Genomic DNA, 72,089 nt, shown 5'->3' with positions numbered 1-72,089 from the left:
CCGTTTGAAGCGTCAATAAGCCAATGCATATTACAATATTTAAATATATGCGGCTGACTGACTGACCAGGCTAACTGTGATCACCCTAACATCACCTCCGGCCTCACCTACATTTTTGTGATATACGCGCTCCCTAGCCTGTTTTTATGTCACCAAGGTATTTTTATGAACAAAATCTAATTTTTCAGCTAACAACCCACTGACACAGAAACTCATCACTCTCCCTCAAGGTTGCAGTGGTCTAATTCTAGTTGTAATAACCTAGATGCAGCGGTCAACACCAATATGGACCTTTAACAGTTAGAATTTAGTTGCGTTCTCTATTAAATAAGTGTAACATGTAGAATTCAAAAAAGAAAACAAATTTCATTTTTTCTTGATTTTTGGTTTTGTTTTTCTTGCAGCTTTCAATTCTACTTTGTAGTGACCGCCTTCCACACGCTGTTAAGTTTATGCCACTTAATGTGCCGCCTTATTTCTTTTGCACCCTTGAGAGGAGTTCGGTGTACTCATTGTTAAGGAATGTAAATATACGAGTCTTAATATCATGTTTAGTTTCCAAAACTATTACAGTTGTAATATCTCGTTTTGTTTTGGCAATATTTTAAGTTAAAAATACAGCGTTCCATTGTTTCTCAATGGATACGTTTTATGAACAATAATTGTACGATTATTTAACAGCGTTTTACAAGCCATCAAAGTTTGTATACCTTCTGTCGAGTCGGGTAGGCACAGACACATCTGCATGCGAGACCAGTGTTCTACTGACGACTAGTACTGTAGTAGGCAGATGTGGAGAAAAGTTTTCTAGACTCCACACAGGTGAAATAGATACTGAATACAGGGAAATGCTCCCTGTTCATTTTTCGCACCCCCCCACCCCCCCCCCCCCCGATGAGGACGAATTTATCCTTACAGAGAATAAAAGTAAAAAAAATATGATATGCATAGGTATAAAACGTTAAGGGCGAAAGTAACAATGAGTGAAAATTGATTTCATGGAGAAGGGCGAACATTTCCCGTTATACAGTACTCGTTTACACTTGTTAATCCTATCCGTTTCAATTCAAACCTCACAAATATATTATTTCAAAAGGGTAAATTTATCAATAAACTGAACAAGTATTTTTAATACTAACCATCCAATGAATTCCTATTACCAGTTGGTTGATGTTGCTGCTTGGAGACCATTTTACCTCGAGGTCATCGTACAAATGTTTTCGATATGATTGATAGAAATTCTGTATGACCTTCGATACCGTTTCTCAAAGCTATTTTGATATGAGTTCAGTACAGTATCTATTGATTCCGTATTCTAACGCCACTTAAGTTAATTATGTGGCTTTTGTGACTTTTAGATATTGGCTCACCCCTGATGGCTTAATAAGTATTCATCGATGAAAATTGTTTGAAATGAACTATAAGCACTACACCTCTGGAAATGACTCGTAGCCACTTCCGGCGACAAAGTGACCCTATCAACGACACGCCCTCAAATTATTTACCGTGAAAAAGACATTCTGACGAAACTGACAGTTCACCGCCAAAGTGGACTATACTTTCCTGAGGCTATCAAGCGTAGTGATTTACGACCTAATCACTCATTACCTTTCACCTCGGAATCCCTATCCACAAATCATTGTATACACACAATTAGTTAGCATCACTGCAACGAGCATATAATTTTTCTAAATAAATTTATTTCTTTTAATGTATTTCAGCTAAAGGTTGTTCATGGTCGGATATAATATGTTTTGCTGATAGCTTTATTTTGAGACCGCATCTTGTACCTTGTGCATGTTCCGATGCAACTTGGGCTTTTGTCACTGCACATTTTCATTTTCATAGATTTCGTAAGTTCTCCAATGCCGTATGTTTTTTTCAAGCGTTTTTACTTTATCAGTTTCATCTCTGGTTTTTAACCATGGGCACAGGGGAAACTTATAGGATCTGTTTATCAATAGGACGAACCAAAGGCCATCGTATTTACATGAATACATTTAAACAGGATTGTATTTTGATCAGTTTACCATATACCATATATGTACGTGAGCCTAAGTGGAGCTGTACTGTTATTTGTATATCACATCTTTTTTTATGATTAAACACCACTCATATGAAGCTTCACGTGAGAAGGCTCATCCAATGGGGTTGCTGTGTTATTTAGAGCAGCGCAGAGGTAGATGGATTGTTAGTCAAGTGTAGTATTTTAATGGGTTGTGATGTGCATTTTTCTCAGTTGGCGATGTTGCTTGTTTGGATCAATTGTATTTCCCAAGTTAGTTTTTTTTACTGTGTGCTTTGTTATATAGTTACCATAGAAATACAAGTGACGAAGGAAAACAATTTTCTGTTTTCTGTCAGGCCCTGAACACATATATAACGACAGAGGTAACGCCCACTTTCGCTCTCTGCACCCCTGAAATATTTCATAACCAAATCGAAGTCGACCGGCGAGATATTTGATTGGTGTCAGGCAAATAAACCTGACCAATCGCTACGCTGATACAGTGTGCATGTCCTTTGGAAATAACAGAGGAGTGACACCAGATTTCAAAGCCAGTTAACTTTACCGTAATGCGGCCGCGAGTTATTTTTTATGTACATTGGAGCATCAAACTAGTTCTCTTGTCTCATCCACAAGGAGTCACACACAGAGCCTTTGATTTTGCAATGACATATGCCTGGGGTGCAGAGAGCGAAAACGCGCGTAACCCCTGGAGTATCGAGGATGAAATAATATAGAGTAGCATTCACTCTCTTGGTTCGGATGTAGGTCTAAATGAGTGTAGTGATGATCAAATGAACATTAAAATTAATATGTTGATGTTTATATGAAACATGTAGGATACCATTACAATTACTATTTTTTTGTCTATTTTTGCTTTTTGTTTTGTATTTTATATAATATACCAACACAAAATATACGGGGAAACTGTTATGGCTATTATTTGAGACTGTGCATACAATATATGTCACATTACAGCTCAAGCCTAATTTTCTTTAATAAAGATAGATTTCAGTTGAGCATAAGATTTGATGTCCCTTTCAATTTTGGTGTAAGCATAGATTATTATTATGCTAATGGTAAATACTAATACTATCTTATGTCATCTATGCTCATTACGATTTTGAGGTTGATTAGAATCGTAAAATGAGGTAACAGGTACTTTCTTGGTAATTATGATGTTAAATTATTGAGGATTAATGAGACTACAATGTCGTTTTATAATTCCTTTTATTGAAGGAGAAGACGTTGTAATTATGTATAAATATTAAACTAAATGATCGGCGGATTTCATACAGTCTTTCTTCAATCACGTTGTATTATTTGTTTTGAATGGTTCCGTCTATATTTAAACGCTATCCAATTTCTTCGCGATACATATACATGTATCTAATCTGAACCATTTACATGATTTTCCTTTCCTCTCAATCTCTAACAGTAAAAAATAATTTGAAAACGTGATAAAAGATATATATCAAAAAAAAGAAAATCAAGTATCAAGTAACATCCGGTCTTTTGAGTAGTTAATGTTTAGGTATTTTCCCGACAAACATATATTTTCATCATACAATCACAACAACAAGACAACAACAAGAAAGACAACAACAGGAACAGAGGCGACACCACAACAAGAGAGACAGACACTGGGGTAGAGGCAACACTATAACAAGGAAGACAACAACAGGAACAGAGGGGACATCATAACAAGGAAGACAGACACTGGGGTAGAGGCAACACTATAACAAGGAAGACAACAACAGGAACAGAGGGGACATCACAGTAAGAGAGACAGCACCTGGGGTAGAGGCAACACTATAACAAGGATGACAACAACAGGTACAGAGGCGACACCACAACAAGAGAGACAGACACTGGGGTAGAGGCAACACTGTAACAAGGATGACAACAACAGGTACAGAGGGGACATCACAACAAGAGAGACAGCACCTGGGGTAGAGGCAACACTATAACAAGGAAAACAACAACAGGGATAGAGGCGATACCACAACAAGAGAGACAGCCACTGGGGTAGAGGCAACACTATAACAAGTAGAAAGACAGCTACAAAAAAAGAGGCGACACCACAACAAGAGAGACAGCCACAGGGATAGAGGCAACACTATAACAAGGAAGACAACAACAGGAACAGAGGCGACATCATAACAAGGAAGACAGCCACAGTGATAGAGGCCACACAACAACAAAAAGACAGCCACAGGGATTGAGTCGACACCAAAGCAAGAAAGACAGCCACAGGAACAGAGGCGACACCACAAAAAGAAAGACAGCAACAGGGATAGAGGCGACACCATACAAATAAAGACAACCACAGGAATAGAGGCGACACCACAACAATAAAGACAACCACAGGGATAGAAGCGACACCACATGAACATATAGGACGAATTCGTACTTTCATTGTTTATTCCAAGATATTTTGTTTTAAATTAATAATAAAAATGTGAAAATTTAACCAATAACCGATAAATACATTGGACAAAGCATAACGTTGTATATTTAATTGTATATGATCTTTTTCTATTAATCATGTCTGCATTCTTTTAATAAGTCTCAAGTTTCAAATCGAACTTTCACAATACCTTTTAATTGATAGATAATGTGTTATCATCAGTACATGTGTACTTTGTATCTTAGTACAGATGACATTGTCTCGGACAGATTAATGTTACCTTTTGTGTGTATCAATTAATTGATGAATAGCATCAGCATTAAGTGTATTAGCGCTGTGGTAAGTAAGTAAATAAACCTCAATTAATATATATGTATCTGCGTAGTTATTTTAATGTCTGTGACACTCACCAGCACGCTAAAACGATTGAAATGTAATGTTTCATCAATTAATTGATACTGTACTAGAGCATATAAAATGCATGTTTTTATGAGTTTATTAGCATTGATATCATTATTTTTGAGAGAGAATAATGGAGAGATTTATTTCCCATCATCTTAAGATACAAAGTCCGCCATGCCATACTTGATTAAAGTCTTTGAATATTGCTGGAATGTTTAAGCGGAGACGTTACGCCAGCAGGCAACACAGTTTTCAGTCTTTGAAGATGAATCTATAATTGTTGTGTAGGTTCATAGGATGAACTTTGGATATTGTTTCCGATTGTAAGGACAACATTTTTTTATCTACTCCTCCTGAGTGGAGTCATAATCAGTCAATAATATTGACGAAAGCAAGGGCAAGGACCGTTCAACATGATAACGAGTTAAAGAAACATTGACCGTAAATTTGCCAATGGCACCCTGCTACATAGACTTGGTACCAGCCCTTAAGTTTTAATGAAGAATTCTCAACTGCATTTTACTACTAGTTTATCTCCCCCTAGTTTAGAACTTAGGATCAGACATCCATGTAATCAAAATTATTAGAGTTATTTTTTTTCTTTAAATTTTAATTTCACTACAATATTCTAGAGACGGGGTTCGGTCTACCTGGTACATAATACCAGCCGTTTCCCATCGACTCGAATATATCTTTACCTCATTCGGTAGAACGTAAGACTAGTAAACCAGAAAATGACAATATCCGTTATATACATAACAACACTGATATTTTGTTAAAGGGAGGTACGGATATTATTATCGTATTATAACTGCGACAGGTTGTAGTCATTTCCCCTCAACATCGCTGTTATTTAAAACGACAGTGAGCCAGAGGTCCCGGGTTCGATTATTAGCAAAGCCATTGAAAAAACTGACCTCTGTTACATCAATAATCATGATATTTTGTTATAGAGAGGTAGGGATATAATTCTTGTATTATAATTGCGACAAGTTGTAGTCATTTATCCTCAAGCTAGCAGTTAATTCAATATATGTTTTATTAAAACAGAAACAGTAAGGTTATATATTAACTGTGAATGCTGTTTGTTATTGCAGGGAGAGCGTATTTTTATAGGATTTGCCCTTACGATTGATCAAGTTCTTTTGTATGTACACAGATACACATATATTTTCTGACAATATACAAATCTGCATAACATGCAAAAGTTTTAAAGTCCTAATAATGTAAGGATACATAATTACAATATTATTTTATAGTCCACATTTTTTAAACAATAACATAATTTTTGAAGATCTTTTTCGTGAAATTGTTTTCGTACTTAAACTCAAATTAAAACCCATTACTTTGTTTTGGTCATAAATGTCAATGATTTGGAGGAACATTGAAAAGACATAAAGGCAAATACAGTTTTTAATATTAATACTTGATTTTCTGACAATGCCAAATGAATTAAAGCGAGTTATAAAGAAGTTATTTTCAACACAAAGCCCATGCTTGAGCCTGAGAACGGTTTCATGAATTCGGGCCCTGTTATCATGATATTATCATCTGAACATTTAATGCGTCAGTCTATGAATACATAACAACATGACTTTGATCTACTTGACCTTACCTGCCCCCAAAATCACACTTCATCATCACCAATGATACATGACGAATTGTCCGCGTTGTTAAACTTTCACTGGTCAGCCGGGCCCCTCAGGTGAGTAACGTCACGCTTAATTATCGGACATTCCAAGAAGCAGGAGTGTGGAGGGTTTAGGTGATGACCCACGTGTATTTTGGACGTTCCCAATAATAGGTGCGGACATGGTTAAGGTAAGGTGATGAACCATAAATGACCGGAGCCGTTCACCGCAGATACATAACTATGTACATAATAATAATAATTACAATAAGTTTATATAATAATCCTAATTTTTATGCGGATAACCGTAGCGACTAAACAACGACTGGTCTGAGTACATCTTGACTAAATTAGATGAACAGACCACATGGGCTTTGTGAACAATGTTTACTTGCCGAAATATTCACAATTGAAACTACTTGTAATAATAATAATAATAATGAAATATTTGATTAACGTGTCACACATTTTACACAATATCCATACGTTTTAACAAAAAAAAATCTTCTCCAACAGTAAAAAATGAAGGTACTAATAGGCTTTCGAGACACGAGTTTTTATATTGACACAAAGATACGTAAACTTATAATAAAGCTGTAAAGGAAGACGTCGTATTTCCATTGCTTAAAGTATTATTTAAACTATATACAAAATACCAGACATTTTATTAGGGTCGAAGATATGAAACAGAAACATTAGGTCCAAAGAGCTATTATTACGGAAAAATATAATAAAAAATATCACAGCAAGGTAATAAGACATATATACATACTACAGTACTATCGCTAAGGTATGGGCTAGTTTATCAAATACGGAAACTGAAAGTACGTAGAAAAGAGCATGCACAATTTTCCTCGAGATTGTATTAAAAGCACATGGCAGTATCTATATATGCTAATTTATCAAAGTGTAAAAACTGTCCGAATAAGCACTAATATAGTACAATCTAAAATACATACAGAGTGTATGGAACATGATAAAGGAATAGTAAAGATAATGTTAAGGGGAATTTTTTAAACATAAGATCAAAATAAGACTAGGTATTTCAATATATTATACAACAAGCAAGCACTACAGATCAAATTGCATAACAAACACGTGCACACTATATACATTTATTAGAGCATAGTCCTTACATTTCATTAGTCGTCGGCTTGGCTTTAATATAAATCAGGAGTAAGTGCATAGAGGGTTGAGATGACGAACAACTAGAGCGGTTCAACACCGAGTTATATGTTAGTGTTATTCAATGATTTGTCATTTCACTGATAGCAAGGAGCTGGAGTTATGATGAGGTAGGTGAAAAACATAAGTAGGTCTAATATCATAAAACCAACAACAAATTGCAATAAATAACACAAAAATGAATATATTAACATACCGTCAAATAAAACCATAAATGAATAGTGTATGCAAGAGAGTGGGGTGTATAACTCTTCCTACGAGGGGATTTTAGGATACTTGAATCCAGAGCCCCCAACCCTTGCTGTCCTCCATTTATAAACAAAACCCCAATAATAATGTTATTAAAAGGTTTGGTTTGTCAGTGTTTTACGTGCTATTAACAGCTATTCCGTCTTTGCGTATTGCAGAGTTATCTTCTCTTGGGAGCAGGTATTGATTGTTACGTCATTGGTTTATGTGAGAAAATTACGTCGTTTTCTCAAAAATTGATGACGTTACTCTCACAAACCAATGACGTAACAATCAATACCTGCTCACAAGAGAAAATAACTCTGCAATACGCAAAGACGGAATGGTCATTTAAGGACGTCTTAACCACTTGGCCATCGTGGCTTTATAATAATATATAAAAAAAAATAAAAAAAATATCAATAATATTTAAAAATAAAATCCCTAGTTCTCCTTAAGTGAATAGGGAAAGTTGAGGGTGAATTCAAAACTCCCACAAGTATTTATCCATGGATTTGTTTCAATAACGTTAATTTTTAACTCTTTTGTAAGTATAAATAAACTGGACAAATTGTCCTGTGCGAAGGTAAATGACGTCACATTTCAGTAGTAACAAAAGTCCAGGATTTATGAATATTGCGCATGAGTTCTGTATGTATGAGTCAACCACTGGCGATCTGCTTCACCTAGCGAAAATTACATACTAGTTAAATAATTAGTACAGACAAATAATAAACTACACAATTTGACCTCTCCTTCCCAGGTACCGATGTAATTTTACAAAAGCATGTTGATATATTTTTTATCTAACCTATCATTTTTCCAGCGAGTTAGCGACAAAATTAATGGGGGTTATTCGGATTGTAAATGTGACTCAGCTAGGTGACTGATATCGTTGCTTGAATGGGAGTGGTAGGGTGTGTAAAATTTCTCTCGAGTGACAGTAGGAGTTAAGAATTAGTCTCGAGACTCGTATAGTAGAATTAGCGTCGAGCGACGGTAGACGTTGTGTAGAATTAGTCTCGGTAGACGTTGTGTAGAATTAGTATCTAGTGTCGTACAGTAGAATTAGCGTCGAGCGACGGTAGACGTTGTGTAGAATTAGTCTCGAATGACGTACAGGAGAAATAGTGTCGAATAACAGTACTTACTGTTGATGTTAACCCATCGCTTCAAAGCTTTTCAGCTACATGCAAAAGCTACATCTGCTGAATTTAGGTGACCAGCATGTTCTTGTTTTCCGTCCACATACACCTATGGTCCTGCTGGGTATGAAGAACATATAATTAGCGATCTAGATATTATCCATAATGCAAAGCTACGAGAGCTTTTCATGAGTGTCTTTAGTAATTGTAAGATACTGACGGTTTCTTCGGAACACTGCTAAATTTCATTCACTTTCAGAGTGGGTTAAATCTATCACGTCAAAAAGGAATTCGCATCTTGATTTCCTTATTGAAAACAAAACATATCTTTGTATTTCTTAACCCCGACATCCAAATCACACTCAACGATAAGAACACATTTTCCAATATTACGAAAGAGGAAATATTACATGTAGCTAATCATGTTCTGTGTTGATATGGATACGGACCCATCTCGTGTGTTTATCTTCCGAACCTTAACAAGAATCTATGTAAACAACGTTTTTACTCATTTTTTTCTGCTTTTTGCTTAACCAATCTATAATAAAAAAATACGTTACTGTACCATTATTATTATCATGAAATTATGACACTGTATAAGTGGAATAAAAGGAATGTAGATCTTTTTTATCAAACTGTAGCATCCACTCCACAAAAATGTTTCTTTTACCTAATTTTTTATTTTGTTTATTCTTTACTATACCTCATACCAGGCTTAAGGAATACCTTTGTTTTCCTATTACGAAAAATGTTTTATTCAATGGTTGTTAAATTCAGAATTTAGAGCACACTTAATGAAAAACAAGATAAAGGCGAAGATGAAACATGCTGAGGATGAAATTGTGAGAATGATGGAGTTCCTGCTTGACAATATTTTTATCTTTCAGATATATCGCTGGAGTCTTTCATTAAGTTTTTTCAAATATAAAATTCATAGACCAGTTTACAGACATCTGATACATATATAGTTTTGGATAAGAATAACTCAATTATCAATATTGGTGTTTTTTTCTGTAACAGAAACCAATAAGTTTCAAGATTCTTAAATAAACGGAAAATTGAATTAACAGCACATCCAGCAGTGATTCAGAATTTGTGAAAAATAAATGTACTTCTTTAAAATCTCATAATGCATGAACGTTAGTTTCAGTTTCGCAATGAAAGCAGTATGGACTATCAACAAGACTTATTTTATATAAATATGAGTTAGTTGTTAAAATGTAATGATTGGTTCTCTATTGAAGCAGTTGTTGTTTTATGTTTTAAATTTTCAAAAGGAAGGGTACATAATTATTTTCCTCCATAGATCCTTTGTTAAAATCGATTACAACATCCCCACCTCATTTTGCCAGGCGATTTTGAATTATTTTAGTATAGAATACTGTAGAACACTTTCGCTCCTTATTTGTGCTTGAGAAACAAAATCTAGATTAACTGGGATATCAGGATTGTCTACATATAGTCATGTTAGAAACAGCCTTCAGTGATATCTTTGTAGAACTAATGATACCTTGATAAATAAGGCAATTTGTATGTATGTCAACTGTACAAATTCTTGGTAGCTGTAAGCAATACATTTATTTAATTTCCTTTTGTTTGCAGAGTTTCCAACTATTTGGCTAATTTATATCACCTAAATAACACATCTTTCCTAAATATAAAGAGTCCTTTTGTTCATAGTCTTAACTTTACCATTTTGTATCATCCGGCATTCATTACAAATTATCTATTATATTACTTTTGTTGTATAGTTATATACAATGTACAAGAAACTAGAGAACAATGCTGACACCTCTTATATTACATAGACCTACTATATTATCTTTATAAAATAACATATTACTAAACATACCAACGAGCCAAACAATAGCTTCCTATAGTAACGCTCATTGGTGAACCTTGTGTTTTTGTTGTCATTACCCGAGGTCTCAATGTGAAGACGTTGTAACGTAGGTTCATTTGAAGCACCTTTAGAATATAGGTTCACTTACCGCTCAATGTATATTGCTTGTGTTAAGTATGACCCTTGGAATTGTGGGTATTAAAGATGGCTGACCAAGATACATGTGTTTGTCAACTCTGTATGGAACACGGCGGTATACGATCCTGATTCGATAATTACTTGAGTCAAACAACAACGTAACAGACGTGCCATTACTTGGAATTGACTTAGATTGATATGACGGTTGACGTCGATGAAGCAGAAGACGCTTACCCTTCCGGAACATCTGGTCTTATTGTCCCTGCACTTTTTCAAATGTCTCGTTGTAAATATCATCCTCGATAAATTTTACTCTTGTTCTGTATATTTTGAGTTATAGTTTTCTTAACACTTCCGTATTGGCTCGGTATTGGCTCTTTTTCACATTGAGACAACTTAATATGGTATACTAAATATGCACGATCCGTGTCGATTTCTCTCAGTCAATGACTGGTATACACTAACAGACAATCAAAGCTATAACTAAGTTTAGGATGCTACATCTTGTATCACATGTCACCACGAGACAGATATCAATCGATAGCCACTGAAAGTGAAACGCTGAAAGATGACAAAAAAATGTCACCCTTTTTTTCAAGTGTATTGTTTGTTTTTGGTTCTAACAATAGTTGTTTGTTATGACGTCATTAAGCCGTCACCAATATGTAAAATTACACTATTGATATTAGACTGGCCTTCGTCTCTAGAATATTAAATAGATATTAAATTATTTAGATAAAAATTAACTCTAATAATTTTAATCATTTAAATGTCTGATTCTAAACAAGGGGAGATAAGCTAGTAGTAAAATGCAGTTGAGAATTTCTTCATAAAAACTTGGGAGTTGGTAGAGTGTCTGTATTAAGATATGTCTCCACCAGTAGCCATTGTCATCATGATCAAAAGGTAAGGAAAGAAAACCAGAATTTGATGTAAACAAAGCTTTCAAGACATGACAGTAGTTTGAGCATTCAAGCGTATTACAACAGGAGATTGACCACGTCCGTGCACGCGTACGTCCGAACGACCACAGCCGGACTGTAAACACATTTTTGACGTAAATGACCAAAGCAGTGTAACACATACGTTAGCATGACAAATCGAACGATAAAGTCACGCAGTGTGTATATAAACAAAATACGCTTCGTGCCACCACAGTAACCGGTACTCTCATCAACAGACACGTATAACTTCATCGTGTAGCGTAATTAACACCCCGTAATTATAACAACGGTGTACGGATATAACAGGCAACAAAAGATAATCAAACGAATTTTACTGGCTATTTTATATACAGAGACTTGTGTTTTGTAGAATAGTATAGTAGCAATGTCTGAACATTCTGTCTAAAGTTAAGTTAAAACACGCCGCATGCGGCACCAGAAAGGAAGGGATTGTTCGTTTGACTCGCATGTACTGGAGGGAACTACAGGAAACCATTTACATCTATTTACATTTTGGTGGATTTTAAAACATTTTTCGGTAAGTATGATCATCATTCATAGAAATAATACTCATTCATTTCACAACGTGTCTTAAGGCATATCGTGCATGTTTGGAATATTTTTTTAAGAATATAGTTAACAAAATCGGAGAAGTAAATCGTTTTATGACAATTATACAGCATGCGGAAAGTTATAAAAAGTTAAATTAACACATCCGCTCTAACATTACAAAAATGTATGAACATTCCAAATACTTCAACATGCTTGTGACTGTTTATGAACCCGAAGGCTACCCATTAATCGGCAGTATTAAAAAAAAAAAGAAAAAAAGTTGCCTGGACTGGTTGAAACCTTAATTATAGAACGTGACGGCTTGGAGATTAGCGCCCTTTGACTGTTTACTCCTACATCACAGAAATTCCTCCGCGATGTAGTACCATATTGATTGCTTGATTTTTACAAGTGGTTAGATTTCAAAAGATACCAAAACATCGAGGCATGACAAATAATGGGTAAAAAAAGACGTAAGCATATATAGCTGTCTGAGTTAATATCAATTAAAAAATAACTCGAGTTAGATCAATATGGTTAACCGCAATGGCTCGCTACTAGACATGGATGTATACATCTTTATTCTCGCGAGTTCTTTATTTCCTGATTGCTATACAACTACTTGATTACGAGAATTAAAATTCGATAATTAGACTTTTGCAGATAAACATGTAGTATAACAGATAACCATGTAGTATAACAGATAACCCTGTAGTTTAACAGATAACCATGTAGTATAACAGATAACCATATATACATCTAATAACGAATCAGGAGACAAACCCACTTTTTATTAGCAAAGGGATATTTGGAAAATAACAACAAAATATGATCACAGCATTTAATAGTTCTTACATCGTTGTTAGCCAGACGATTTACGTATTTTAAAATAAGCATACCAGTAACAACACGAACACAGAAAAGGGCTACAGGGCGATTTAAAAAAACCACCAAGAGTACCGCGGGGCGGAACAAAATACGCCCGTCGAATGCCATATAGTGTTATATTCTTTCTTACAATGAAATAAGATCTGCATCATTCTCAGAGTGGTTAGCTGATATGCTATGAAAAATGTAGGAGAAAATCTTCAGAAAAAAAATAAAATACTGAAATGAACAAAGGGCAATAACTTTTGGAAAAATTGTCGAATCAAAATTCTTTTAAGGGAGACACAACTTCATATCATGATTATAACGTATACCAAGTTTCAAATAGATCAGTTGAAAATTGTAGGAGGAGATTGCCGGACAAACAAAGTTTACGCTGGACGGACGGACGGACAACGCCATACCATAATACTACCGTCAAATTTGACGGTCGTATAAAAACAAAAACAATTTCTGTGACAATAGACGAATTCAGTTTATATGTTATAACAAAATGAAAATCTCACTGGGAGATTTCAAATTGAGTCACTTTTGATATTTTGAAACTATATAACTTTATTATAATAAAACATTACAAATTATTTCATAAATAATTGTTCTTTGTAAAACAATGCCATATATAAGTAGCATATAGAGGGAAGAATTTGGTCTTCTGACAGATTTCATTTATATTTTACCGAGTGGGAGTGAATAAATGGAAATTATCCGAGAGTGGTTAGATGAACTGAGATGTCGACCGAGGAGACAGATGCATCATCTGGGTGGTCAACAAATGGTCAGAGATAAGCGAGATGTGACAGAATAACAGTGACCAAAAATTCATAATAAAGTAATTACTTTTACAGCTGTTATGATGACGGGACCAGGGAGTCTCCCTAGTAAGACGTTAGTTCGTCTCTACGTAAGATGATTATCTAGTCAGAAGCTATGTAGGATATAATTTAAAAGCCGTAATTCAAAGAGAAATGGTTTGGAGTTAGCTCCCTTTTGAAATGAAATATTTGGGCTTACGTGCGTTCCCGAATTGCGATGAAGACTGCTTTCCGCTAGTTTACACTTTACAAATGCATGTATCGATCTGTGTGTAACCTCATTTTCGGAACACGGATGTGGCCACGTTTCCCCCTTGTCTGCCGATCTCGGTTGTTGGACTTGTAGACCCATGAATATTAAACAGATCGGAATCCAACGATCGTCGGTGACAATAACCTTAATACCACGAACCCATGTAACAAGTGCCCAATTTGTCTTACAAGTCGAAGTAGTTATAATCAGGATTTACGATATATTGAGGGAAATATAAAGAAAAAAATAAAGAAAGTAAAACCCCAAAGGTGACATTAAATCATTCAGCTTTAAGCGAGATTACAACTGGAATAAGTGACATTATAACGCGAGTGTTTTCTGCAAAACTCCTAAGAATCGAACCCCGGCCGTCTCTGTGAAAGGCGAGTGCGCTATCCACTGCGTCACGCGACCACAAAGTCATTTTCTAAATATCCTTGTGAACGAAGTACGCATATGTTTATTAGTCGTAGATGGGGGATTTCAAATATTGTTTTAAATGGCCTCAGTGGCACGAACGCTCCTAACTTAAGGAAATATACCAAGTTTTTTCCATTATATGTCAACACTGAAATAAGGAAAACATCCTAAAGATTTTTCCTTCATTCAATTAATGCTTGCCAATGAAAAAAAAAACAAGTAAAGGAATTCTCTGAAATTAAGGGACGTTCGTGAAACTGGCACAAGATGTATTTGTGTTTTCCTGGGACGACTTGGCAAGTGTCATAAAATAAGATACGCAAAATATGAAATTACGTTGAATATCAATTGAGTAATCGGAAAAAGCGAATTCACTTGCAACAGACATAGGCGTTTCAGCTCGAGGAGGAAATGGCGGAGTTGTAATGTTAAAATAACAAGTTATTTTGCGGGGGAACGTACTGTAACTGTAATTTAGCACCCTAGGTGTTGCCTGTTTAAACATCACAAGACAAAATTAGCGACGACCCACACATAGACAGGTGTCTGCTGGAAGAGGCTATGTCCATCAAACTTGACCAGATCTCCCTCTCTAGCCGCGGGTAAGGTACAGAGGTATAAGTTCTGATGCCCAGGTGAAGATAAATGGACCATTTCTGACAGGGGTCAACATTTCTTGTTTGGCATGTCCCATTAGATATGCTAAGTGTTTCTTAATCCCCGTGTAAAACGTTCCGGACACATAATAACTTCCACAGGTGTACAGCAGGGTTGCTTGTTAAACCAGGATTAATTACATGTAAACCCTACGTAAACATAACTACCAATAAACAATTCGAAAAAATCACTTATGATGTTTTTCCAGATAAACTTACTAGTGCTCAGATAAATAGATATATGTCACCTGGTGCCTTTTTGGGAGTTCTTACCTGTGTGACGTCACTTTGCAGTGCCCAGCGGCGTGTCGTTAGACGTCGCACAGACAGATGTATCAACTACAGTCTTGATACCGCATCAAAGGTTCCCTCGGACGGGGCCAAGTTTCGGGGCAGGTTAAGCTACATTACTGCTCTTACACTATAAAACTGCTCAAAATCGTCGACGGTAGCGGCGTGGTACAGAACAGCATTGTAACATTTGTGGTAATGGTTTAGGAATAATTGCTTTTCTCGTCTAAGGTAAGATATTATATATGTAAGAAATTTAAATTTATTTATTCAATTTTACATACTCTTATCGTTTAGAAATCTTGATCGATTTTGTCAAAATTTCATTGTGTTTTGTGATACATTTATAACATATATATTAGCTTTAGTCTCTGCTACCACAGGGACCTGAAAAAATGTTAATATCAAAAGACCAAATCATTAGTAATATATGAGACGTTTTAACAGTTTAACAATCGGTAAAAGTGGTATTTTTAATCATTGTGGTAGCATTTTAACAGATATTGATCTGAACCTTAATATGTCTAATATCAATCCCTACAAATAAGATAGGTACACAATATAACAGATTATCAGGTCCCTGTGTGCGTTAACACAAATGACTTAACCACGTCATTTCCTTGATTTCACAGTTTTAAACATATTTTTGTATTCAGTTGTTCTGTTAAGATCAAAATGAGTTACATCCTATTCAGCCTACAGTTTATTCATTTCACAATACATTGACACATTTACAGTTAAAAATGCAGAATTGTTCGGATTTTGTTGTACGTGTTTTATCTTGCTATGTACAAAGTGATGCTCACGGTGGTCGACAGATCAGAGAAAAAGAAAATTAAGTTCTTTGATGGTAGACTTGGTCACGTGTCTAGAATCTTCACTATATATACAGCTGAAGTGAAACTTTCATAATCTTGATCACTTGGATGTCTGAATCAAAGTTTCAAACAAAGGGAAGACATGCTTGTGGAAGAATGCAGCTGCACATTAAAAAAAAACCCAACAACAACTTAGGGGCTTGTAGCTTGTCTAGTTTGATGGTTGAGGAATTTTCACATCCTCGAGAACCGTAGAGACTAGTGTAGCTCCTAGATCATAGGCCAGCATTTAGAGAGTGTGGTAAAAGTTGTATTAGGTACGATGTTATAAATGGCGGGTTTATTTTGTCATTGAATATACGACATTAGTTCTATTCGATAGAGAAAATGTCGGTACATATTTCCAAACTTGTGTAAGAATGTTCTCAGCAATCTTTAGTCAAAGTTTATTTTGCCTGCTTAATAAAATCAAATTTTAAAATATACTCAATTTTGAAAATTGCCATTTTGTCATTCGGTGTCATTCACTGTCGACGCGCTATTTTTGCTCGTTTCAACGCATGTTTGCTAGTTTTTCTAATGATCAACTATATGTACGGATTCACGAAGTTTCAAAATTACAAAAGGCCCTAATCATAACATGAACATTAATTGCATACATGATATACAAAAATTAGCTTCAATTAAGTCTTCTCATAAAAATTAGGTGAAACGTTATGTTAGATTCTCGGTATTTTTCAAAGCATTGTACGAGAAACGGTTGACGGGTCTCTCATCGAATTGTGCCGGTCGAATGGAGCTTTTTTAATGCACTATTTATATCAGTTTTGCTTGTGTTTTCATGGGACGACTTGGTTATGTAAATACAGTTTAAATTAGATAGCAATTGTGTTTGGTGTTCCGTCAGACTTACACTGCTTTAAAACCACGTACAATTTCGTGCAGTAGTGTCGACGTTGTAAACAATTATGGAATTCCATCATGTATTATAGGAGCACCTCATCAGCTACCAATTGTTGTGAAATTAAAATTTCATACTTGATCTTGATCTTGAAAACATCAAACTCATATTTGTTTGGTGACACGAATAAAAGTTGCTATATATATAATAAAGCCAATATATATTTTACATCTGATAAGATAACCGTTTAGTTTTAAAAAACATATCTGCCACGGAGTTTGAAATGTTAAATAGTACATGCATTTAGATATGACTTCAAGCCAAGTTTGAAGCATGATGTTTTCTGATGAGGTTCATTTAGTTTTGACTGTAAGGACTTTCTATGGTAATAAGACTCATCAATTTTGATAGCTTTCAATATAGGGTCTTTCGAATTTGAGATTTGTTTTCTTTTTCACTATTATTTTTTAACAGTAACGGATCTACCAATTGATATGATATTCTGTTGAGTGCCGTGTGTATTGTTAAAAAAATGGCCATATCATCAATAGTCACCACAACCTGAACATACCTATCGTGAGTGGTCAGCTTGACCAATCGATCAGGACACACAAGGGACGTAATAATGACATATAACATGGTGTAATGGTCGTGTTAATAGAATGTTTTACGGGCGGGGTGTCATTGCTGTCTGTCCCTGTCCACCTACTGGTCAGTATACAGTACGTATAGTGTCCACCTATCAACATATCTACTCACGGACAGTGAACTGACCTGTACACAGGGCCTATGCTAGTGTCTTTAAACATGAACCCTCAGAGGTTATAATATTCTGCGTCCGAAACGCTTAGAATAAAATGACGTTTTCTCAACCGTTACATCAAATAACATGATGTATATTTGGACTTATTTCGATGGTTGAGTAAAATGCTTGATGTTAAATCTCCCAATGATAGTAAAAAACGAGATTCACTGATTGTTGATTTAAACCCCTAAAAATTATATTAATACCCAAAGCATGTCAGGATTGGTTCCCAAGCATAGTCATAGTGAGGGAGGGGAGGTTATATACTAATAAATTCTTTTACCTGTAACTGAGCGAGATCTGGTTACCGAGACTCGGGCTAATATTCTGCAACATCCCAACCTCGGTTTACGCCTCGGTTGGGGTTTTGTTACAGATACGGAACCCTCGGCTGAGATAACCCGATCTCGCTCAGTTACAGGAAACTGATTTTTTTTCTCTCGAACCTTTTAGTTCGGAAAGAACTATTCATTTTTGCTAAAAACTACAAGTATCCCGCCTTGGGCCTCTAATGATAATTACCTCTTCACTACTTAAGTTACATTTGAATGAGTCCGTCCTTACATAGATTACATCGTATTTCACAGTGTAGATTATATTTTATCTACAACATCAAATATCTAACAACATCAAAACTATACCTATAACGACAAAACAGAACAAGGGATATCTCTGTCTGAGGTGCGAGAATACACTGTCCGTCATGACTTCATTTCTTAACCAATATTGACATGTTAACATGCGATTGAACTAGTTTTGATTGAAACATTATTCTTAAAGCTACATTATTGACAAAGTCATCGTCGCTTTCTACCTTTTAAATAACTAAATAACAAGCTTAATGTTTCCAAATTGCATATCTGAATTCCAATGTTTAATTGTGGTATTTAAATGTGACTTATCAGGGGGCTTACACTTTTGGGTGACCCTAACATGATTTAGGGGGCTTGTTGATCCTTAAAGTAGTGTCCAGTTAATTATTTTGGGTATTAGTAGTACTAAATACGGCACGAAAAGGTGTATTCGTTTTACCGAAGGTTTTAAGTATCTCATAATGATACGTTTGTCTATTGACCAGCTTCTGCGCATTGTCCAGATTTGAAATTAGAGTTTACTCCGTCACTTCATTGACCGGCTATGTCATCAAGCCCGTGGTCAGTGCACCGGTTAATAATACCGATTACCCGTCAAATGTCGTCTACTGACCAGTGACGACGGGCTGCCCGTGTCTATATAAATACGAGATTCTCCCAGAACATCCGTTTTGACCAGTGACATTTTAATTATGTTACATGCGCATTGATACACGTTATCACCAGACACTGTAGGATCTATTACGCGACCTAGTCTGATAAAGTCACCACGATCCATGTATTAAATACAGACATAACATTCAACAATATGGGGTTCCTCAACCTTGGCAATAACACACGTACATGTACATACATTTATAAAACACGTGAATGAAAGCATTTCAATATATTCATGGCGAGGTTAGTATTTATTACGGTGAATTTTAGATACTTATTGTCAAAATAAGGTATAGAAAAAGGACAGTTAATAGTCTCAAGAACGCTGAATTTGATATAAAATTTATATGAAGGAAATGTCGTTAAAGAAATACCCAGTCCAACAAGCCTGGAAGAACCTTAACGCCACAGTCGGTTTTATATTTCACGATAGGAAAGAAGAAATATAGGATCTTACATGTGTTTCCATTTCACATGAGATTTATGAAACGAGTCTAAGAATTTATCAATTGAGCGAGCCTCTGGCGAGCTAAAATGAAAAATTCGTGACGAGTTTCATTAATTTCATATGAAATGAAAACGGGTGTAAGATCCTTTTTATCACATAATCAAGATTTGTGGCATTAATTCGTATAAAACGATAATTTTCACAAAACTTTGAAATGTAAAAGCCGCCATTTTGACTCCAGCGCGTAAGTCTGTGACGTCATGTAGTTGTCCTAGTAGTGACGTCACAATTGAAACAAGTGAAACTTACAACCAATCACAGGGCTGATAGGTCATATTACATGGAAATATGAAATGGGAATATTCACTGGATAACACAGTACATTATGTGATAAACATAAATATCAACAACATCCTTTAGGAAATGTTTATTCGTTTATTATTGTTGTTTACGATTGTTTTTTTCGTCCGGAAACAATGAATTTCATGTTTTGTGTCCTGGCGACGGATTATTATAACACCTGCTACTCTCTGGTCCAGTTGTCTGAAGCATAGTTAGTTTTCCGAATCAGTAACGCAAATATTTTATCTTGTGAAAGGAGGAAAGCAGAAGTTTTTAAGAATTACTGCAATTAAAAAAAAGTTTATGGAGACAACATTTCCAAAAGAAGACAAGAAATAAATACACGTATATAAAAAACGAACATTATCGCAGACATTTCTTTATGGAAACGTATTTAGAAAACTCGCATTACCGACACGTTAAGCTAACAAGACTTTGAACATTCGAGTCCTGATGTCCGTTTCATGGTGGTAATAAAACCGCTATCATTAATACTACGTTACATCCAGTTTGGCAATGAACAATATTACTCTGACCTTTCTAACCCTAACAGGTCAGAGGTCAGCCCTAACAGGACGTTATAACAAAGGTTTATGACAGCTGTCTTCTTCACTTAGTTAGCCTCCAGTCATCAGCATGGTGTGCTTGCCGCATTTTCCCAGATTTCTTTCTTTATAATTCTGTCAAATTGTAATTTTTAATCCAATAATCCTCATTTATAGACACAAAAATGAATAAATATTTCTGCGCAAGCAAAATATGATAACTTATAAGCTTGTTTGAATTTTAAACGATCTTACTTCAAAATTCATGTTAGCGTTTAGTAAAAGTGAAAACGCAAAAATCTGACTTTTTTCTGTTATTTTTTTTAATTTCCTCTCTCTTCTTTTCAAGTGTCTTTCCCATTCTTTTGCTGTGAATCTTACTAAGGAAAGTGCTGTTTTGCTGAAACTTTTTCGGAATCATTAGAATATAGATTTTCAATGCTATCTTTATATTCAATGTGTTTATTTTCTAGGTGTAAAAGCAGAAATGAAGCTACCGATTTCGTTAGTGCTTGTGGCACTTATGGCACACAATGCCTACCAGCAAGGTAAGGTCAACATTCATTTGTGACGTCATGCTTTGCCGCGCAAATAAATAGAAATGAGAGATAGGTAAGGAGATAATGATCCACTTTGGGAGTTTACAAGCACCAACTGTAAATAATGTCATCTGTAGATATATCTCTCCAAACTTTTGACTTGATAAACCAATCGTGAAAGAACCTGAACTGTAAATAAATGCTAAATTTACATGAAATTAACCATTTTGTGATACATGTACCGTTTCTGTCCAATCATATATTTACAGTATATTTACAGTGTACAGTTATTTAGTGAGTATGATTACAACTTTAGTTTATATCAACGCCGAAGATATAAGTTAAGATACAACTAAATCAGAGTTCCTATTATATACGGTTTTTTTTGTTTTTGTTTTTAATTTACCGTCAATATTGCATAAGAAATCAGAAACTATTTTTTGTGGCTAAAATAATCGGTCTGCGACTTTTTTTTTATACTTCGGCAAAGTATAACATTATAATTATTGAATTGTTTCAGTACTCAACTGTTACGTGCCTGCCGATATTATGATCCTGATAGACGGATCTGACAGCATTCAGGACCAGAACTGGAGAGAAATAAAGAACTTCGTGAGTCAGCTAGTGACGAACTTCGACGTCGGCAGGGACGCTATTCACGTTGGCTTTGTCGTCTACAGTTCCGACGTTGGCGACCATATTGGTCTCCAACCTTTCAAACCGAAAAACGTTTTAAGAACTTTGTCTGGCATTTTGCGGCAACCCAAAGCGAGTACAAATACCGCAAAAGGTATAGCGTATGTTCGCAATGAGTTTAAAACGCGCGGAAGAGCAGGGGTGCCGAAAATTCTCATCGTCATCACAGATGGAAGTTCGGATAACCCCCGAGAAACTCGAAAGCAAGCGAATATAGCAAAGATAGAGGGTATTCGAGTGATAGCAGTTGGAATCGGTCAAACATTCAGAGACGAGTTACGACAGATTGCGTCTCGACCGGAAAAGGTTTACACCGCCGCCTCGTTTGCTACTCTCCAGACGTTGGTGTTCGAGATCCAACGAATGGTCTGTACAGGTAAGTCTCCAGACGTTGGTGTTCAAGATCCAACGAATGGTCTGTACAGGTAAGTCTCCAGACGTTGGTAATCGAGATCCAACGAATGGTCTGTACAGGTAAGTTTCCAGTCGCTGGTACAGGTTGGTACTCTTTCAACATTGAACTACATCCGGTTGACCTTCACAGGAAGCACCAAGCTTCAGATTTTTTTTTTCCGTAAGTAAATTGAAATTCATTTTCCTCAGTAAGGCGAACGGTAAGAGCTTTAGTGCTTTTATTGACCTTTTATCGTTTTCCATACTCGCTTTTTTGTTTAAAGAGTGTTTTCAAGAAATGTCCTCGCTCGAATACGCTTGGGAATGTTTAAATGATACAAAACGCAAAGCATGTCTGTATTAAGAAAAAGAGCATTTCGTGAAAATAACATAATTCTGATATTCAGTGACTTTTTATTAGCTAGTACAGTGTAACAGTATAATAATATGTGCGTGTCAATGTTGAAAGTCAAAACTCTGTGACTGATATGGCAACTGCAGACAGAAATTCCATCAGATGGAATCCAGTCCTGTGGAGTGCATATTTTATGTCTGCCAGATTAATTTAGTAGGATTACAGTGTTAATGCATGCTAATGTCAATATAATGTTACATCTCCTCATTACGACGAAACTAAATAATAGTGTATCAATTAAATGGCAAAGGGATAAGACAACATCAATTAAATGGCACAGGAATAAGACAACATCAATTAAATGGCAGATGAATAAGACAACATCAATTAAATGGCAAAGGAATAAGACAACATCAATAAAATACCACAGGAATAAGACAACATCAATTAAATGGCAAAGGAATAAGACAACATCAATTAAATGGCAAAGGAATAAGACAACATCAATTTAATGGCAAAGGGATAAGACAACATCAATTAAATGGCAAAGGGATAAGACAACTTCAATTAAATGGCAAAGAAATAAGACAACATCAATTAAATGGCAAAGGAATAAGACAACATCAATTTAATGGCAAAGGAATAAGACAACATCAACTTAATGGCAAAGGGATAAGACAACATCAATTAAATGGCAAAGGAATAAGACAACATAAATTAAATGGCAAAGGAATAAGACAACATCAATTTAATGGCACAGGAATAAGACAACATCAATAAAATGGCAAAGGAATAAGACAACAGCAATTAAATGGCAAAAAAATAAGACAACATCAATTTAATGGCAAAGGGATAAGACAACATCAATTAAATGGCAAAGGAATAAGACAACATCAATTAAATGGCACAGGAATAAGACAACATCAATTAAATGGCACAGCAATAAGACAACATCAATTAAATGGCAAAGGAATAAGACAACATCAATTAAATGGCACAGGAATAAGACAACATCAATTAAATGGCACTGGAATAAGACAACATCAATTAAATGGCAAAGGAATAAGACAACATCAATTAAATGGCAAAGGAATAAGACAACATCAATTAAATGGCAAAGGATATAAGAAAACTTACAGTGCATTGGTATGAGCATTGTTTAATGAAATATTCATATTTTTGATATTTCTCCTTTTTTCAGAATTAAAAATTACGAATTGCACATACACAGGGGAGACATGACAATTATTTTCCTTCGATTAATTCATAAAAAACTGATTTGTTTTTGTTTCCTTCATGAATAAGACAACAATACAAAATGAACATGTAATTACGTCAACAGTCTTCTATATTTAATACAATAATTTATAAGATTGTTTGGACAAGAAAAACAAGCAAACTTACCTGATTGTTCATTTATATTAAACATACAAATTTGACAGTCGGCGTGAAAACAGATTGGCAGAAAACATAAATGGTTTATAAGAAACAAGGAGATGCTACACAATATAAGAAAATCGAAGGGTTTAACAGTATAAAGTATTTTATCTGTAAACATTTACAGTTTTAAAGGTAAATACATAATGCCTTACTTATCTTTGGCTAACGCTTTCCTATGGGACACTTTCACGACTAATATAGATAAGGAACCTCTGTAAAAAAAGGCTTACTTACGCTACACATACTAAAAGAACCTCCATTTTTTTACAGTGATTACGACAACTACAACCACGACTACAGCTATTCCTATCCCAACGAAGCCTCCTGTTGTTATCCCTGTACCATCAGGTACGTATGTCATAATGGCAAGGGCGCCCACATTTTGAAATACATTTCCGTAAAACAAGCATTCACGTTTCAAATGTTGACAAAGCTATTTCAATTTGCATAAGAAAATCACTTAAAGTGAAAATTCTATAAACTAAGCTGTCAGTATACAAGGACTTAACGTTTACCAACATAAATAGAAATAAAGCGTCAAGTTTTATTTTTCGAACTTGATTACTTATTGCTTAACAGTAGATAAATATGCAAGCGTTCACAGTGCTTATTAACTCTTTATTATTTTACAGATAAAATTTGTGACGTACCGGGAGATATTGTGTTTGTGATGGACGGATCGGATAGTATCGATGATGCTGATTTTATACGTCAGAAACAGTTCGTTGCCAATCTAATCGATAACTTCGAGATAAGTACAGACGCAATTCATGTAGGTTTAATAGTATACAGTACTATTATAGGTGACACAGTGGGGTTACAACCTCCAAAAAATAAAGAACTGCTGAAAATCCTCGCTAGAAATTTACGACATCCAAAAGTGGGAACGAATACAGCACGTGGTATAGAACGCGCACGTGATATGATCAGAAAGGAAGGTCGTGCAATGGCTCCCAAAATGATTGTTGTTATTACCGATGGAAGATCAAGTTCTCCCAAACTGACTGTCGCCCAGGCAAATATGGCTAAGGTCGAGGGCATCACCTTGGTATCTGTGGGTGTCGGTACTCAGATCTTCAGTGACGAACTCAATCAGATCGCCAGCAGCAGAAGGAAAGTGTTCGAGGTGTCCGACTTCAGATCGCTGGAGCTCATCATAACATCAATGAGAGATCTACTTTGTCAAGGTTTGTATCACTATAGCATAACTACAAATGTTACTACATTGATAAACGAACGTAACACTCACACATACAGCTGATTGCACATTAACAGTTTAGTAATTGATACAGTTTATCAAAATATGAATGGTTTACACTATACCATACAGCTTCTGCTTCTTCATTGTTAATGCTAGGGGACAAAAAGTGGAAGTCCAAATTAATTCTTACAACTGTTGAAGCAGAAGGGGAGGTGCACGAAACCCCTTAATTGTATGAATAGCTTAAACGTTTATGTGTACTGATAAATTTAAGATCAATAATAAGAAAAGTGTTTATGTTATTAACCGTGCCACTACTCATCTTTTTATATTGTCATCGTCATTAGTTTGTGTGAGAAAATTACGCTGCTTTCTCAAAAAATTATAACGTTACTCTCACAAACAAATGACGTAACAATCAATACTTGCTCACAAGAGCAGATAACTCTGCAATACGAAAAGACGGAATATGAATTCTGTGATGGCACTCTCGTAATGGAGTTGTCCACTTAATGATTTTAAAGTAATTCTTAAGTTCCCTATTGGCTTCAGTTTTAACTCTTTGAAATGCGACGAACAACGGTTCGGTAAGGCATATTTGCAATGAACTACCATACACGCTTTTCTGCATGTGCTTTAGAATTATAGCAAACAAAGTAACCTTTCACTCTAGCCATGAAAATTCATTAAGTTAGTTCTTTTGTTGGTACAAATCATCGTTCGTTAAGATTTATCTTACATCTGTGTGTATGATAATATAGCGTAATCATGACTTTTAACCTCCAAGTGTGTTCATTGTGTAAATGAAAATCTAGTCCAAACAATATTATCACACAATGCTTCATAGTATACAATTTCTAAATTGTAGGTGTGCTAAAATAAGCAAGGAAGTAAAAAAAAGTGATAGAAAGCGCTTTGATATGGTACAGACAATTCACTAGATGGGTATTACCGTGACAATGTAAAGTAGGTCACTGTCAATGATTGTTTTAAGACCAACTTTGTATATATAGAACTATAAAATAACAATTAATTTTGCTGTCATAATTCAATGTGCCTTTTATTAAATGCAGTCAAATATAGGTCAATGTTTATTTTACTAGATTAGGGCTTGTTTAGGTCAGTGTGTCATTTTGGTCAGGCTAATATAGGTCAATGTTTATTTTACTAGATTAGGGCTTGTCTAGGTCAGTGTGTCATTTTAGTCCAGGCTGATATAGGTCAATGTTTATTTTACTAGATTAGGGCTTGTCCAGGTCAGTGTGTCATTTTGGTCCAGTTTAATATCGGTCAACACGTATTTTACTCAGTCAGAGCCTATCAAGGTCAATGTTTCTTTTACTTGATGTAAGATAATTTTGGGTAATGTGCGTTTTAAGAAGTTATGGATTATCAAGATCAGTTCGTCTTTTACTGGATCAAGATTATTCAGGCACCCTTTTTCATTCTTGTATGAGTCAAGGACAATGTTGTACTCGCATGTAATTCAAAATGTCAATGTTAATCCAGTCACATGTAAGTTCAATTTAATTTCTATTGTCAAATTTAATTATTGCTAGTTTTACTGTGTTGATGTCAAATGTATATTTGTTGGAAGCAGAGTTGATATTTCGTTATGTGTAATTTGTTGTATGTAAAATGGAATCGTTTATTCATTACGGTGGCTGATTGTGCCATTTCTTTCTTTTGCCTTTACGGGGCGAAAAGAAGATAATTCAATTCGAAAAGACAAAACAATGAGAATTCAAAGTGACTAAATTTCATTTTTTTTCGGGTGAAAAAACAAAACAGAGAAATAACACAAATCAGCTGTCTTAGTTTATGTCTAATACATGTAAATATAAAGTATCAAACTTAACTTATGTCTAATACATGTTTATATAAAGTATTAAATTTAACTTATGTCTAATACATGTTGTTATAAAGTATTAAACTTAACTTATGTCTAATACATGTTACTATAAAGTATTAAACTTAACTTATATCTAATACATGTTGTTATATAGTATTAAACTTAACTTATGTCAGATACATGTTGTTATATAGTATTAAACTTAACTTATGTCTAATACATGTTACTATAAAGAATTAAACTTAACTTATATTTAATACATGTTGATATATAGTATTAAACTTAACTTATGTCAGATACATGTTGATATAAAATATTAAACTTAACTTATGTCTAATACATGTTGATATAAAGTATTAAACTTAACTTATGTCTTATACATGATAATATAAAGTATCAAAATTAACTTATGTTTAATACATGTTGATATATAGTATTAAACTTAACTTATGTCTAATACATGTTACTATATAGTATTAAACTTAAATTATATCAGATAAATGTTGTTATATAGTATTAAACTTAACTTATGTCTAATACATGCTACTATATAGTAGTAAACTTAACTTATGTCTAATGCATGTTTATATAAAGTGTTAAATTTAACTTCTATCAGATACATGTTGTTATATAGTATTAAACTTAACTTATATCAGATACATGTTGTTATATAGTATTAAACTTAACTTATGTCTAATGCATGTTTATATAAAGTGTTTAACTTAACTTATATCAGATACATGTTGATATAAAGTATTAAACTTAACTTATGTCTAATACATGATAATATAAAGTATCAAAAGTAACTTATGTCTAATACATGTTAATATGAAATATTAAACTTAACTTATGTTGAATACATGTTAATATAAAGTATTAAAGAAAGCTGTTCCATTCCTATCCACGTCAGTCTTGTAACATAACTAAGTCTCTGTCAGATTACTGTTTAATGGTGATATCCTTTACTGCTTTCTATATCATTCCTCAGTAGACAGGAATATATCTATGTATGTCTATATGTAATTGGAACAGTAATGTGATGATCTGAAATAAGTTTATGCTTGTTTCCGATGCTTCCTAATGGAGGAGTATTGAAAATGTTGTTAGGGAAAAATATGGATGTGTTGTCACAAAACGTATAATGTGTTTCTGTCTTTATGTTTCCAGCCATCACCACCACCACCTCTACGACCACGACAACACAGAAACCGACATACATTCCTCCACCTGATGGTAAGAGTATATTTGATTGTTGATTAAGGAACCTTAAAGCTGTCTTCAGAAAATGTTTTATGCAAGCGTGCACGTCTCTTAGAAATAGAACAAAAATACCACAAAAGATGAACTCTCATACATTGTGCTGTTACAGTTACATATATATATATCGTTTATCTTTATCTAATAGTTATTTAAGGAATGATTTTTATTTTTTCAACATTTATGAGGTCATAACAACAATGGGTTTATGGACATATTGAATGAATCGCGTTAGCGATTCATGTAAAATATGTCCAAAAACCCATTGTTGTTATGACCTCATAAATGTTGAAAAAATAAATATCATTCCTTATATTTACATTGACGAATCCTTTCAGTGGATCGATATAACAACGAATAAAACAAATAAACAGGGTTTGTTCCTGCTTATACACGGGTGCAACGCAGTGGCGAGAACAGTGTTTTTTCGCGGGGAAATGTGACACTATCGTGAGAGATCTTAGCAACCGTCAACAACAATAACACAACAAAATGTAGTTCCATATTCAATGTTTATTTGTAGCACAGGACACGTAAATACGTGGATATTTCACAAAGCACAGTTCAATAATATTTTAAGATGTAAGAATTAAGCATCTAGGTCGGTCGTTCCGAGTGAGTAGTTTTTGTAGTGTATTACTACGCAGTGTGATCAGGTTACTATCAGTTTCCACGTGCTGAGATTCTATGAACACCTGTGTTATGCATTTATGAATGTAATTTTTGTCAATGGGTCTAAGCATACAGAATGTAAATATTTTTAGATGATCGTTTATTTCATATCTAAGATTGAGTTGAACATTCATCTTCAGCTTCAGGAAAGAAGGTTCTAGTTTTGTTTTATTGCTATCTCCATTTTTGTCATTTTGATTCACAGACTTGTTTTGTAATGTACCTGCTGATGTTGGCATTCTTCTTGACGGGTCGGACAGTATTGCTGACGCTGACTGGACGAAGCAAAAATATTTCATCGCTAGTCTGATCAATAACCTTGCTGTCGGCCGGGATACGATTCACGTCGGTGTTGTCGTCTTCAGTACAATCATTGGCGAGACGGTTGGCCTAACACCATTTAAGCCGAAAGAACTGCTCATGATTTTGTCAAACAACCTCAAGCAACCAAAGGTCGGCACAAATACCGCATTAGGCATACAGCGCATGCGTCAAATGCTTGCAAGTCAAGGTCGTGCAAACGCTCCAAAAGTGATGATCATTGTTACTGATGGTAAATCCTCGTCTCCTAAGAGGACGGTTGCCCAAGCAAGTCTGGCTAAGAAGGAAGGAATCACTGTGATCGCTGTTGGTGTAGGATCTCAGTTGTTTCGAGAGGAACTTAGTCAAATCGCAACCAACGATCGAAAACTATTTACCGTATCAGATTTCCAGGGTCTGCAACAGATCATAGTGACACTGAGAAACTTGATTTGTCAAGGTAAGTGTTTGTTTTGTTTCTCTTTGTTTGATCAAAAGGTAAAGTTCTCCTAATAGCAAGATACCCGTACTATATACAGAGGAATGGAATGAGTTTGTGACTTAAACCAATTAAGTAATACTTAGATATGATTGTAAAGTATATTCGATAACCATAAATTGAATATCTTATTTCTCCCACATTGAAAGCAAAAAAATCGGCTTGACGTCATTCCCTATGTTTTAACAGGCTATGGATTTAACAAAACATGAAGCATAGATAACATAATACTAGTATAAACGTATACAAATGACAAATCCGAGGTTCGTCCGACATCGTCATGATTTGACTAGGTGGGACGGCAGACAGACAGTGCAATATCGCGGACAGTAGATGATAGAAGTAAAAAAGAAGTTTAATAAAGCTGCCACCATTTAACAAAATATCCAAACGAGAGGAACCCTTCGATTATTGACAAAATGATGATAATCTTGAACCCCTGTAACTGTAATAATGATTGATAACTAAATTAGCAATCACGACGTATTCAAGTTTGAATTTCTTAATAGATCTATGCGATTTCCGCTAAATATTGCTATGCAGAACTATTGTTTTTACAAACCCAGTGAATGAACAATTCTGCTACAACATCAATGTCAAAACATCGTCGGGAAATACTAAAGTACCGGTACAGATACTTCATGATACTGCCGTTAATCCCCTAATTAAACACAATGAGCGTAGACTGCCGTCTTTGCATCAAAGAATGTAAATTCATGCAGTACAGGTGTGATACATAGGTGTAACTAACTGTTCGACGAATAAATAGGTTTAATACGAAGGTTTTAGAGTGGTCGGGGATAAATCAGAGTTCGGGAAACACGGGATATTCGATTGGCTGCTTTGAATTTTTCTGTTGAAACCATTCATGTTTAAAAAAGGAGTGAAAGTGCAGGTCTTACGTTAACAAATCTTAGGTTTGGATATGACGACGCTACAAGTCTGCAAAAGTATATTACCATAATGACTGTTTTTTTTTGTGTTTGTTTACAAGCCGATAGACAAACTATGATAACAAAAAGAAGAGAATAGTTAATTGTCAAAACAGTGATTCGAACTAAAAAGCAATGAATCTAGGGCAATCTATAAACAAAGGAAATATTTACACGCAAATAGATATGCCTCTTCGTAAAAATAGACTTCCATTTCGTCGTGTTCAGTTATTGCATAGCTAGTCTGGAAAAGAAAAAACCCTATATGTATACAAAGCTGCATGGTATAACACTGGGTGTAATACAATTCATACAACCCTTCACTGAAATAGCATAAAACGCCCACTTTATATGATGAGCAATAGGACCCTATATATTCTAGTTATTTTCATTGCTCAAACTTTAACAGAGACGTAAGAGACCATAACACTGGAAATGTCCGTGATTGCTGCCTAGTACATATCCTAACAACCAAAAGAAGAATAAGGCAGTTTTTGGTGATGTGTCCTAAACATAAAACTAAATACAGATTTCTATGAATCATGTCCATTATTCAACCACTACGCAATCGCTAGAAATACGAATGAGGCGATCACTTAATGAGGATTAGGTAAGATGATACAGAGAGCCGAATCAAGTAAACATTTTTTACTGCGCGATTAGACCATTGTGTACTCATCCGAGGCACTGAAGGTCAAATGAACAAAACTGTATGTCTAAAGAGTTCCAAAGTATAGGAAGAAAACAGCAAAGGTATCAGAAAAAAACGTTTATGATGTTACAAATGGACAGCTTTTGGCTGCAACGATGCACGATGGCAACGTGGTTAAGGCGTCTGACATTCTACTATATCTAGCCCTCCACCACTGGGTCACGGGTTCGAGACCTACGTGGGGCAGTCGCCAGGTACTGGCCGTAGGTCGGCGGTTTTTTTCCGGAAACTCCGGCTTTCCTTCACCACCAAAACCTGGCACGTCCTTAAATGACCGTAGCTGTTATTAGGACGTAAAACACAAACAAACAAACTGCGACAAGAATACTGTGAATATTGTATGTTACAGCAAGTACACAGACGAGGTTATCCATACACATTGATTTATAAATTAATTATAAATTAACAATTCAAATTCTTACTGAGGAATATTTAGTCTTGCATTCCTGAACATAATTTTTGAAAAAATCAGTCAACCTTTCATGTAAAAAATTAAATAAATATAGTTAAATAAATAAATAAAGGGATGTTGGATACCCCATACATTTTGATAACTGATTACATAATCCTCAGTCTTTGGCTATGTATATTCTGTCAACGCCCTATAGACGTATTTAACGTACACAGTGGTCAAATATGAAGTACTAGAGGGAAACGAATGTAAACGAGTCAGGCAGTTTTGTCAAACGATTCGACAGTCATTAGTAATTGGTTTACACTTGTCATCCAGCTCGCAGTTCTGTATATTGTAAATATTGTTTCGTGCGAAGCATATCCGGTACATGTACAGCCCCAAGAGTGTTCAGGTCGTATCCGAAGAGTGCCGAAAGGCAATCTATTTTTAGAGCAATGCCACCTCATGGCAGAAAATAAACTTCAATCATTGGAATTGCCTATGAACTCAAGAGCAGTATGACAGAGATGAAGCATGCTCGTCGTCTTGATGTCATGGTCATTTGTCAAGCGCAGGGCGGACCTGGACTATTGCCCACACTTTATGCGCTGTGTCCGTCGGTACTTTCTCACAATACTTAGCAGCACATTACAAAATTCATCAGATTAATTACATTTGGATCTCTTAAATTCAAGTGTTAAAAACAGTTTTCCCAAGTATTTCGTACGTATCATTTGTACTATTTTTGACAGATTAGAAGCGGTGAATAAATCACTCCATTGAAAATGTATCGGTTTATATTTAATTAAGTGCTATTTTCCTGAGGCTACACCCTCAAAAATATCAAGTTTTACACTATATTAAAGTAATCCCGCTCTTCCTTATCGTTTTAAAGGATGAAAACAACTACTTCTATCTTCAAAATTGCGTGACCTTCAATCTTAACCCTTGTAGAGCTCACCCCATAATATACGATTGTTGATATGATTTATAATATCAGTTACTATATTTGAGAAGAAAATCTCAATGGTTCATCATTACAATTAGGTCGTATAGGGTCGAACAGTAGTAGAGAGTTAGAGCGTTTTTAATAAGGAAAAGAAGAAAAAAGTAAGCATAAAAGTTAAAAACCAAAAAAGTAAAACGGAAATAGAAATACAGCACAATTGTCGAAGCTGGAACAGCAGATATTTTCTTTGACCTCTTTCATGTCATCTTGGCACAGAGCAAAGGCTTACACCATGATTCTCTTGAGTCATGTCATCTAAGCACAGGGCAAATGCTAAACCCCTGACTCTCTAGGAGTCCAACACTGCTCGTCTCCTACCATTTTACAATTGCAAATGCAACAATCTTATTATGTAAGGATCGATTTTATGTCATCTAAATCGTTTCATCCAGAGATATCCTTTTGCAATTGTCAAGAACTTTAAAATATATACGAAAACAACGGTTTGGCGTGTAGGTTAAGTTATAAAAGCAAAACGTGTTGATGTCAAAATTTTACTTTATAGAAATAAAATAAAATACATATGGTCCTTTCTTACATCGATACGAAAAATACATATTTTAAGTTGAAGTATGGCAAAGGCATTTGCTTTGTAGCAATATGACTTGTTTTCCTTGTGAACACATTAAACAACGCCTAAATATTTTATTTGGTCAAACACATGTGAGCTTTGAGCAAACAGTGGAATACAGTTTAATTTTGTCTGTCCTTGATTGAAAAAACCCTGTAATAGTTAAAATAGTATCCCTAACTCGTGAAGAAAAAAATCAATTCGACTACCATGCCTTTTATGTAAATATATTGTCATTATCTGTATACTAAAGGATATAATTTCAACGTTTATTATGTTTACCTTTTCCAGTCATCACAACGACTTCTACCACCCAGCTTGTGACCACGCCCATACCACCACCAGTCACCCTGCAGCCATGTGAGTACTGTATCACGTGATATTTAGATGTTCATCTTAGTAAATGAACAAACCACGCCCATGTATCAACCATTCAGCATACAACTATGTAATGTACACGTAAAATGTAGACATATACAATGTGATGATCAGTATGCTCTACTCTTCGTGTCACAGCACCCTAAGTAAGTATAGACGTGAAACATACCATGTGGCCACAGGCATACTAACCACACCCATGTGTATACCTCTGATGCGCTATTGAAATGTTATGCTACCTTGAAAAACAGCAGTAACAATAACATGTATTCATAAGGTCTATAAACATGGTTTTTAGGTTTCTCAATCTATCCAACTTTTTTTTGGAGTCTAAGACATTTGTTCAACCATTAACGAAACGAAAATGTCTCAAATCCGTTGTAAATAGTTCAAATTGGTTGTAATGACACCTACAAAAATGTTGGCAGTAAACTCAAAACAAAGTTTTTGGAATGTTGAAATCTTGAACATTTTTGTAAGCTAACCACGCCCCTGCATCGGTATACGTCAATAACACTACAGTTAGCATCATAGCCGTGTTCTTTACGGAGATATGCTAACAAAGTCTTTTTATGACTTGAATCTTTGTATCCGGGGCGTGAAACGTTCAACGTAGTCACAATTTTAAGGTTCTCATATTTTTTCATGCCATCTGAAATTATTGCTACACAAACGTGTATACTCATGAATATATGCTTTATAAACAAAAACAATATATTACATATTATTATAAATATATATAATTTCCAAGAGAATTGTCAAAGATACCAACTAATTGAATTTGTACTAATAATGAAAGGATATCGTGATCTCTTCCAGTAATCGAGTCTTTTTCCTATACTATTCCTTTACACATTCAAGTACTTCTCCTGTTCACATAAAGTAAATATTGAAAAAAACCGCAACGAAAAAGCTGTTCGAGTGTAAACTTTATTTTGTCAATGGAAGAGGCAAACAAATGAACAATTCGCTGCATCGTATGGCCATTTTGTCATAAATGTTGATAAGGGTCCTTGCAACAGCCAAGGTAAAGTGAAGACTGCTGTACTCTACAGACTCACTAGTAGTGTTCAAGGTCAAAGGTGCGGAAATCCATAGATATGTATGAATTCATCTAAATGAGCGAGGTGGCCATGAAACCCATTATAACGATATCGTAACCGTGTCCTTTCTAGATCCTGGATGTGAGGTACCGGCCGAAATTATGTTCATGATGCACGGTTCAGATGACATCAAGGACGACAACTGGGGTATGAACAAGAAGTTCGTGAGTAGCCTGGTACGTAACTTATACGTGAATAGGGGAGCCCACCACGTCGGGATGGTCGTGTACAGCAGCAGCGTGGGGGATCACATGTCACTTCAGCCATTTAAAGAGGTGTTTGACGTACAGAATCATATCAACAGTTTCTCACACCCGAGGGGCGGTGCTAACACTGCCGCCGGTAAGTATACGTGGAATAAAACGGGTGAATTTACAGACCAGAGATATTAAAAGGAACCATAAAACATGGAACACGGGGAAATTGCTAGGGGATCAAAAATGAGTGCGATTGTACTAGTAGTTTCATTGGTGACGCCGTTTATGGTCAAAACGTAAAATAACTGGTGAACATAAAAAGTCTTAGGAAATGTGGCGCAATTGCATTTAGTTGACCTTACAATACAGACTACAGAACAATAGATAAAATGTGGGAAAACTATACTTTGATAAACTTTACTGAGAACATCATTAGACATGAAAGGTCGTAACCTTTTCAGAACACCAATCTTTTTCGTTTGGCACATTTAAACCTAAGTAAAATATACACAACTTAATCTTCTCATGCGAAGCTAGCCACAATTTTCTCTTAATCCTAGTTGTTTAACTGAAATTAAAGCAATTCCATTAAAACCTGGATTGCTTCTAAACATCGTTATAGTCAAAACTGAATAAGAATTTAAATCGGAAATTAAAAGTGTGTATGCATACATGTATAAAAAGCGAGATTGTTATATTTTTTGTTAGATTTGTATTAAATATACACATATGTCCTAGTATATGTACGTGTATCAATGTTTGTGTATTTTAAAATTTCAGCTTTAGCCAAGATTCGAGAGGCCTTTAGAACGCATGCTAGAGGTGGTGCTCCAAAGATAGGTACGTTGCGCTCTCAGATTCAGAGGCTGTGAGTTGAATGCCTGATTGAAACATCAGACCCATTTCAGTCACATTTAGTAATTTACTCTTACAATCTTAGCATAGATGAAGTCAATATAAAATCGTGGTCGTAGTGGGATGTGCTTGGAGGTGGTTTGTTCATAACGATCCGTCAAAATCATAAGGTCACTGAAGAAAGTAAAAGTTAATAGGAGAAACAAATGTTGATACAATATCTTCATATCACAACCCGATGCGGTTAATGTACTCACTAACTAATATCCAAGGCAAACACCAAAAAATCTTTCATCGACGCTTGATATCTGTAATACAAATGTTATGCTGTAAAACCGAACTATTGATCTCGTATATTTCTATGAATAACTATTAACATTGAAATATAATTCTCTGACGAAAATAACATTTGTCAAATAAAGAGACTTTTAGACATTTTTGCGGGTGCAAATTTGTGTAACGTTGTATGAAGAGTGTGATGTTAATGTATGATGATGATCGTTTCTACGTGGTCGCTATTGCATAAGTCTTAGCTGTCCTTCTAAGCAATACAATCATACAGGACCAAATTTAGAAGAAAAAAACCCTCAAAATCTATTTCAAGTATATCGGGACATTTTTTTTCTATTTGTTAATAATTATGAAAATAATGAATAAAAAACCTTGTCAAAGTTTTTATTGCACGTACTCTTCATGTGTAACTTGTAAAACATCACTTTGTGCACTCCGTAACTGACCAGTCAGTGCATATAAGGCTCCAAACAAATACTTTTAATTATAAGGAACAGCAATAGTTAAATTAATGGAAACAGATAGACCTGTGGATAGATATATCAATAATAGCTATCTATTCCATAGGCAATAGACCCCAATATCGTACAACCGTCTCATATTGTGGATATTAGTGAGTGATTCATCCTAGACTAAAATGACATTCATCTGGATAAAAAATACTGCAGTCTGCTTAACCTTCCGGAACACCTGGTCTTATTCTCTTTACATTTTTGAAATACTTTTTAAGGGCTTCCATGTAATTTTTTTTTCATTTGTTTATATTAAGCCCTACTTTTATCGATTTTAAGCAGGAGTTATTGAGTATTGACATTTCGGTATTCTGTTGTTTATTTTCATATTTAAGGAGTCCTAATCACTGACCAGAAATCTACAACTCCGGCCGATACCAAACTCCAGGCTGAGCTGGCCAAAAATGAGGGAGTTCAGTTCGTTACGTTGGGCATAGGATCAAAGGTCAACATTGGCGAACTTGCTAATATCGCTACAGACTCTCAAAAGCTGTTCAGAGCAATGAACTTCAAACGCCTGGAAAGCATGATGCCTAGAATTCGAGATATGATCTGTGAAAGCAAGTAACATATAATTATTCTGAATATTGTTTGTAAAAGTTTGTTAACGTTTTCCTAAGGTTCATGTAATATTCGCCTACATTTTTGAATAGGCATTTGGGGTAATTTGAAAATGCCAGTTATTACTTGTATTGATGAGACTGGTTAAGTGCAATTGTGTAAAGTGTTATCAATATCTTCAATAACGTAATAATTATATAGTGGTTGTAAGCACTTTGTTATGCATGCGTTGGATATAAGATAATTATTATGTTTTAGCATTTTGTTGTTTCAATTTTTTTTTTTTTTTTTTATAATAAGTTCATTAAAGGCTAGTTGTAGTTAAACAGTTTAATGAAGAAATTAAATGTTTTCATATCTTTAGAAGATTACATCACTAAGTTCTGCGAAATACACAAATTAAATCAATGTAAAGATCAGGAAAGCATAGTTTGGAGTTATATATTATTGAAAATGTATTTACTGATCTGTAATCAATAATATACCACTAAATCCACTACCAAGAAAATCCAGAAAAAGTAAACCGGTAAACATTGCTTAAAATAGTGAATTTTGTTAGAATGCATATTTCTCAATAAAGATCTAGAGGTAGAGGTTTGGTTTCGTATTTGTAATCGCTCGTGTTCAACTTATATTGTTGACATATTTCTTTTTATTTCATAGTTGTAACTACACCAGTGACAACAACAACAACAACAACAACAACAACACCTCCTCCTCCAGTTTCTACTCCAGCGCCAGATTTTACACGTAAGGAGCGATAACTTGAGTCAGACAAACGGAGACTTAAGTGTGTCCATGTTGGGCCTCAGAATTGATTTCCGGCAATAAACATTGTTTCGAAAACCCGAGAAAATATATTTCATGAAAAGCATGGCAATGTACCATTACCTTACTATTAAAATGTTAAAGTTCGTCATACCTGTTATTATCAGATAATAGCCAGTTGGCTGCTATCAACATGTTAGTTTGATATAAGGACCGGTGATAGATAGATATAAATAGGGGATAAATGAAAAATTCAACTTTCTGTATTTTGCAACAATCATGAAATTTGTCAATTTAATTTAATCAATGTTGGATCAAACAGTAGACAAGGCAAACAAGATTGACATATTTTTAGGATTCATTGTGCTTTAAAAGCGTTTGTTTCTTAATGGCAACCTTTATTTTTTCATTAACCACTGGTTAAATCTGATCAAAATAAGAGCAACATGACATGGAGGTGTTTGGGGAAATACAGAGTAATACGGAGAAAACTAACGCAGTCGGAAATATATAGACGGATGATAGTTATAGACATGTGATAGTTATATGCAAGTGATATTATATACAGGTGATACTACATACAGGTATAGTGGTCTTGATAGACAGGTGCTATCTAAGATCTTATTTATCAATATGATGCAACAACATGTGTTGACGTTGTAGAGCTGTGTGCTGGATGTCTGATGAACAGTGACTCCGGTTTTAACCCCTATCCTGGAGATTGTACCAGATACGTACAATGCTGGAGGGACGGTGGAAGAATCATTGGAGCGGTAAAGGTCTGTCCATACGGTCAGTTCTGGGACGAGGATGCCATCACGTGCCGACCTTCCATGAATGTTATGTGTCCACAAGGTAAGACTTTGGCATAGCTTCGTTTTAAATAATTGTTATTTTAATCAAAAACATACATTGTAACTTATAATCGTAATTCATCCACTTTTCAAGAATTGTTCCTGTTGATACCATTGCTAGTAGTATGGTTCATGAAAAAACCCCAAGGACAAAATGAGTTCTATGAAAATAATTTATTGTTTAATAAATTTTATTGTTGTTGTTGGTGGTGTAGTTAAAATTGTGTATTAAACAAATTGAAACGATCTGAATTTGTTGTTCTATAAGTATTAAGTTATATTCTCTCTGTATTGATGCCATTCCCGTCTTTGAATTATTTCCTCTAATTAAATGTACAGGGTAATGGCATTGCGTATATTACTCAAATGTTCATAACACTCAAAATATTGCATACAAATATTAAATAGCCAAGAACGTGTAGATCAGCACATCTGACTAAGTTATCCACTGTGTATATCTATAAATGCTGTGTTCTTGAAGCTGATTTGTTTTCGGTTTGTTTTAGTCCGTTTGTCCAAGCTCGTTTAAAGTGCAATACCAGTTGAAGTACGGCACAGAAACCACCCGAACAAGATCCAGTTATTCCCTTCTATGGACATACCATTAATAAATTGGAGTATATTGTCTTTATATGTCCCATTTTTGTGAGATAATTATATATGTTTGTATTTCAGATCCTTGCATTAATGCCCCAGACGGATTTACGCTCGGTATAGCAGATCATGGATGTCGATCGCACTGGGTTTGTGTGAAGGGATACAGTGTGGCCTCGTGCTGCCCCGAGGGGACCTACTACGTAGAGGGCATGGGCTGCATGAGGGGCATGGCCTGTAAAATGCCTTGCCCACCAGATGGTGGACTCATTATATCACGTGAGTAATCTGGCTGGTCAATAAAATGTCATTGGTATTGACCAAACTAAATGGACAATAGACCAAACTCAAATCGTACAAACATGTAAGGAATCCCATATTAATAAACGTAAAGAAAATTAGTGGTGATTCGCCTGTTGATATGCAGATGAAAAAACATCCCCCCGGAAGAATTCAGGTCTTTATGAGATATGGGTATTATTAACATATGTATGGGTATCAAACAAAATTGGATATTGCATACTTCTAGTCAACATTGGACTGTGATCGAAAGGTATCGTTTCAATATCATTTGTTTTAGTAATCAATGACGAATGAATTTTGCTGAGAAAAAATATTAGTTTTATTTTACAATAAGTTGTGACAAGAAATCTTTGTTAAACATGTTTTTGAAGAGCAATATTGACTTGTTACATAAATTGCTTTCGTTTAAATAAAGAAATTCTGTTATGGTTATAAAATGCATCACTTGATATTTTCTTTATATTTTGTAGCGAACTGCGACAAGGAGGTCCATTGGGATGGCCGCTTTTACTTGGAGAATGTTCCTGGGAAAGGAAAGATGGTGCGCAGGTGTGCTCCTGGTACCATATTTGACAAAGGCTACTGCACCTGCGTAATCGCTACGTCCAACTACGTGCCTGTAACTCCTACAGGTAAATCAATGTCTTTACTAAATATTTTGGAACATCAAATAACACATCAGCCTCCATCTTTCTACAACAATATTTACCTGCAAATATTTCCCTGTCTAACGTGTCAGTATTGTCTGTTTATACATGTAGCAGTTATCTTAGGCAATAATAGTGCTAAAACTATTCTTCATTATTCAAAATTAAAAAAGTGAAATATTCTTGAAAATCTGCACGAAGCTTTATTTAAGAATATAACAAACTATCATATGATCTTAATCAATGTTCATTCAATGAAACGCGACAATATCGCATCTGACATTATATTTGTTATATATTTCCCTTCAATTGACGGTTTGAAATTATCAGTATTACTATCCAAATAAGTACGATACAATTTAAACGTAATGTAGGAAAGATAACTTCTCTGAAGGCCGATATTAAAAATATATTCACCCTCCTAACAAGGACAAATTCTAGAAATTCAAAATATTTTATTTTCTCAATAAAACACAGATTTTTAAAATCAAAGAGTTGTATATGTAAAAAGAATCTGTTAATTGCAAATAACAAATCTTGTCCTCCTTTTCCTGTTTTGCAGACAAATGTATGGAATCTGTGCATTTAAATTTCGATGTAAACATGAAGGATAAATCTGGCAAAAGCACACAGATCAACAACTTCGCTGTCCGCAAGACAAAGTACGGCACCGCCCACTTCAATGGGAATTCCTATCTCAATCTCTGGAACTTAGGAAATATCGACTATACTGATAAATTTGCCCTAAAGTTCAAGTTCAAATTCGACCGATGGGAGAATCGGTTTGATATGGGTGGATATCCTGTGGATGCAGGATGGAAAGGTGACTTCCTGTGGAAGTGGGACAGCCAGACGGGATGGAATAGGAACTCAACTGTTGGTGGAAGCTGGAAAGTTGTAACGTTGATGAACATGTTTAAAAGAATGTTTGCAGCTACCTCAGAAAACGAAATGGAAACCATTATGGTTGAGATGGCTACATCGCCTGATTTCCAGATTCTACTGTATCATCTCGGATTTATGCCGCAGTCAACAAATGCTATTCAGATCTTACGGCAGTTAATGTCTGGTAATGGTGCCGTGTTCATTCGGCAGATAATTAGACAAATCGGCAACATGCAAGGAGGGGTGAAAACCCGTCGTTTACTCCTGCAGTTACTGATGATGAGGGAAGTAGATGATTGGGTGAGGAAACATAGTGGCATCCATGTCGACATTACTATGCAGAACTGGAGGCAGTTTTTGTCGTCTCTGAACCTTACCGATTCCGGTTGGGACATTAGCGGAGGATGGAACAGCGGCATGGATGACAGGACTTTTGATATAATAGCCGATTTGTGGTATCAATTTGTCAGAGAAAACGGAATGACGGGTCCAGAATGGGATGGCAAACTAACATGGGCATTGGGCAACGACCGACAGAAAGGGTCTATGGATAAACGTTGGATTTTTGATATCCTTTTTGCTACAAAGAATGCCACTATTAAGAATATATGGCTAGATCACTTGAACAAAAGAAATTATAGCATCGACTGGATCAACACCGAATGGCAGATTGGTGGAGGAATAGGAGGAACCGGTGGAGCTAGTGGTGGAATTGGTGGTAGTGGTGGTATGGGTCAGGGTCAGTGGAACGCCTGGCTCAACTGGCTGATGGCAACATACGGAAGTCAAGGTGGAACAGGGACTGGACAAGGATGGGGTCAAGGATGGGGTCAAGGATGGGGTAATGGAGGAGGTCAAGGAGGTGGCCACGGAGGTGGCCAAGGAGGTGGCCATGGAGGTGGACAAGGAGGTGGCCAAGGAGGTGGCCACGGAGGTGGCCAAGGAGGCCAGGGAGGCTTCACCTTCGATAGTTTCTTCCACTGGTTATTAGGAAGCGGCTCTTTTGGAAACGACTTTTCAATTTCAGGGGGATCAGTTAATGGAGGTCAAGGTCAAAACAATGGTCAAGGTCAAGGCTGGTTTTGGGGCGGAAACGGACAAGGTAATGGTGGATCAGGGGCAGGAAACGGTGGTTGGTTGTGGGGTAGTGGCACTGGTTCTCAAACTGGTGTAAATGTTGGCATCCATGGAACTAACGACTTTTGGAACAGCGGAAACGGCCAAAATGGTTTTACCAATGGCGGAAGCGCAGGCGGAAATGGATATGGTGACTCACAAGGAGGTACTAATATGAACACCTGGGGTGAAGGTAGCGCAGGATCATGGGGCGGAATAGGCGGGCAAGGACAAGGCGACTCGCAAGGTGGTTATAACGGTGGGTCAAACTGGGGCGCAGATTTTGGCGGACAAGGTCAGAGCGGTTCGCAAGGCGGGTTTAATGTTGGCGAAACCGGATACGGAGGTTCTGGCGGACAATGGCAAGGCGGTTCTCAAATTGGCGATGATGTTTGGGGTAACGGACAAGGTCAAGGAGGGTACAATAGCGGTTCAATCGGAAACGAAAACGGTGGAACAGGTATGTCTACACAAGGGGAAGGCGGTTTTTGGTTTGGCGGACAAGGCGGAGTTGGGGCTGGTGGACAAGGCGGCATTATGATCGGCGGGCAAGGCGGACAAGGGCTTGGCGGACAGGGCGGAGCTGGGGCTGGCGGACAGGGCGGAGCTTGGGTTGGCGGACACGGTGGAGTTGGAACTGGCGGGCAAGGCGGGGCTTGGGCTGGCGGACAAGGCGGAGCTGGGACTGGCGGACAAGGCGGAGCTGGGGCTGGCGGACAAGGCGGAGCTGGGACTGGCGGGCAAGGCGGAGCTTGGGCTGGCGGACAAGGCGGAGCTGGGGCTGGCGGGCAAGGCGGAGCTTGGGCTGGCGGACAAGGCGGATGGGGAATTGAAGGACAGAGTGGCTCACAAGGAGGTACGAACGGTGGCACAATTGGTGGTGGTGAACAGGTTAGAACAGGTGGTATGGGTGAACTTGGACAAGAGAACGGTGGGATGTTTGGCGGCGCTGGGTCTAATGGACAATCCAGAGGTCAATGGAATACAAATAGCGTTTCCAACGGACAGTGGGGTACTGTGGGTGGAGACATTGGGGGAGGTAGGGTTTGGTTCGGTTCGTCGGGTGGCAAGGGTCTTGGCGGAGCCGGTTCACAATGGGGAGTCGGTCAGAATGGGCAAGGATTGCATTTCAATGGTGCAAACGGACAAGGCAGTTTCACCGAAGGTGGTGCTGTACAGAATGGATTTGGACAAGGCAGTGCTGGAAGATTTGCAAAAGGCGCTGCTTGGCAAACTGGCTTTGGACAAGGCAGTGCTGGAAGTATGGCCGGAAGTGGTGCTTGGCAAACTGGCTTTGGACAAGGCGGTGCTGGAAGTTTGGCCGTAGGTGGCTCTGAACAAAATGGCTTCGGACAAGGTGGTGCTGGAGGTTGGGCCCTAGGTGGCTCTGAACAAAATGGCTTCGGACAAGGCGGTGCTGGAGGTTGGGCCGTAGGTGGGTCTGAACAAAATGGCTTCGGACAAAGCGGTGCTAGAGGTTTGGCCGTAGGTGGCTCTGAACAAAATGGCTTCGGACAAGGTGGTGCTGGAGGTTGGGCCGTAGGTGGCTCTGAACAAAATGGCTTCGGAAAAGGCGGTGCTGGAAGTGTGGCCGAAAATGGTGCTTGGCAAATTGGACAGCAGGGAGGATATGGTAATAATGGAATTAACTTGGATGGTAGTCAAGGTAATGGTGGCAGTTGGAACCCTAAACTGCAAGTATTTGGCGTCAACGACAAAAGTGGAAACCAAGGTACGAACAGTATTACCGCATTCAGTGCAAATAGCGATCATGTTAGCGCGTTAAGCAGCGGTGGGAGTGGGGGAAGCATGTCGGTAGCGCTTGGGACCAGTGGTAGTAATAAAGCGTTTGAAAATGTTCAAACACCTGCTGGAGTAGGTGTTTCAGGAAGTTTTAGCAGTAGTAGTGCAATTAAAAACGGGACTGATTTATACGATCTTATTCATGGAGGTTTGCAACAGAACTTACATAGTGCTGGGCTAGGTGGCGTTGGCAGTGATTCTCTCGGTATAAGGACCGGACAAAATAACGCCAGATGGGGTGTAAACGGTGGGGTTCGTACACAATTTGGTTCTGGAAGAGGTATAACCGGTGGAGCGAGAGACAGTGAACAAATGATAAATGGCCAGTTGACAAACCGCCAGAGTGGACAAAAGGTTCATTTTAACAATGGACAATCTGTTAACTGGGAAGACGGTGGTGTATTGAGTATGCAAGGAGGTACGTTGGCAAATGGTGCCGGCATAAATGGACAAAGGGGAAGTTTGGTGACTGATGATATGGTTGGACAATTGAATACTCTGAAGAATAATATTATGAGTGGACAAGGGGGTACAAGAGTTAACGGTGCTGGTGTAAATAGACAAGGGGGGAAATGGACGAATGGGGTTGGCGGAGAATTGGGTCAAAAACAAAGTGTTATTAGAAAACAAGGCAATGGTGGTGTTGGAGGTCAAGGACGCGGCGGTATAACAGGTCAGGAACATGGCAGTATAACAGATGAAGGATATGGTAGCATCGCAGGTCAAGGACAAGGTGACATTGTGGGGCAAGTACAGGGCGGCATCGCAGGCCAAGGACAAGCTGGCATTGTGCGACAAGTACAGGGCGGCATCGCAGGTCAAGGACAAGCTGGCATTGTGGGGAAAGCACAGAGCGGCATCGCAGGTCAAGGACAAGGTGGCATTGTGCGACAAACACAGGGCGGCATCGCAGGTCAAGGACATGAGGGCATTAGAGGTCTAGAACTGAGTGGAATTGGTAGTCAAGGACCGGGAAATGTTGGTGATTATTTAAATGTAAACGGAATGTCAAATACATACATATCCGCCCTTTACGATGAATACAAGAAAACGTTCGGAGGGACTGGTATCGTACAGAACAGACAACATTCGACTTCTGGAGGAGAAACGTTGGGTCAATTCTTGAAACAGACAAAGCTGGGGTCATCTGCAGTTGTTCCTCCAGGTAACCTATAGCTTGTCTGGTTCTGTCTGCTTTGGTGTATCTGTAATACTGGCTTCATACTCGTTCATCCGGCGAATATATTGGACATCTGTCGTCATCAGTATTTAGTAGTTCAAATGGTAAACGAATTAAGCTTTTATCATTTGCTGGGGTGAGCGCTTCAATCTGCAGCGGTAGAGTTGCGCGCGCGCGTACGCATACGATCAAATGGAAGTGCTTACTGTGCGTTGACTATGTTCGAAAATGCACTTAGGTTGGTGCTAGTTGTTTTGTATTAACTTTGTGACTTTGTGATGTGTTTGAAATGTGATAATATAATATAACTGTTTTACTTTTTACTTAAATAAAACATTTAGAATAAGCAAAACAGTTAGAGAAAAAACTCAGTTTTTTGAATGACAAAACTTTATTTACGAACTAACGTTATTATCATGTTTTGTCCGCGTGCACATGTTTGGACAATTAATTGATCTTAACGTTATATAAACTGTCAAAATGCGCAAAAAAAAAACCACCCCAAAAAAAACATCAACCTTAAATTATATTATCTAATTTTACAAATACTAACATATATTCCTATATTTTTGTATACTAAAAACGAAGAGTGATTTTTTTTGTGTTTCGGTGGCAGCGGTTTGAAGATAATGCAAACAAATCTCTGTATATCCATCTCGTAAGGAAAATAATCACTTTTCTGTTGACAACTTGGTCAATTATTTGTAGTTCTTTTTCTTGATTCGAAATTATTTTATAATCACATTTACATCAAATCTTAAAACTTAAATTGAGATTCGTTTGTACTCTTATCAGGAGGTGTTGTGCATGTCAAAAATGTCATTGTTTCTAGCATCATCTTATTTTTAAATTGTATTTATTTTGCCATCTTAATTGTTAAAACCATACTTTTTATTTCAGTTTAGTATCAGTGATACCTAGTTACAAGTATCAGGTGTGATTTCAATTAAGCTATGAAGTTCCTCAGACAACTTTTCAAATATCTAAACAACTAAATAGCCAATAGAAAATGTTGAAAAAATTATGTAAAATAAAACAACAACAATAAACAGTAAGTGAACGATCATTGCTAATGTGTTTTGGGGTTACCAGGATTCTGGGGTTTTGACCAGGGTGGCACCGGACTTGGTGGTGGTGTCTCAGGTGGTTCATCGGGTGGTTCTTTTGGATTTGGTGGTGCCGGAAGCAGTGGAGAAGTGGAGGTGGGAGACATCAACTCAATTTTGAACAACTTGGGAGGTGCTGTCGGATCACAAGGTGGTTCCTCCTCTTCCTCTTCCCAGGAGAGTGGGGAAATTCAAATGGGTAAATAAAAGACCATTCTCATCCAGATTACATCAAATAGTCATCAGCGTAAATAAATGTTTCAAATTTTAGATTCCATATGGTGGATATTTTCGTAAGTATTCCGCAATATTGTCCAAAAAGACTCCTAGTGCCATTTCGATATACGATAGATGATATGTTGTAAAACCACATAATCCACGTTAATACAGATTTTAGTCTTTGATAAGTTCAACCGCATATTTAACAGCATATACAGACTTATACTGTAGACTATGAGTGAAGTTATTAGTACTATCTATTATTAGGAATGTGTTTTTAATCAGTACCGTTCATGTAATCATAGAAGGTTGAAGGTTTATTTAAAGCATCAACTTCATAGAATGCCATATGATTTAGTAGAGTAGAAAAATAATACTAACTCGACACGGAGATACACTAACATGTACTAGAATGCTATGCTTCAGAGCTCAATGTGTATTAATGTTATCTAAGTCGTTATTGTTAATATCATGCTTTGCATTTAAATTAAATAATTTTATGATATTCTTTTAAAACAAAATTTCATTACTTACCTGAAGCGTAATAGATGGATAAAAGAAGTATACCGTGTTTTCGTTTAATACTTTTAATTGAGCATCAGGTTTAGGTATACATTTCTTTGAAAATAATGTTCAGGTTGAAAAGCAACATGTTTCAGCGACTGCAATAGCTGGATATGAAATGTAGCAATCTGCTTATCAGATATCATTTAGGGATTGATTATATGTTTTCAAAACGGTGATTGAGTAATTCCTTTTTCATATAATCAATTAAATATATTTTAAAATTAACAGGGTAAAAATAATAATTTCTTATAAAAGGCACCATGAAACACGTTCACCTGAATTTCGAATATAATTATGGTGATAACGACGTTCTTCTTGGGCAATGAATGGTCTCGTCGACATCAATCTTTCTGATGAACTTTCATAATAACAAACTCATACTTTACATTCACATAATATTAATCAACAAAATGTTTCATATGAAACGCTTTTACAGGTTACGGACGAGGGTTATCAGGGGGAAGTTCATCTGGAGGAGGAAGTTCGTCTGCAGGTCACACATCGACTGGTTCGTCTTCATCTCAAAGTTCCTCGCAGGAAGGGTACCAGTCACAAAGACATCGGGGAAATAACTGGACATATCGGCAAAATCATCTACAAATTCCAGCATTTGATTTTGATGCTTTAGAATTCCCGGATCTCTTCAGAAAAAAACGCGCGGCTCCCAACGGCGATATATTCCAATATCAGACTCTACTTACCAACTGCCAATCGACTCAAGGCGCTTCAGTCAACATTGCAGCCAACGAGAGAACTGTCAAGCTCGGCATGATGACTGAGGGTAGCAACAAGATGACGGAAATGGAATTCAATATTGTAAGAGAAATAGTGGAATGTAGTTCAATCTTGTATAATACTTAGTGGAATGCAATTCAATCTTTATATTAGGTAGTAGAATGTGTGGTGGAATTGAAATCAATACTTAAGGCTATATAATAAAATAAAAGTAAAGTTGAAAATAATACTCGGAAAAGAATAAATAACTCAAATTTGTTAATGAATTAAATATTGCACATGGGCTATTGGATTTGTATTATAAGTGAAATAGTGGAAGCTATTCATTGTGGTAAATGAAGTTATAAAATCAAATACTAATGGGGAAAATATTCAAATGTTATTTAATATTATAACAGTAAGCGAAATATTGTTATTACATACGGTCAAATAAAATACAAATTAAACACTTACGTCATAGGTTCCTGGATGGAATGAAGTCACCATGACATATGATGGGAAGAATCTCATGAGTAAGATCCAGAACTGGCGAGGAGCTCAGGAAAGGAGCGCTCCTCTAACAGGTACGTACAGCGTGCTCCTTGAGTTAAATGGTCTCATGCGTCTCAAAAGAACAGCTCATGCTCGACATTGATTAGGACAGTTTTTTCCGTGTAAAAGTTCGTTTTCTTTAATTGATCCTGTTTCCACACCGAATTTTTGTTAATGTTTTATGATCAATTTTTATGGATTTTTTTTGTGGATTGTGCATTGCGAAAAGGATGAGGAGGCTTATTAATACTTGGCACAAGCTATGATGCATTTTAGTGAGATATGTATATGCCTCGCACCCACTTTTATGTAAAACGGAGCTGAACGCAAAGTCTTACATCAGTGAAGCGAAAAATAAAGTAGACATGATACCTCTAATGAACAAATTTAGTTCCCGCACCATTGTGAAGGAGAATTAAGACTGTCCCTTTTCCACCGGTGCGGGAACTAAATTTGTTCATTAGAGGTATCATGTCTAATTGATACTAATTATCTCCTCTTCTTCCGATGTACAAGGCACAAATTACATCCTCTTACGAAAGGATTCGGTGTTGTTATGTTATCTTATTTATCATTCCAGGAAATATTCAAAAACGTCAAGGATTCAAGATTGGTGGCGCGTGTGGTGCTAATGTAAACTTCAAGGGACAGATGGATGACGTAAGATTTCGCCATTTTGTTTCACGCCCATTTTTCTGCTCGCTTAAAAGATTATCTGATGTAGTCATACTTGCTCTTGTATAGAAACCGCATGGGAGTTTGTTATTTCGTTAGTAAAGGTTCTTGTTCAATCAAAACAATACAATAGCCTTTTCAAAGACAGGTTGTTTATGAGTTTGTATTAAATCCCTATTCGATCTCATCGACAGAAATGTGGTAGGTTAAAGCCAGGTATATGCGGGGTGTACCCAGGTGTACATAGATGTCCTATTCTTCGATTATTGATTTAGGTAACCGGTTTGCGGTCTTCCAACAGAGTAACCGGTTAGCCGGCTAACTGCTTACAACCATAATACATAAGTACAAATACAATTATGTTTAAATGCACCCAAAAAATATCAAAGAAATATATCTTATTTATCAATAGGTGGTTAGTACATGGGGCTAACTGTAGTCTTACCTCTTACCTCAAGCCACTACAGATCCGGTCTATGTTTAGGTGAAAATAATTCCCTGTTACTATTCAAAAACATTCAAGAAGTCAAGCAAATAAAGAGTCTAGCTACTTTTAGAAGGAAACAGAGGTGGCTAATTGATATAACTCGACTATAGTGTTTCTCAGTCTTAGCTTTTATATACCATTTTCTGAAAAGAAGCGGATAACTTGAAGAACTTCCAGGAAAAACAAAGGGGAATAAATATAAGCAAAAACTATTAACAATGTTCTGAAAGTAAAAGTACAACGTGGCCAGACCGGAATTCCAACCCTGGGCTTCCGATCACAGTACTGTCGCTTCGACAAACTAAGCCACGTGCAAACGGAAGTAGGAGTACCTCAGTTTAGCCTTACTACGGTAATATCCAAAACAAAATTAAGTTAGAGTTGAAGTTTGAATGATATACAGTCCAGTCAGTGCTAATATAAATGACGTGAGCAGTGTTTTGAGTAAAACTCATATTTCATATTTGTTCGTTATTTTTTGTGAATTATCATTCAGAATAATTCATTTTTTTTTTCTAATTATTTTTCAGATTCTACTTTATAACTGCTTACCATCGAAGTTCAAACAAGGGCCACGTGGGAATCAGTGATGACTGTTGTGACCCGGATGTAGTAATGCTCTTTACATTTGTGATATGTATATGAATACCATGACAACTTGATGGTTGTATGACCTAGTATAACAAACGTCTATAAATAGACTGTGAAATGAACACAGTTTTACATTTCGGTTGTGTGTTCAATTCGATAAAGGTTTGTTTTCTTGGTCTATCAATTCATCATTTACCATGAACAATGATAGAAACAAACCGCTGAAGCTATCACCAATTACATTGACTATGGAAGTGCACTATTATTGCCATATATGGAAATTATAAAACAAACGTACGGATGTCTAGGAGCACCTTCCAAGAGAGCATGTGGTGTCTTTTATGAAATGTTTATGATGTATATATTCCATGTTAAAACTATGACACAAATACGGAATCCCACAGTATTGAATTAACGTGTGTGATGTTTATTCTGGTATATGAACGACATTCACTGCTTGGAAAAATTGAACTGTCTTCGCAAATTTTTGTTTTAATGTTGTTAGCTTATAGTTCGAAAGATGATTTTCAAAAACGGCTGACTTTAAATCATCAAAATTTCGGGAATAGTTAATTTTGCGATTTTTCTTCTAAAGAGTTATGCGGATATTGCTTTTTTTCAACGATTTCAACTCTTGGACAGAACATATGTGTAATGCTATCTTTATTCACCTGTGTAGGAATTAGTATTCGCGATAGTTTTGAATTCGTTATTGTCTCTTTTCTCGAATTAACGTGAAAATGTCTTTCTCGCCATTACATGAGTTAATTTTCCCTAAATGAGTTTTTATCTTTCCATTTTTGTTTCGCTTAAACTTGTAAGCTTTATCCCAAAGATTTGTTTGCTTTTTGTTTATATCGTAACTTGTTTTTCGTCGTAAAATGACGGATTGGGCCAGAATACATACGGAAGAGCTATTCTGGTGGACCGCTTATACTCAAACGGTCCGATTATAAAAGCATAGTAACATCCTTTGTCTATTTCAATTGTAAATACATGTTACGTTTGTTTTTAAACGTGCACTTTTTGTATTGTTAGTCGGTTATATTAAAATCAGAGATCGTTGCATTAGCAAAGCTTGTTTATTTTTGTTCCTCACAACTATTACCCACAGCGTCAACTTGCCAGGGAATACAAGGAACTTTGAGTCGAAACAACGAGACAATACACAGAGAAAAAAGGGAAAATGTCAATCTTTTCTGTTCATACACTCATTTTACACGTTCCTCTTTAAATTCTATCATTTTGCAGCCTCATTAAAAAAGAAGTGCCAACAAAAACGTAAATCGAACTCAAAATGAATGAAAATTTTGCAAAATAAGGACAATTAAAAGATGTACATGAAGACCGTGGAAAAAAAGTACAATGAGATTTAGATCAGGTGTTCCGGAGGGGTAAGCGTCTTCGGCTTTATCGGCATGTAGTTCTAGGTCAAATCCAGATATTCTAAATCCTTAAATAGAATACCGGGATATAGACGCCAAAACAACAGCACACCATAACTTAATCAAAACCATCACATCACACTAGGAAACAATATATATCTCAGTGAGAGAGATTCCTATGAACAGCTGATATTTTGGAATATCCGTTTCATATATAGGTTCAGTAAGCATTATCGAGGTGCTTAGGAGCTGCGCATTAAAAACTATATGTAGATACATGTATGCTCAGGTTTGCCATGATTTTTATCGCCACAGTTAATTCTTTTGAGTAATGGAAGAATTCGTAATATACACACTGTATTTATTCGTATTTGAAATAAACCTGTACTCTTTAAATTTTGAAATACATATAATTATAATTAATGCACCTCCCCTTCTGTTTCAACATTAGTTTAGACAAATTTCGAATTCCAACGTTTGGCTAGCATCATCAATGAGTCCACATAGCACGAGTTTCCTCTGGCCCTGGCACCAGACTTAGATGTAAGACATCTATCTGTCAAAGTGTCTAAGTCTGTTACAGGGCCAGAGGGAAATCGGGCTATATGATACAGCGTTGTTCATTTTGGCGTGCTGTATCTATTGCTAAAATGTATAGGTGGAATGACTTTTATGTCTTTAAAATCATCTTTAAGTATTTGGGGACGTCTGTTGTTCACTCATGTTGATGCCAGACTGGATTTTGTGCTGGTTCTGTTCAAGAAATGGTTCAGAAGATGGTCCAGATATTCCGAAGACATGATCAAAGAAAGGGTTTGGAATGTTCTGAACGAAGATGGTAACCCAGCCATGTAACTCATGGCAAATAATTACCGAAAAGGTTGATAAGGAAAATAAAGTAAGGTTTCGTGTAATTCCTAAACAGGCGAATCCTGGTTCATTACGAAGACAAGGGATGTTGTAGGTTTCAAGGTAACCGAAAAGATCAGATTTAGCGTTTAAAGAAAAAAATGTGTGATTTATTCTTGTTATAGGGCAGTGGATTTACGTTCCAATCTAGTTTTAGAGTTTGAGTCTCTTCCTCATGACAGGTATCGTTATAAAAATCACATTTCGGTAAAAACCTCTTCTGCGTAATGGAAAGGTAAATTCTTTTTTATCAAACGATGAAGTGATGCTGATATTTCCTCTGTTGAGGACTTGGTTGGTGCAAATGACGTCTCTCCCGCTGGTGGCGGTGCATCTGTTTCGACCTATCACTGAAGAGGAGGCGGTTCTGACCCTCTGGCAACCTATCAATGAAGAGGGGCGGTTCTGAACCTATCTCAACCTATCACTGAAGAGGAGGCGGTTCTGAACCTATCTCAACCTATCACTGAAGAGAAGGCGGTTCTGTACCTATCTCAACCTATCAATGAAGAGGGGGTGGTTCTAAACTTATTTCAACCTATCACTGAAGTGGAGGCTGTTCTGAACTTATCTCAACCTATCACTGAAGAGGAGGCGGTTCTGAATCTATCTCAACCTATCACTGAAGAGGAGGCGGTTCTTAACTTCTCTAACCTATCACTGAAGAGGAGGCGGTTCTGAACCTATCTCGACCTATCACTGAAGAGGAGGCGGTTCTTAACTTCTCTACCCTATCACTGAAGAGGAGGCGGTTCTTACCTTCTCTAACCTATCACTGAAGAGGAGGCGGTTTTGAACCTATCTCAACCTACCACTGAAGAGGAGGCGGTTCTGAACCTCTCTCAGCCTATCACTGAAGAGGAGGCGGGTCTGAACCTATCTCAACCTATCACTGAAGAGGAAGCGGTTCTGAACCTCTCTCAACCTATCACTGAAGAAGAGGCGGTTCTGACCCTATCTCAGCCTATCACTGAAGAGGAGGCGGTTCTTACCTTCTCTAACCTATCACTGAAGAGGAGGCGGTTTTGAACCTATCTCAACCTACCACTGAAGAGGAAGCGGTTCTGAACCTCTTTCAACCTACCACTGAAAGGGACGCGGTTCTGAACCTATCTCAACCTACCACTGAAGAGGAAGCGGTTCTGAACCTCTTTCAACCTACCACTGAAAGGGACGCGGTTCTGAACCTATCTCAACCTACCACTGAAGAGGAAGCGGTTCTGAACCTATCTCAACCTAACAATGAAGAGGGGGCGGATCTGAACCTATCTCAACCTATCACTGAAAAGGGGCGGTTCTGAACTTCTCCCAACCTATCACTGAAGAGGAGCCGGATCAGAACCTATCTCAACCTATCACTGAAGATGAGGCGGTTCTGAACCTATCTCAACCTACCACTGAAGAGGAGCCGGCTCTGTACCTATCTCAACCTATCACTGAAGAGAAGGCGGTTCTGTACCTATCTCAACCTATCAATGAAGAGGGGGTGGTTCTAAACTTATTTCAACCTATCACTGAAGTGGAGGCTGTTCTGAACTTATCACAACCTATCACTGAAGAGGAGGCGGTTCTGAACCTATCTCAACCTATCACTGAAAAGGGGCGGTTCTGAACCTCTCCCAACCTATCACTGAAGAGGAGCCGGATCTGAACCTATCTCAACCTATCACTGAAGAGGAGGCGGTTCTGAACCTCTCTCAACCTATCACTGAAGAGGAGGCGGTTCTGAACCTATCTAAACCTATCAATGAAGAGGGAATGGGATATCTGGAGATGCTGGATTCCCTTTCGACCTATCACTGACGAAGGAAGGGTGCTAGACTCTTTGGGATGTCGTTGTAATATATGACTGTTTGCTATGATATTTGGCAATCTTCATAGTATGAACTCGGATTGTGTTATTACTTCGACGTTGATATACATGTAGATGATGCTTCTAGTACAAGAGACGTTATGAATCATGTTGGCTGGACACCAGCGTGAGTAAGGTGAAAGATAGCGGCAGAAAAAGCATATGTATGCTGTAAATATAGAATGATACGATATTAAACAAATGTATTTATTCTGACAAAATTAGGATTTTACAATCCTTTGAGAGTCAGCTCTGAAATAAAATAAAAAGTTAATGAAAATATATTTTTAAAGCTGCGACGTTTAGATTTCGTTCGATTTTGTCTTTAAAACTGTATATCTCTCAGTTTTGCCAGTGTTCATCTAATTTATATTCAAATTGTCTAACTGCGCTTGAATTAACAATATTTGACGGTAGATTGTTCCATAAATCAACAGTTCTCTGTGCAAAGGAAAATTTTCGAATATTTAATCTTGAATGCGATTTGTAAATTTTAAGTTGTGACCATGTGTAGAGGAACTTTCGCTGATATTAAATATGTCGGATACTTCATGGTCATATTTCCCGGACAATATTTTGTAAACCTCTATCATGTCGCCACGGGATCTTCTATATGCTAGTGTTGGCATTTTTAGTTTTTACTAATCGTTCCTTATAGGATAAGTATTTTAGGTCAGGTACCTGCTTCGGTGCTCGAAGATGAACATTTTCTATTGTTTCAATGTGTCTTTCGAGATGAGGACACCAAACCTGATTCGCGTATTCAATGTGTGGTCTAACTAAAGATGTGTATAGCAACCTAAAACTCTCCAAGTTCATATATTCAATTGTTCTTCGTAGAACTGCCATAATGAAATTAGATATATTTACTTTTTTCAGGTATGTTAATCAAATGATAATTTATTGTCTATGATAACACAGATTTTTTTCGAAATTCACAAATTCCAAATCTTCTGGAAAATTAATGACAGTGGATGACATAATATCGCATGTTTCTCTTTGTAGAATCATATCTGGTCCTTGTGATTTTGTTTTATTTAATTGAAGTAGCTTTTTTCACACTTTTTCCGGATTAATATTGAGTTTTGTGTTTGGCTCTACCTTTAGTTTTTTGATAATCTTGCATTGCTTCCTTCGATTCTCTCAGACTCTGGTAAATACGTACAGTTTGAATGATATCATCGAGCACATTCGCTTTTTCTAAATCAGATCCAGTTACGTCATTCTTGTTTGGACCGGTATAAAGTTTAGAAATAATTCCCTTTTATGGCGGTTTTAAATTTTGCATAACGCCAGACTTTCTTGAGATTTTCTTTGACTTGTTGCGCTATTAATTTGCATCTCGTACGATTTAACTGCTTTCCTGGTCAGCGTCCGTACTTTGTTCCGCACTTTACACTATTCCTTGTGTATTTCCTGACTTCCTGTTCCATAGTTTACTCTTTCTTTTAACTTTTGAAAATGCTTTTTTAACAAGAAGAGTTTACAGTCAGCTGTTTCGAATATTTTCAGTACAGGCCTATACTAGCAGTACCTGTAACCAAGATACCTCAGTTAAGAGATTGTTCTATACGCAAATAAAACTATGATAATGCCTCCTGATTTCTAATTAAATTATTGTTTTCGAAACGATTATTGAGAGAAAATATTGTGTTATCTACAAAAAATTACATACTACCTACGATTCTAATACTGAAGAATGAGGGGCCATCCATACTTTCTTTGATTTATAATGCGATGTCATATGTTAATTTTAGCGTTAGATATCGATGTATCTCTACTGAGTAACAGACGTAATTCGTATCGTTAAATCAAGATTAGATGTGTAGAGGGACAATGATCATGAGCGTATGTACGTTTTACCAGGGACAGTCTAGACGTCCCTGGTATTACTGACATGATAAGAACCTCAAGTTAATGTATACGCCATGTTTTTAACCGCGCAGTAATATATTTTTTTTTAATATTTTAAGGTAAAGGGACGTCACCATGCATACATGAATTATAATGTATAGTACAATGTTAAAGCACGGACTTAGATAAATAAAGGCCATCAATGAGTTCACAAACAACCTGATTATCATTGTAACATGTATATTTGTTTAAAATTTCAATTCCACTTTTCAATTTCATTGAAATAAAATTATCGACAAATTTAATTTAATTCATTTTCAATATGAAACATTGAAAATACATTTGTAAAAATATATTAAGTTATAATGTGTTTAAATCACTGAATTAGTAAACCAGAACACACTGCATGAGAGGAGGGGTGATTAGAAACCACATTATACTACAGTTATTTGTGCCCAAAAGTTGTTAAAATCGGTTTAGAACTGACAAGAGGTCATATGTTTCCAGGAATATAGATACATCTGTTACTTTCCTGTAGATATTACCCTTTTCAACTCTTTGTTTAACAGTGGAACTAATAGAAACTTTCAGTTGCATAGAGTGAATGAAGAGTTATCTTTCTTTGTTTCAATATTTTTCAAACGTCTACATGACTTGGACGTAGTTTCCATTTTGTTTACAATATGGCGGACAAAAAGAAGCCCAACTCTGCAGACGATCGTATAGTACAAGAGACAGACAGACAGTTTCTCGGTAAGCAACGATGAGCATATTGTCAAATCAATTTAAGTTTGTTTTACCAATGGCCATTGCTTGATAAAACTGACCATCACCGGAGACTTCACACATGGGTTACGCAGATGAACGAATGTTAAAACGTTTGCTACATACTGTACTTTAACTTACATGTTTTTCACAGTTACCGGGTTTCAAAGCTTTGATTTTTAATATTGATCAGATAAGAACTTAATATTAGTTATATTTATATATGTATTTATTTCTTTGCATAATTTATCATACCCAAGAGTTTATGAATTATGTGCATCACAACAACATCACTGAACAATACTCAAGTCGGGTAAAACCACTTACTTGTGTATACTACGCAAACTCGCCTATTATACGCTAATTGGGGTATGGATTGGTTACTAAAAATAGCCAAAATCACTTTAATCTTAGCTTTTTCAGATTGTTTATCCAAGTCGCATTTATTTAGTAATGAAAGATCATACAAATGCATATATAAAATTTATTTCCATGTAGGAAAGTATCAAAAATAGATGCAATATTTCCGGTAGAGTTACATCAAGTTTCTAAGTAGCCAACACTTTCAGTTAACATCTTTTAGCAAAATATTGTGCACCTTGTCGTAAACAAATGTGATTTTTAATAATATATTGCAAAAGTTACTGTTAAAGCGATTTGAGTTATTTTTAACAACAAATCCATACTCCAATTGGCGTATAAGGCTTGTTTGCGTATTATACGCAAGTTGGTTGTTTTCCCCAACCTGATACTGTTCAAACAATACCCTTCAACATTAAAGCCACTCTGGTCTCTTTTGAGTATATAGCCTATAGATTGATACCATGCCAATTGAGCTGTTACAGAACTATTTCTAACATACTAGATCGAAACATACACATTTCTGGCGGTGCTTGAAAATTCTATCCGTCTAGATCACTTACATGCGCAGACTGGTGGTGGAATTATAGTGATCTTTCGGGGTCACGCTATTGTTCGTGAAGAACCTCGGCAAAGCCCTTGTGTTTTAATTACCTTATCCTTACCTCACATTAGGGATACATAATATACCGTGACATGTTATTATATACATATTGTACCTCGACATATTATTATATACATAATGTACCTCAACATATTGTTATATACATAATGTACCTTGACATATTATTATATACATAATGTACCTCAACATAAAATTATATACATAATGTACCTCGACATAAAATTATATACATAATGTACCTCTACATATTATTATATACATAATATACCGTGACATGTTATTATATACATAATGTACCTCAACATGTTATTATATACATAACGTACCTCGACATATTATTATATACATAATGTACCTTGACATATTATTATATACATAAGTTACCTCGGGATATTATTATATAGATATTATACCTCGAGATATTATTATATGCATAATGTTCCTTGACATATTATTATATACATAACGTACCTCGACATATTATTATATACATATTGTACCTCGACATAAAATTATATTCATAATGTACCTCAACATATTGTTATATACATAATGTACCTTGACATATTATGTATATAATAATATACCGTGACATGTTATTATATACATAATGTACCTCGACATATTATTATATACATAATGTACCTCGACATAGTATTATAAGCATAATGTACCTCGACATATTATTATATACATAATGAACCTCGACATATTATTATATATATATAATGTACCTCAGCATATCATTATATACATTATGTACCTCAACATAGTATTATATACATAACGTACCTCGACATATTATATACATAATGTACCTCGACATATTATATACATAATGTACCTTGACATATTATTATATACATAATGTACCTCGACATATTATATACATAATGAACCTCGACATATTATATACATAATGTACCTCGACATATTATATACATAATGTACCTCGACATACTATTATATACATAATGTACTTCGACATAGTATTATAAACATAATGTACCTCGACATATTATTATTTACATAATGTACCTCGACATATTATTATATACATAATGTACCTTGACATGTTATTATATACATAATGTACCTCAACATATTATTATATACATATTGTACCTCGATCAACATATTATTATATACATAATGTACCTCAACATATTATTATATACATAATGTACCTCAACATATTATTGTATACATAATGTATCTCAACATATCATTATATACATAATGTACCTCAACATATTATTATATACATTATGTACCTCAACATTTTATTATATACATAATGTACCTCAACATATTATTATATACATACTGTACCTCGATCAACATATTATTATATACATAATGTACCTCACACATATTATTATATACATAATGTACCTCAACATATTATTGTATACATAATGTATCTCAACATATCATTATATACATAATGTACCTCTATATCAAGTTTCAGTTTGATTTATGACAATTGACAGAGTTTTGATAATTCAATATATATATATAATCAATAGTATTTTAAATGTGTGTATTGGTCTGCATAATAAAGTTTCATCAGAGATAATATACTTTACATTAACCACCCCTGTGTAACTTGATTAAACTCTACCATGCTTTGATCTGGATAAGTTCATTATGGTCTACAGTGGTGAAAGGGTAAAGAGAAATCAGAAGATGTGTTATTGGTAACATCATCACAACATTAACAGTTCTTTACATGTTATTTTTGTCCTAAAAGGCATTTACTGGATGTTTTACTAATTCAGAGAGAACAAGTACAGGGACACTTATCAAAGATGTGTTGGAGAAAGTTATCAGCAACCGACCAGAGGATCCGATCGCCTTCTTAGCAGATTAGTAAGTTATACAAGATAGAAACAGGAATTGTTATTCAGTATTAACTCAATACCTGTAAGGTAAATTTTGCAGATAACCAAAAGTCCAAGTTTATTCATTGATGAATATATGAATCTGTGATGAAAATGATATGTATTCCTGGTAGCTACCCGGTTTATCTAGCAATATAAAGGCCATGTCTGTAAATTAAGACCATGCACCCATCTTTTTAGCAGTCAAATGGGGAAATTATTGTCATACTTTAAATCAATACATGATAATTGATGCAATATTTTTTAAAACAAAGCACAATTTTATTTTAAGCTGAGAATACCTTGTCTTATAGTCAGAAATATACAAAATGCATCACTATCGTGCACATTATAAGAACAGAATATTTTGTACTATTCCGTGTCTTGCCAGTATAAACAAAACAATAATTAATTTGTAATGCAGTATTTATCCCATAATACGCATATAGAAGGAATGAAGTTTGTAGAATAGTAGCTGCTAGTGTATTATAACTTCTTTCAGAACATTTTGTTTGAATTGTCATCAATATGATCTTCTCATGTAAACTAATAAGTAGTCACATTTACATAGAGTTATATATTTCGCCAAAGGAACTTTGGGATTTGCCTGTTCAAGTTTCTGTAATGACTCCTTAGATTGGTTCAAACAAAGTATACGTATGTTTTGTGATTCTATTGTCTTGCCGCCACGAAGTAGCGGAAGCGAGACTTTAAGGTGTTGTATTTCATATTTCCGGCGACAGCGGCATCAACGTCAAGTTTTTGTGTTTAAGCTAGTTTCTCTGCAACTATAAGTGCTACACCAACCAAACTTGACATGTGTATTGATGGTCAAAGCGGGGTACAGGCGAGACATATCAATCCAAATGGCTTGTTTTAATATATGCAATGCATTTAATTTGAGCTATTGGGAACAACCTGTTGTGCAAGAAGATTTCAAAATAAATATAGCTACACATCTTTGATTGCTTTATTGTGTATAAATAAATGTTACTTTGTTATAAAAAAATATTTCATTCTGAAACAAATAAATTTATTAAAATATTTTCAATTACTTTCCAGTTTTGATTCACTAGAAGATGAGACAAATTTAGTTTCAAAGGCCAAGCAGATACTACTGATGACCCACCACAGTCGACCTGTGTTTGAAACCAACGTCAGAATGGCTTACAACCTTCTACAGAAACACAAAGTTACGAAGAAAGTATACGGTGTCAATGGAACCGTTTACACAGACTTAATCAAAGCTCTATGCAAGTAAGTCAAACTCTTGTATATAGTTTGATGAACTTTCTCATGCAACTGTTACATTCAAAACATCAGCTTTATTACATCTCTAGCACACACGCAGGCATACAAACATAGGGAGATATTAGCCAGGTGACATAGGACTAGCAGTTAGCACCTGATAAGGCAGCTCCTGCGAATTCCTCAAAACATGGATTGATTAAATGTATATATGCTAATTGTATTCATTGTTTACCTATGTACTGTAAAACGCTTTAGAGTGGCTTATGTTAGCTAGATAGGGCGCTATATCAAATGTTGTATATTATTGTTATTATTTATAGCTTATCAAAGTCATCAACCAAAGAAAGGGATCAACCCTAATTTTAAACACATATTTTGCATTCTTCCACCACAGTCAGTTACTTTTTTCTAGGACCCTGATCCTGTATCAAATGTTAACAATTATTTCAGACCCTACCTTCTATATTTTTATCCATAAAAAGGGACAAATTTTTATGAACCCTTATTTCAAATATCAACTTTTCCATGTTGATGGGCAATTAGGATGTATTATAATAAATATTACCTGTTTCACAGATATACATCTGTTTTAAGATTTATTTTGTGAGAACCAACATAATAACTCTGCCTTTCATCTTAAAAAACCCCAACATTTTTGGTTTATAGTGTGATGTGTTCATTAAAGTTAAACTATACATAGGATAATACATTAAAAAATAATAACTGCAGAAGTCCTGAAAACATATCGGTTGGCATGCAAGCAGGCTCTGCCAGAGTTAGTCTTATTTTGCAATGGAATTCCCTTTTTTTTTTACATATTTTTACAAGGTAGGCACATCCTGATATTAAAAATAGATTTGACTATAACTAGCAGTAAATGTTATATTACACAATTCTTGGTGAAATGACACGATAAAAAGCGTTGAAAATACACATATGGCATATATATGTGCAGCACATGTTTTGTATTTGTTAAGGTTTAATTTTAAGCTGACAGTAGTTTGTGATTTCCTGATCATGAAGCGCTACATAAGCACACGTCTTTAACTGACTGTTTGAGCGCAGCACTGTACAGTTCCTCCAATCAATGAATACAACATTATGTCAAATGTATTTCTGTCAACATTTTACAAACACATTTTCTGCAGGGCCTAGCTCAATGCTTTAGTGCAACTGCTTGGATTAAGTGATTCATTCTAGGTATAGCTCAACTGATAGATCTTTGGTCTAGAGTAACTTCTAGTCAGAAGTACTGTTTTGGTGGCCGAGTGGTTAAGTTGTCTGACCTTCTACGATCACCAGCCCTCCATCACTTGGGCGCGCATTTGAGGTCTACAGGTAGGCCACAGATCGGTAGTTTTTGTGTCGCCTGCAATGCGAGGCGACATACAATGTACAGTTCCCTTAGGTTGATTAAACTCAAACTTTGTACACATATTGCATACCAATAGAGCTCAGGCAAGACGACATTTCAGAAGTTTACTTGTATTTTTGGTGGAGTTATGCCCCTTTTATTGCCAAATAAGGGCATTGTGTAGTAAATGCAAGAACTTTTTTGTTTTTTAATCAGTTTTGTACGGTAATGTTAGAAGCAATAATGTTCAACATATATTACGCATTTTTCTGTTAAGTTCCAACTTTCTGCGTGTTGGCATATCTGTTAACGCAATAACTCAAGCCAAAACACTTTTCATACTAAAAGTGCTGAGCAGGCGTCACACATCCACTCCCGTGGAATTCTTGTTCTATGGAAACTCTGGTTTTCCTCCACCACATAACCTGGCTTGTCTTTAAATGACCAAAGCTATCAGCAGGATGTAAAGCACAAAACTAACCAAACCAAAATTTGTGAAATTGCATTTCCTGTCATTAAGATTTATTAATTGGTCAAAGTTGTAATTTTTTTTTGCATGAACATTTTATTTTTCAGAGACGTTCCTCAGACTGTTCAAATCAAATTATTAAAGAGGATAGAGTGTGCTGAGCATGAATGTATCAAGTTTGATGTGTTTTGTTCTGGTGTCTTCACCAGCTGTGTATTACTTGGTAAGTCTTGCTCAAAGTAAAACTAGTCATCTTATCATTGAGTATTAGGTAAAGAAAACTATAAGATTACATTTTCTCAGCATACTTCACAGGGTGATCCTGTTGTTGCTAGGGAAGAGATAACTATATCTCAAACAGGGTAGGGAAAGACAGCTGACACAAGCTATGACGTCATAATGATGAATTATTCTGTGATGTCATACAATTGTTGTGAATGAGGAATACTCTGTCACAACCCTAGGGTTTTGGAGTTTTCACGGAAGAATAAGATCAATGTTTATTCTGACTGGAACTTGTTTATTTGTATGTATGTGAGAAATATAATCAAACATGGGTCTGTTCCATAGACAGGGATATCTCAACCCGAGTGCAAGAGTTTGGCTGGTCAAAACCGAGCGCTGGCCAGCCAAACTTAAGTACTCTTACACTCGGGTTGCGATATCACCGTCCACAGAACAGACCCATGTAAGATTATATCAGTCACCATTGACACTATCATAAGGTATTTGTTTTAGTCAATTTCAACAGATGTATTGATGTTTGAGAAATCAAGGAGTTGGACTATTGACCTATACACTACTGTTTCTTAACCAGGAGTTGTAAATACACAGTATCAGAATAAAGATACTTGTCTATCAAGGTAACTCATAAACATAAACTTCTTAACCCTTTCACCACTGTAGAAAAGGTCACATATTTTCATTTTTTTTTCATTTTTTATTTAGTTAAAAAACTCCGATCAATTTGATGTATTTATTTTTTCTGCAACATGTTCCGTTAACATCCTATGGTGTGTTAATTGTTGCCTTTGATCTGTTTTGAAAACTGACAATATCTTTATAAACTTCAACGATCTTCTTCTCCAATTCTGCCATTGCAATATTAACCACAATTGGTACATGTACATGTATTTCTCTAGCGACCCTTACAAACTTCTGCTACTTTTTGGAGTAATTAATAATCTAAGATGGCCACCACAAACTCTGATTGGTTAACAGCCTATACCAATATATTTCGTTAACGATATCAAGCAAGAGATTGATTTTTGGATATCATATAGAGATAAGCAACAGCAAACTTTTCTTTCATACTGTTTAAACAAAAAATGTCAACGTCCGGTTTTCGTTAGGGGTCAAAGTTCAAATGTGTAATTTTGTGAAACAAATTTCAAAAAACTTCTCCTCAATAACCAAGTGACCCAAGGTCATAATACTTATCGAACATTTTGTGCTCAAGCACTGGGGTCAATTATGTTTAAATCTTCAAAAGGCTCCTTCTCAATAACGGAAATGCCCAGGGTATTGATATTTGGTCTGTAGCATGCTAGGATGATAGGCTACAAGGTTTATGGACATAAGTTACCATCAAAGATCAACTTCCGGTATTTCATAGGTCAAATTCGAACATGTAATTTTGCGATAAATTTCAAAGATACCAGAACTATTTGCGAGTTACTTCCCTTCCACCAGTAGTAAAAGTCCTGGTAGAAAAGCGTTCACCTACAAAAATATAACCCAAAGCAGAAGTTGAACACTTTTTTTGTTCTGCTATTTTTGAGTAAACTGCTAAAATTTCTGAACTTGATTTATCCTTTAATCAATTTTCAACATTTCAAAATTTGAAAGTCGTTACCTCAATGGTGTGATATCTATAGGTGAAAAGCCTCTCAAATTGTAAGCCAACAATTTCTTGTTTATTTATTTATTTTCTAAAAAACGCTTTTTTTTCATGTGTCCCTGTGGATGTCATTGTCTTTTTAAAATAGTAACACAATTGTCATTTAAGGACTTTCTGTTTTAATGATCATGACAATATTTGATTTTTGAAATTTGATAAAGTTAAGACCTGCTAATCAAAAGAAATAAAACACATTGTATTAAAAAGTAATTGCTTTAAAACTTACAAACCTTTTTAGCTCACCAGGTCTGAAGGACCAATGTGAGCTGATGCCATACCGTTTCGTTCCTCCGTCCGTCTGTTCGTATGTCCGTATGTCAACAATTTCTTTAAACAACTTCTTCTTCTTAACCACTGATTGGAATTCAACTAAATTTGACTGGAAGCATCCCTAGGTGGTGGGGATTCAAAATTGTACAAATGGTGGGGCTGACCCCCCAGGGGGCTGAAGGACGGGGCCAAAAGGGGGCAATTTGGCTATATTGCTTTAAGCGACTTCTTCTCTGGAACCAAGAATTGGATATCAACCACATTTGACTGGAAGCATCCCTAGGTGGTGTGGACTCATAATTGTACAAATGGTGGGTCTGACCCCCAAGGCTAAGGAGTGGGGCCAAAAAAAGTGTATTACTTGGAAATGGTTGTGATCCCCGCCATGGTATACAATTGCTGAGTATAAAGAGAAGAATGCTTCCAGGATGGCCCTAGGTTCTGGCCCCAGCCTAGGAGACATAGTCCCTGGGCCATAACTTTAAAACTGTTGAGATCCCCACCCCAAAACTATATATTCAAATGCTGGGCATAAAGAGACGAATGCAGGATGGCCTTGGGGACTGCCCCACCCTTGGTCAAAGCTTGGAAACAGTTTAAATTCCCTCCCCATAACCATACATGGAATTGCTGGGCATGACAAATCTAATACAGATAAGCTACAAGGATTGGCCTTGGGGTCTGGCATATTCCCTTGATCTCATTTGGAGAATATTTTGCCATGATTGCTTAGGTATCCAGGTGAGCGATACATGCCCATTGGGCCTCTTGGTTTTCAGAAAAAGTGTATTTGTAGATGCATTTTGTTTTTATTTTCGTGATATTCATTGTGCTAAATTTACACATATATTTTAAAATAATTTCCCATTTCCAGATTATGTGAAGCTGTCGGAGATGCTTTTCAAGTCTATAGACCTCCAGAAAAGTGGAAAGGCAGACAAAGTGTTATGTGAGACAGTCCTGGATCAATTAAGAACAGCGTTGGCTAGTAATAAATCCGATGCTAGGAGGTAAATACAGGCATTGTCATGATATTAATTCTGGCCATTATCTCTTTGATGTAAACATTTTGTATTAAACCACCAATGTGGTTGTGATGCTCAATGACAGTTTTTGGTTGGTTGGGCAGTGCTAGAATTGTAGAATGCTAGCTGTGAGCGTCGAAATGGTAGCACCAACTGTATGCTCCTCAGGGAGCTGAGAAAGATATTGGCTGGTTGCAAAGGTCCTATAACCACGGATAATAATTTGTGAACCGCTTTGAGACAACCTACGGACTAGGTTGTGATAAAGCGGTATATAAGAACCTCAATTATTATTTGATAAAATTTTGTCAATCAATTTTGTGTTTGAGCTATCGTTTAGTTAACACTTCTGAGTTTAAAGTTCTGTATTCTGTTATACATAAAGGATATATATAAGAATAAGAATATCTTGGATGAGTTTCAAGGTCAATGCCAAGGTCACTGTTGCTATAAATAGGTCAACTACAGGGCTAAGGCAGGATTAATTTCATTTTAATTAAACTTAAATGATTAATAAGGTATTTCAACATATAAGTTCATGTCATCACAACATAACATATCATATTGATTATCTTCTATGATATCAAATATTCTTTATATATTTCTGATCAATCTTATATTCACTTACACAGAGTTGTGGAATCTGGATACAACCTGGGACCTGATGGACTGTATTATGCTCTAGACAAGGTATTTATAGCTGTTTGACTGAGGGTGTATATACTTATCAATCTTGTAATGCTTTACAGATTGTCATTTCATTCAGACTGTTCCCTCTGATCTATAAGCCATACTGTACTAATGTCTCATTCCTTTTTGGTCAAATTAGTCACTTTTTTACAGTCTTTTAGGTTTTTCTTGTCATTTTACCTCTTACAGTGAAGCTAAGATGGAGGAAAAAGAGAACGGGATCTACTGAAATCAGGTTATCTTGGCCAGACAACCGTTTTTATCCAAATTTAATGACAGTTACCTGATGTGCTATACAGGTGTGAACCTGTGAGGTTACAGAACGTAACATGACTTGGGATGCACACCATGTGCAAACCATAAAAAAACAAAATAATCTGGTGGCATCATAGATGAACAAAACAACCACTGTATGATAGCGTACATGATTAATTTATTCTTCAAAAATATTTGAAGAAAGGAGAGTCGTTTTCAGATTGTCATATCTTTAAACCCTAGCCGGGTCTCACGCTAAATGCATTTCTGGTCATGTGTGCAATACCTTGTCTGTATACATTAGGTATGTAAACAAACTTTCGTTCTCCTCGATCTGCCTCAATCCAGCAATAAGTGCCTGTGGTTAGATGGTCTGCTAATACCAATGGTCGCCTGAGCAGATTCCACTGAGCATGAAGATTCCGATTTACATCTCTGACCAAGATTGAACCTTGGGTCTAGCCCTACTCCTGGGAAATAATGTTCAGTCATTCATTTAATGAGAATATTTGTTTATGATTACTGAAATATGCTAAATCATTACCAAGTATTAATTTTCATTTTACTGCTGAGCAGGAAGATTTGGATAAACAAACCTTACCAAGATTGGCCCCAGCCCTACTCTAAGTAACTTATTTTCAATAATTCATTTAATGAGAATATTTTTTCATGATTACTTAAATACACTACATCACATTATTTTTTATTTATAAGGCCATGAAAAGAGGGAACCTGAACCATGGGGCTCAGACGCTGGACCAGTTTACAACGGAGGCCTGTGATGCCTTTCTGACAAAGGTAAAGTGGCAGTGCATCAATGTTAAGGAACATGTTGGTCATTGGTCAAGGTTAAAGGCTCATTAGGTCACACTGGACTACTTTTAATGTAAAAAATACTTGTATTTACGATATCTCACTGACCCCATGTCTATAAACATATGTTCCTATAGGGCCCTTCGTCAGGGATTAAATGTTTGTTAAGATGGATGTGACAAAGATGTCCGGTGACATTTAATGCCTGACGAAGGGCTAAGCCCGAAAGCTTGGAAAAGAGTGACTTTAAAGTTTGTTAATCTCATTGACCTCATAACAAATTTAGTTTATTTTTAGGTAACATATAAAGTTCTCCACATTTTTTTATTTCAGTGGTCGTCGTTATCAAAGATTAAAGGGTCGAAGGTCATAATGATAACTTCTGATTTCCTGATTTGTGGGGTAGGGATATAGTGGTATGCGTTCTGTATCTATGTGGACTGTTGCTCACTGTTGATGTTAACCCTTCCACCACTGTAAACCATAAAGAACTCATCCAGATCAATGCATGGTAGAGTCTACTAAAGTTACATAGGGGTGAAAGGGTTAATACACAAAACATGTTAAGTTAGAAGGGATCAATCTAGATTTTGTTTGATTTTCAGGTGAAGAAACTACGGTGAGGATATCGTTATGTGCTGTCAGAGGACATGAGTGGACAAATGTTACAGGATACAAGAAATATAATTAACCAAAAAACACTGGACAGTCACCTAATATATTCAAATCAACATTTAAATTATTTTTGAGAAATATGTAAACTATGACACTTTTGTGTCTGTTGTCATCAGATGACAGTTTCTATTCCTATAAATGCCTTTTTTAATAAAAATCTGGATGTATTTGAGGAAATTGTGCTATTTATGGCACAATTACCTCCCTTTATTTGGTTTCAAAGGTTTAGATTTTTACATTTCTAACCCCATTGTACTTTTTTCAAAGTATTGGCATAGAGAACACAAGTATAAAGATAAAGAGTACCCACGAAATCAACGAAATTAAAACCCCAACGAATATTAACCATTTTATGGTATATCAAGTAAACAAAAGCTGTATTTAAAAATGAAGTACCCAGAATAAGGAGGTTTCACTGATCTTGCAAAATGTTGATTTTTGGAGAAAACTGATTTTATTGCCAAACTAATATATATGACATGATCAGTTATGTCCAACATTAAGACATCAAAAGGCTACAATGTTTTCTGTCCTTAAACCTTGTTTTTTTCTAAACTCACTGCTATATATACGGCTGAGCGTTTCAGTGTCCCTTGTGGTGTAGGTTAATTACAGTGTCTCTGTAGCAGGATATATGTAGTATGATAAAAGGAAATATCAGTCACAACGATCTCAAACATCAACGGTAAAGTTGTTACTGACACACACTGTACTTACGAGGCCGACTAGTTCCACCTCTGTGTTTGGTGTTTATCCGTACAGCTCTGTGTAACAAGACCAAATAAAGTAGGAAGACATAAGGAAACACCTTATCAAAACATAATCAGTGTATGTTAAAAAGTTGATGAAATTATTGTTATTTTGTAACTCCGAGCCTACAATGTGGGACGGAATCTGGGATTCTCAATGTTTCGGGAGGGAGCTGGGGAAGGGGTCAATGCAAGTTCTTTAAAAGGAGTAGGGGCTTCAAAATATTGAAATTTGATGTTAAAAACCTTTGCTTGAATCAAGGATCTACTCCTGCAAAGAAAAACAAGAACTTTGTTTGATAAAGTTTTATGACTCTGAAAGAGACATTTAGTGAATTAGATAGAAGCTAGTCATCGGATCCATATCACTGTTCGTTGAAATGTAGGACCACAAGCACATGTTTGGGTAAAGGAGAAAATTGGTATCGGAGCAAACATTAATCCATGTGACAGGATGTTTGTTTGTGTCTGTGTTCATAGAGTGTTTGTTTGTGACTGTGTTAAGTGATCATATCAATGGAGCAAAACCAGTTATCTATGTTTTCTGTGATGGTTTACGTTTTCAGCTCATCCATCACAAATTGCTAACTATTAAGCGTAAATTTTCTCATTTAAACATCCTTTTTCTGAATAGCTGAGAGACCTTGGGTAAAGATGATTGGCTAGTAGCACACTTGTATGAAGGGAATTTAAGTTTGTTCAAAAGATATACCCTGACCCATTCTTAAGGGTTCAAATGTGTTGAAATATTTAAGCAACTGTTTTTAATAACCAAGAGACCAAGGGTAATGATATTTGCCATGAGCATGCTGGGATAAAGGGTTATCAATTTGTTCAAGTGAATGACCTTGAATCACTATCAAGGTCACATTGATGAATCATGTTTGAAAAAATAGCTTCCATCTTATACTAACCTTGACCTGCTTCAAGGTCATAGTGGTAAAAATGTCCAAAACAATTTCTAAAACCTCATAAAGCTTATGGTAATGATATTCGGTTGATAGTATGCAGAGGTAAAGGTCAATTTATGAATTATAATAATCAAAGAACAGAAATATTTTAAGATTCATCAGACATAGATTGATCACGTTTGTGACATGGCTTATTAGTGTAAAGGACTGTCCACTAGCTATATTCAAATAAACCAACTTTCAAGAACCAGGGTCCAATATGCTAAAATCATGCTATCTGGCCTGAAGTTTTAAAGTAGCCTGCTCCTTACTAAAGTTTTATAGTAAAACCTGCTTTATATGAAGTATTTACATGTAAAAAAAGATCTTGACCCACTTTGAAGGTTACAGATGAGAGATGTACTTGTCACCAGCATGGAATAACAGGTGAGCGTATCAGGTCAAATTGTCCTCTTGTTTTTATATCTAAGGTTTGTATTCGTAAGACTGTAATCTCAATTCACTAAATGAAAAACATTTTTTAAAGTTGCTGGTTTTGATAATTTAAGTAACTATTTCTGTACATGTGTAAGCAAATATTTATAGTCCCAAAATTTCGCATGAACTAAGTAAGTACTCTTGGAAGAAGATCTATTTTTTGCATTTACTTTATTGTTCAAATGTGTTATGTATTTATTCATTGTTAAAATAATGCAAATTTAAATTATTTGATATGTATATACATATGTAAAAATTAAATGCTGTTAAACAACATTAATAAATAAATTGTGATTTAAATTATTTAAACTTTTAAGGAATGTTCTTTAGTTCAACCACAACCTAGTAAGTTTTGGATGACCATCGGCGAAGGTTAATACTGTTTACAGACTGTGTCCTATACACCATATCAGTATTGGTTGACGGGGTGAGGAAGGGGTATATGTAATAGAATGTGGGCCGCTTCTCACCTTGTTTTCATTTCTATTTGAAAACAACAACTAGTGTTATTATGTCAACCATTCGAATGAACGTTTCAAATGTGAGGAGATCTTGATGTCACTTTAAGTGTACCTGCATCACCAACTGAAGGTGTGCAGTGTACTGTTGTTGCGTCACGGAGGCTTTAATGATATGGGTTCAAGATCAAAAGACAAAAATTGCAAAACGTTCTGCAAAATTTTGTTTAAGTCATAACTTTCCAATTGTTATACGCCCGTCGTATTATGGTATAGCGTTTGCGTCCGCCCGTCCGTTTAAAGTTTGGGTGCAAGTTTCTTCAGTGGTGTACAGTTCAGTCAGATCATGTGTTATTGTCCTAAATTTTGGCATGGATGTTCATGTGCGGTCTAAGACGGACAATATGGATTTAATTTGGGAAAATAATTTCTATTTTTGGAAATTTTGTACGTGTTAGGGACTTA

General features: G+C 35.9%; 2 protein-coding genes across 2 annotated transcripts; both read left to right on the top strand.

Moving 5' to 3' along the window:
- The first annotated feature begins 12,416 nt into the window (after nucleotides 1-12,416).
- LOC110461617 lies at nucleotides 12,417-51,765 on the top strand. The gene is made up of 21 exons (XM_021515159.1): nucleotides 12,417-12,471; nucleotides 21,388-21,462; nucleotides 21,974-22,525; nucleotides 24,608-24,685; nucleotides 24,970-25,524; nucleotides 28,558-28,623; nucleotides 29,525-30,079; nucleotides 34,028-34,096; nucleotides 35,290-35,559; nucleotides 36,195-36,254; nucleotides 37,408-37,632; nucleotides 38,297-38,383; nucleotides 39,065-39,256; nucleotides 39,931-40,128; nucleotides 40,623-40,784; nucleotides 41,362-45,768; nucleotides 46,876-47,088; nucleotides 48,112-48,491; nucleotides 48,871-48,973; nucleotides 49,522-49,601; nucleotides 50,634-51,765. The coding sequence occupies exons 2-21, from the start codon at nucleotides 21,402-21,404 to the stop codon at nucleotides 50,691-50,693; spliced, it is 8,373 nt and encodes a 2,790-aa protein (XP_021370834.1). The 5' UTR covers nucleotides 12,417-12,471; nucleotides 21,388-21,401; the 3' UTR covers nucleotides 50,694-51,765.
- A 5,588-nt stretch (nucleotides 51,766-57,353) lies between these two features.
- Nucleotides 57,354-70,577, top strand: LOC110461618 (tubulin polyglutamylase complex subunit 1-like). The gene is made up of 8 exons (XM_021515160.1): nucleotides 57,354-57,447; nucleotides 60,226-60,316; nucleotides 61,390-61,584; nucleotides 63,509-63,624; nucleotides 66,446-66,581; nucleotides 67,229-67,286; nucleotides 68,256-68,339; nucleotides 68,960-70,577. The coding sequence occupies exons 1-8, from the start codon at nucleotides 57,378-57,380 to the stop codon at nucleotides 68,975-68,977; spliced, it is 768 nt and encodes a 255-aa protein (XP_021370835.1). The 5' UTR covers nucleotides 57,354-57,377; the 3' UTR covers nucleotides 68,978-70,577.
- The last annotated feature ends 1,512 nt before the right edge of the window (nucleotides 70,578-72,089 follow it).

The sequence above is a fragment of the Mizuhopecten yessoensis genome, unplaced genomic scaffold (assembly GCF_002113885.1).
Source record: "Mizuhopecten yessoensis strain PY_sf001 unplaced genomic scaffold, ASM211388v2 scaffold10641, whole genome shotgun sequence".
NCBI lineage: Eukaryota > Metazoa > Mollusca > Bivalvia > Pectinida > Pectinidae > Mizuhopecten > Mizuhopecten yessoensis.
The sequence above is the reverse complement of the archived record's forward strand: the minus strand, read 5'-3'. Positions and strand labels throughout refer to the sequence as shown.

Excerpts from the sequence above, each read along its gene's own strand:
- LOC110461617 (XM_021515159.1), top strand. The coding sequence starts at position 21,402 with ATGAAGCTACCGATTTCGTTAGTGCTTGTGGCACTTATGGCACACAAT. Across the intron at positions 25,525-28,557 it reads GAGAGATCTACTTTGTCAAG|CCATCACCACCACCACCTCT; the intron begins GTTTGTATCACT and ends TTATGTTTCCAG. Across the intron at positions 40,785-41,361 it reads CGTGCCTGTAACTCCTACAG|ACAAATGTATGGAATCTGTG; the intron begins GTAAATCAATGT and ends CCTGTTTTGCAG.
- LOC110461618 (XM_021515160.1), top strand. The coding sequence starts at position 57,378 with ATGGCGGACAAAAAGAAGCCCAACTCTGCAGACGATCGTATAGTACAA. Across the intron at positions 57,448-60,225 it reads GACAGACAGACAGTTTCTCG|AGAGAACAAGTACAGGGACA; the intron begins GTAAGCAACGAT and ends TTACTAATTCAG. Across the intron at positions 60,317-61,389 it reads ATCGCCTTCTTAGCAGATTA|TTTTGATTCACTAGAAGATG; the intron begins GTAAGTTATACA and ends ATTACTTTCCAG.